The sequence below is a fragment of the Dromiciops gliroides genome, chromosome 1 (assembly GCF_019393635.1).
Source record: "Dromiciops gliroides isolate mDroGli1 chromosome 1, mDroGli1.pri, whole genome shotgun sequence".
In the NCBI taxonomy this organism is placed as follows: domain Eukaryota; kingdom Metazoa; phylum Chordata; class Mammalia; order Microbiotheria; family Microbiotheriidae; genus Dromiciops; species Dromiciops gliroides.
The window spans coordinates 601,259,557-601,318,698 of record NC_057861.1 but is presented as its reverse complement, the minus strand read 5'-3'; the positions used below and the strand labels follow the sequence as shown (position 1 = coordinate 601,318,698).

Below are 59,142 nucleotides of genomic sequence, written 5' to 3'. Positions count from 1 at the left end.
AGGGACTTTGGAAGTGTCTATTTAAAATTTTTTTTGGGCGTGGGGCAATGAGGATTAAGTGACTTGCCCAGGGTCACACAGCTAGTTAAATGTCAAGTGTCTGAGGCCAGATTTGAACTCAGGTCCCTCCTGAATCCAAGACGGTATTTATCTACCACGCCACCTAGCTGCCCTCGGAAGTGTCTAATCTAACCTAGTCCTCCAGAAACACAACAAGGGATGATAAAATTGTATTTGCCTGGTGTCTTGCAAATAAAATTTTAAAAGCTCTAAACTGAACAGGAAGAGAGGGGGAGAAAAAAAGTGCCTATATTTATTCACCAAGCTAAATGTCATAGTAGCTTCAATGTAGGGAAGAAGATTGGCAGTTGAAATAACAGTTCACAGAAGACAAATCTAAGAAAGGGCCCTCTTAGCATAAACCCATGGTCTTAGATGTTTGTTTTACACATGCAAAAATATAGTAAAAAAGCAAGATTATAATTCCAGGGGGCAAATTGACTTCATAAGTATCTCTGAAACCTGATGGAATGAGACCCAGACAGAAAATAGGGCCTCTGGACATGGTATTCCTTATTCAAAAAACAAACACAAAACAACCAGTATAGCAATGAGAGGGTGTAGGATGCATTGTATATTAAGATGCTATATCATTATGAGGAAATCTGGGAACAAGAAGAGGAAAGATAATATAGAGGCATTTGATTGAAGAGCGAGAAGCAAGTGCAAAAGTAATATTGCCCTCAAAATATATTCCCGGTAGCCCTGGACAAGAGGAAAAAGCTGAGTTTGAGAAACAGAATCAAAGTCTGACACAGGCATAATATAGAATTGATGAGGGAACTTCAATTATTCAGACATCTGCTAGAGAGATCTTTCTGTCCAAAGCAGAACCACTCAATGATGTCTTAACTTGCCTTAATTATAATTTTTTCCAGAAGGCAGAGAAACAAACAAGGGGGAATTTTATTCTTGATCCGATTCCCACCAACAGAGAGAAACTAGTTGTTGGAATGGAAGTGATGGGAACCTGGGCAAGAAGCAAGAACTCCATCTTAGAATTTGTGATAGAAGGGGCAAGCGCAGTCCAACATGCATAGCAGATTTTGGAAGAGTAGATTTTTAAAGGGTTCAGAGGAAATATACATAAGATCCCATGAACTAGGGGAAATTAGCCCAAGAAGTTGGGGAAACTTTCAAGAATGAAGTTCTAAAGGCTACAAGAGAAATAATGTCAAATGATAAGAGGGAAAGGGAACTGTCTGAATAAGTCAATGTGGATGCACATGCAACTGATGGATCAACTTAGATTTTTTTAGTAGGATTCTTTTCTTTAAAAATTTCATTTATTTATTTATTTTTGCAGGGCAATGAGAGTTAAGTGACTTGCCCAGGGTCACACAGCTAGTAATTGTCAAGTGTCTGAGGCCAGTTTTGAACTTAGGTTCTCCTGAATCCAAGACCAGTGCTTTATCCGCTGCACCACCTAGCTACCTCCTCAACTTTGATTTTAAAAAGACAGAAACCTAGAAGATGGAAGTAAGGACTAGTAATAAATGATGAATACAAAAGCTTGACATGGTACTTTTAAGGCTAGTGTCCAAAGTTTGGAAACTCTGAATGAACTGAAATTGATGAAAGCTAGGGACAGCAAAAAGGAATATTCAGGGAAAAAGGGAATCAAAAATGGTATAGGTGATAATTTCACATGTATAACCTATCTGATTAATTACTGACTTAGGAAGGGGAAAGGAGAGGAGGGAAGGAGGGATAGAATTTGGAACTCAAAACTTTAAATAAAAATATTTATTATTTAAAAAAATGGTATAGAGGGGCAGCTAGGTGGCGCAGTGGATAGAGCACCGGCCCTGGATTCGGAGGACCTGAGTTCAAATCTGGCCTCAGATACTTACACATTACTAGCTTTGTGACCCTGGGCAAGGTCACTTAACCCCAATTGCCTCACACCAAAAAAAAACCAAAAAACAAACAAAACCAAACACCAAACCATGGTATAGGGATGTTGTTCAATATGGGCAAGACAGTGAGAACTGATGACAAATTTTGCTTCTGTTTTCTATGCCAAGGAGAATGATGTTTGGTTTGAAAGGAACAGAATAAAAATGGCTAATAGGGATAACCAACACAAATAAGAAGATCATAACAGAGCACCTAGTTGCCTTTGATGAGCTAAAGTGACCTGCCCCAGATAAACTAGAACCTAGAATATTGAAAGAACTGGTAGATGTGATGCCTGAGGTAGTTGGTGGTTTTTGAAAGATTGTAGAGGAGAGGAGAGGTGTTAGAAGACTGTTGAAGGGGAAATGTCCTAATTTTTAAAAAAGCAGAGTAGTGATCACAAACAAGCAGCATGACTTCACCAAGAACAGTTCATGCTAGGTCAGTCTTATTTTATTATTTGACAGGGTTACTCAAATTGTCCTAATTGTACTAAAAATGTCTCCTACATGTGACATAGGAATAAGGGTGTGTGGCTTGAAGGGAGGCAGAATAACTGTCTCTAGCCTCTCTTCCCACTTTTCTGTGGTATATGATGGTGATGGAATATTATTGTGCTATAAGAAATGACAACCAGGTCGATTTCAGAAAGGCCTGGAAGAACTTGTATGAACTGATCTATAGTGAAGTAAGCAGAACCCAGAGAATGTTGTATACCGTGATAGAAATATTGTGTGATGAAGAATTGTAAATGACAACTATTCTCAGCAATACAGTGAAAAGCTTGTGAGCATCCAGAGTTGGACCGCTCAGCATAATGAGGGAGCCTTGTGTTCATCCATGTCTTCCTCCTCATTGACTTGATAAGCTGCTTGAGAATAGACTATTTCATATTTGTCTTTGTATTATCAGGACTTTGAATTGTATCTAGCACAGAGCAAGCACTTAACGAATGCTAAGTGAATGAATGCTTGAGTAATTAGTTGAAAGAACTGGAAGTATATAACTCAGAGAAGATGCAGGAAGGACATGATTTATATCTTTAAGTGTCTCGAAGGTTGTTGCTTAGAAGATGGTTTCGATGTGTTCAGTTTAACCTTATAAAGCAGAACTAGGAGTGAATGAGTAGAAGTTGTAGATATGGAAATTTAAGCTTGATATGAAAAAAACTTTCTTAACCATTAGAACTATCCCAGGGCAGCTAGGTGGATAGAGCACCGGCCCTAGAGTCAGGAGAACCTGAGTTCAAATCTGGCCTCAGAAACTTACTAGCTGTGTGACTCTGGGGAAAGTAATTTACTCTGATTGCCTCCAAAAAAGAAAAAAAAAACTATCCTGAAGTGAAATGGGCTACCTTCAGAGGTAGTGGGTTCCCCAGTCAATTAATCAACAAGTATTTATTACATTCCTAGAATGTGCCAGGCACTGCCCTACATATTAAAGATATAAGTACAAAGAATGAAATGATCTCTTCAAACAAGGTCTGGATGACCATTGGTCAATATATGTTGCAAATTCCTTTTCAGGCATGGGTTGGACTTAATGGTTTCTGAGTCCCTTCTATATCTGAAATTTTGTACTTCTCTAATCTCCTCATTTTATAGATAAATCAAAGCCCAGAGATGTTAGAGAACTTGTCCAAGTAAGTGAAAAACTGAGACTAGGAGCCTGTCCTCACAGAATCACAGAAAGGCAGAGTAAGAGGCAGCCTTGATGGTCTAGCACTGAGAGCTAAAGGTTCCCATTTTTCCTTTCTTTTTTTTTAAGGCTCCCATTTTTTTTTTTTTAGTGAGGCAATGGGGTTAAGTGACTTGCCCAGGGTCACACAGCTAGTAAGTGTTAAGTGTCTGAGGCCAGATTTGAACTCAGGTACTCCTGACTTCAGGGCCAGTGCTCTATTCACTGCGCCACCTAGCTGCCCAAGGCTCCCATTTTCTGATGAGGATACTACATTATTTTCCTGAGGCCCTGATGATTCCTCACCTCACACACTAAGAGCATCTGTATCTGCCCTTAAGGATATCTTAGGGGTCATCTGTCTGACTCCCACCTGAGCCAGAATTTTCCTTGTAATGATTCTCTCTACTTGCTGAGCCTTGAGAGCTTAATTTTTTAAACTGTGAATTTAAATCATCCACAAACTAACAAAACCAAAAGGAATAAGCAAAAATATTTATAGCAGTTCTTTTAGCAGTGGCAGAGAACTGGAAACTGAGGGGATGTCCTATCGAAGTGGGCTAAACAAGTTGCAGTGTGTGATTGTAATGGAATACTATCATGATATAAGAAAGGATGAACAGGATGCTCTCAAAAATAAACCTGGAAAGTCTTGCACGAACTGATGCAAAGTGAAAGGAACAGAACCAGGAGAACACTGTACACAGTAACAGCAAGATTATATGATGATCAACTGTGAATGACTTAGCTTTTCTTAGGAATACAATGATCTAAGACAATTCCAAAGGACTCATGATGAAAAATGTTACCTACATCCAGAGAAAGAACTGATGGAGTCTGAATGCAGATTGAAGCATACTTTTTAAAAAACTTTTTTTTTGAAGGGGAGATGTGCTGTGTTTTCTTTCACAGCATGACTAATATGGAAATACTTTTCACAGGACTGCACATGTATAACATATCCAATTGCTTGCCTTCTCAATGTCAGGGGAAGGGACACAGGGAGGGAGGTAGAGAATTTGGAATTCAAAATTTTAAAAAATGTTAAAAATTGTTTTTACATATATTTGAGAGGAAATATTAAATAAAAATAAATAAACACTAACATTTCAGTATATAAAAAGCCAAAAAAAAAAGCTCACTATAAAGTATTGTTTGATTTTTAAAAGTATATTTAAAAAGAGTGTAGCTTAATGGATAGAGAACTGTTCTTAGAGTCAGGAAGTCTTGGATGCAATGCCCTCTTTTGCCAGATACTGGCAGTGTAACGCTGGGCAAGCCATTTAATTTCTCAGTGCTCAAGTCAACTTTCTAAGATCGTAAGTTAGAGGGAAGGTGTCAGCTTGCATTGGTACAAGAAGCTCCTTATACCAATGACATCTGGTTTAAAAAATTAAAGTGAATAGAATAGTAACAAAATTGTTATCCTTCTCATTTGTGTCTCCATCTGAAATTTTTGTTTTCTGTATCATTTGTATTGCTTTATAGGTCTTTTTTTTTTTTTAAATCTGTATCCCATCCCTTCATGCCCTCCCAAAGAAGTCCTTCTTTATAACAAGTTATAGCAAGCTATAGTCAAGAAAAACAAACCAGATGGTCATGTCTGAAGATGTATGCCACATTCTGCCCCTCTAGTTCCACCCATAACTTCTCTGCTGAGAGGCAGGAAGCATGTTTCACCACCAGCCTTCTGAAGTCATGATTGATCACTGTGCTGGGCAGGGTTCTGAAGTCTTTCCCTTAAGAGAGCTGCCTGAAGCTTATGCCTCCTGCTTACAGACTTGGAGATGTCTCATTCCTTTGGGTCATTGATAAAAAAGCTAAATATGATGAATCCTGATGCCAGCCCCCTTAGGGATAACAGACTATTTTCCTATCCAGAGGGGTCATCTTTATCCCTGCAGATAGAGACAGAGACAGATATAAAACAGAGACAGCTCCTCAGCAGGAAAACCCCCATTAGGCGAGTTCCACTCTTTTCTGATACTATCACCTCCAGAGAGTTCCAGAACACTTTTGGGGTTTCCAGCTGTTCTTGAGGACATCAGAAAAGGGAGTTGGGTGGAGCTTGCCAAAAACGAGGTTTAGGAGTAGGAAAGGACCTTGAAGATTACTGAACTTGACTCACTCAAGACCCTCCTCTGAAATTCCTTTGATAAAGTTAGCTTTTAATCAAGGTTAACTCCTTGCTCTGGATTCTCATTGGGCCAATGACACTACATTAGGAATTATTGAGTCATAGCTAGTAGTCGCTGAGCTAGGCAGAGTTATAGACAGACAGAAGAGAACAAGAGTTGAGATGGCAGTTGATTGGACCCATAGCCTCCAGTTCCCTGGAAGCCTGTTTGACCAACTGGCCACTCTATGGAATGAAGTGAATCAATAAACTATGTGACAGCCCCCTCCTCCCTCCAAGAAAGGAGAGCCCTATATGGGCCAAGAGACAGTAGCAAATAGAGGCATCAGTAGAACAGTGTGAGAAATTCCATGGCCAAACAAAGAGAGTAGGGAACTCAAACCAGCAATAATGGAATAGGAGTGGTAAGTTATAGAGGAGTTTTTGAACAAAGAGAAATTCTGGGCTTCCTGAGTCTCTTGGACATAGAGGGGTTCCTATATCAAGACTCCTGAAGAAAAGAGATGTTTCTGATTAATTTATAGTTCCTGGATCAAGCAAGTTCTTGGAATAAATAGTGCCTACGTGTAGAGAAGCCAACCTGTATCTTGTTCTTCATGGTCTTGTACAGTTACTCCTTCCCCATTGCGACTTTCTCCATCGAGGTTTCAATGTATCACTGGTCAACATGAGAAATCAAATGGGAACTTTTTTTGAGTTTTGCAGAAGTCTCAGATGACACACAAAAGTGAGCAGATGACACAAAATGTTTAGAAACTCAGAAATGCATAAAATATGGGTACAGTATTATATAATATCGACCCAAATTTTATCATAAGGTATTGTAAACACCCCATAAAAGAAAAATATAAAATTCAGATTTCTTTTCTGGTATGAAGGGAAGGCCAAAACATTTTACATGGATTTTCCAGATCTTGGGGTGGTGTGGTTGGGTTGGGGGCACTGTGCACCTAACCCTCAAAATGTGGAAGGGGCAATTGTGCTGATGGGAATTGGGGGAGAGAGAGCTTGATTCTTTATCACCCTCAATTTCGTTCCCCTTTGGGAGGATCCAAAAATGCTAGGGTGAATGTAACCCTCTGCTCAAAGCTAAATACTCTTTTCACGGGTAGAGTCTGATTACTTCATGCTCCAAATCTGCACAAGGTAAAAAACTCCCTGAGAGAAGGGAGATTTTAGGCTTCCAGCTTTGAAATAGAAGACACATAATTCCATATTTACTTGAGGTCCTTAATAGAGAGAAACACTGAGAAAAAGTGGCTATGTAAAGGAGCCAGAACCCTCATCATGTTCCTAAGCCCAGTTTTTAGGGAATTTCCTATTGGATGAGATCTAGGTCTCTCTTTCTCTGTCTCTATCTGTCTCTCATGAGCTGAGAGATATCTCATTCTCAGTGGGAGAGCTCATTCATTCTTTGTGTTGTCTGGTATATCCTCATCTGTATACATTCTCTGATTTCTATTTGCTGTTGGCTTAGATAAATGGGTTTATTTACAAATCGTTACACATGGTCTTCATGGGACTGGCATTCAGTGGGGACTTGGACCATGTACCAATTCCTGATTTCCCTAGTAGAAACCCTAGTTGGAGGCAAAATGAGCCAAATACAGCTATTCCCCTGCAGAGGGGGCATGAACATAATTTTTGAGACCTTCCCTGCACCTCTCACTCCTCTGATGAAACCTAGTTCTTGTAGCTTCAACAATTTGATTCTGGATTATAGATGATATGCAGTCAAGGAAACAGACATACGAAGCGAGGAAATGACTTGTTGGAATGAATAGTGGCAGACTCCAAGACAAGAATCCATATCTCTGGGGTCCCAATCTAGTATTCTTAGATTATACTACAATGTCTCTTGAATTTTAACTCAGACTCTGTCCCTCTCCAGGTCTCAGCTTCCCTTATGTATCCACTTAAAAACACTTCCAAAGCAGGCCAGATGGACTCATGGTATCCAAGGCGGGAATGTCTGGGCATGTGTCTGACAGATGATGGTGTTAGGGATGGGCAGAAGGGAAGGGGAGAAGAATTTTGTTCAGCCAAGCAGAAAAAATCATGTTTCTTTCTCCCTCCTCCTACCCATTTCACATGGACATTGACCCTGGTCTTGAAAGATGTTCTTTCAGCACATTCCTTCCATCTTCGATGCCAGCCAGCTGAATGCTGAAACTGATCCCTCTTCCCTCACACTTTGTTATCTCCCAATGTCTCTAAAAACTCATGTTCTTTGGAGGAGAACTGACTTCCTATACTGGCTCCAGATTACTGTTTGTGGAGTTGGGGTAGGGAGACAGTGGTGATATTTTTCCTGTTGACCCAAAGATTCAAGGATTAGGTCTTCTGACTTTTGGTGGAAGGAAGGCAGAAAGAGGGTTTGGCATAGGGGAACTCTCTCCACAAATGCAGATTGGCAACTCCTCTGTGGCCTAGAGAAGGACCTAGGAGCAGTGAGAAATGAAGAGACTTGTTCATGATCACACCATTCTGCAATTAATAATCTTACATAGTGGGAGACTAAGTGATTTTCTCTGGGTCAGGCATATTGTATATGTACATGGAAGGGACAATCATCTTGAACAAACATACCATTATTATTTCTACTTTTATTTCTGATAACAGGACTACATCCTTCCAACCCTCATTAGAGACCATCTTAAACACAGGGATTAGAGCTGAAAGCGACCTTAGAAACCTAGTCTTTCTCCCCCCCTTCCAAAAAAAAAAAATCCTCTTATTTTGTGGGGGAGGAAACCAAGTCCCAAAGATAGGAAGAGAATTGTCCAAGGTCACAAAGCTAGAACCAAGGTCTCCTGACTCAGTCTAGGAGTCCTTCCCATTATACCGTTGAAAGGAAAATTCTTTGTTTGGACTTTCACCCTAATTAAGGAGGCAAAACTCAGGACAAAGAGAATCAAAACAAGTTGACTGGCTGATCACTGGACATCACTTTGATAATGAGATAGACAATTCAGACACGTTAACTTCAGTAAAACAGGTTGGGTTCTTGCCTCTCAGTTCCTCTCAAAGGTAGCAAGTGCATGACAGTTTGCAAGTAGGAGTACAAATATATCACAGGTAGGGGTTGTTTGTTCTTTTTTTTTTTTTGCAAGGCAATGAGTGTTAAGTGACTTGCCCAGGGTCACACAGGTAGCAAGTGTCAAGTGTCTGAGGCCGGATTTGAACTCAGGTCTTCCTAAATCCAGGGCCGGTGCTTTATCCACTGCACCACCTAGCTGCCCCCCCCTTTTTTCTTTTCTTTTTTTCTTTTTTTTTTTTGTGGGGCAATGAGGGTTGTCACTTTCCCAGGGTCATGCAGATAGCAAGTGTCAAGTGTCTGAGGCTGGATTTGAACTCAGGTCCTCCTGAATCCAGGGCCAGTGCTTTATCCACTGTGCCACTTAGCTGCTCCCATTTGTCGTTCATTTCAAAGAGAACCAATGACATCATGGGGTGATGTGACTTGTGAGTGAATTGGATTTAAGTGAGGCAGATTTGTGCAAGGTCGTCAGCCTCACTCTCTTTCAGAGTCATCAAAGTTCAGTGGGGAGACAAAAGTCAAGATAACTGGTGATGGCCTGGGATACAGTGAATGACCTTGGCATCTTTGATGTCTGACAAAGCCCAAAGCACTCCACAGCTCCTACTATGACCATTAGAACAAATTCTTCTCATCCAGATATTCCGCCAGGGGAAAGTTTTCACATACTTAGAGTAGACATTCCCCTAACTCACTGATGGGTTTGAGGCCTGTCAGTTACCCTCAATTTGGATTAGCTCCTCTGTCAAGACAGTTTACCAGGGTGTGGTCACTGCACATGCTACTGCTTCTTGGAGCCACAGGTGAGTTTGGTGGCAGATACACACCAAAGGTGGTTGAGCAGCCCTAAAAACATCATGGCAGGGGGCAGCTAGGTGGCGCAGTGGATAGAGCACCAGCCATGGAGTCAGGAGTACCTGAGTTCAAATCTGGCCTCAGACACTTAACACTTACTAGCTGTGTGACCCTGGGCAAGTCACTTAACCCCAATTGCCTCACTAAAAAAAAAAAAAACCAAAAAAAACATCATGGCAGCCCTCACACCAGAGCTGTGAGTCCTCCCTGGACAACCCATACACCCACAGGTAGGGGAAAACTTGTGACAAAGAGCCAGTAGTGTAAAAAGCTTTAGGTCAATGTGGCCTTCCCCAACAATGGTTGACAAGCAAGACTGGGAACAATGGGTCACTGAGTCAACATAACTTTCAATAATTCTGTCCTGGGGCAGCTAGATGGCGCAGTGGATAAAGCACCAGCCCTGGATTCAGGAGCACCTGAGTTCAAATCCGGCCTCAGACACTTCACACTTACTAGCTGTGTGACCCTGGGCAAGTCACTTAACCCCAATTGCCTCACCAAAAAAATAAAAATAAAAAAAAATAATTCTGTCCTGTCTCTCCACTGCCACCACTGAGGATAATAAATTCACATGAGTCTCATTCTGTGGAGACAGAGATTATGTAATTTGTGATAATAGGAGTGTCTCCTGGGCTTCTCCCAGAAAAAGTACATTCACAACAACTACAATGACACCAAGGGGAGGTGGGCGCTATTATTATCCATGTTGAAAACTAAAGTTCAGGGGGCAGCTAGGTGGCATAGTAGATAAAGCACTGGCCCTGGATTCAGGAGGACCTAAGTTCAAATCCAGCCTCAGATACTTGACACTTACTAGCTGTGTGACCCTGGGCAAGCCACTTAACCCTTATTGACCTGCAACCCCCCCCCCCAAAAAAACAAAACAACAAACCCTAAAATGCTTTTGGGTGGAATCCTTTTCTAGTCATGTCCAACTCTTCCTGATGCCGTTTGGGGTTTTCTTGGCAAAGATCCTGGAGTAATTAATTCACCATCTCCTTCTCCAGCTCATTTTACAGCTTACAGCTGAAGAAACTGAGACAAACAGGATGAAGTGACTCGGCCAACGTCACACAGCTAGTAATTGTCTAAGGTGAGATTTGAATTCAGGAAAATAAGTCTTCCTCACTCCAGGCCCTGTACTCTAGCCACTTACCACCTAGTTGCCCTGTAAAGTGCTATATATTAATATTGTCATCATCATCATTATTAATAGTAGTGGTGGTGATAGTAATAAATCAAACAATCAACATACTTTTATTAAGCCCCTTTCTGTGCCAGTCATTGTGTTGGGTTCTGGTGATACAAGGTCAGTCAGTTGACCAACAAGCATTAAGTTCTTGCTGTGTGCTAGGGACTGGGAGTATAACGAAAGGGAAAAACACAATCCTTGTCCTCAAGAGGCTCACATTCTAATGGTGAAAACATCATGCAAGCAACTGTGTACACACCAAATATATACAGTGTAACAGGAAGGTATCCAGGGAATCTGGGAGGTAAAGGTGAGTAGGGAGACCATTACAGCCAGTGCAAAGGACCAAACTCTGGGAAATGGAGTGTCAGCAAGTAGGTGAGGGCAGTAGAGTTCATGGAAGACAGAAAAGTATAAGAAGATAGAAAGATAGAAAGTGCCTGGCTATGAAGGGTTTTAAATGCCAAATAAAGGAGTTTTAAATTTGATCCTGGAGGTAATAGGGAGCAACTTGCATTTATTATTGAGTGTATGTATGTGTATATATATATGTATGCATATATGTATATGTATATGTATGTATATGTGTGTGTGTGTGTGTGTATACACATATGGGGGAGTTACAATCACAACTGAGCTTTAGGAAAATCACTTTGGCAGCTGAGTGGAGGATGGATTGGAGTAGGAAGACATTTGAAGGAAGGAGACCAATTAGAAGTCTTTTGTACCCATCAGCTGGGGAATGGCTGAACTAGTCATGGTATATGGATGTGATGGAATGTTATTGTGCTATAAGAAATGATGGCGGGATGGTTTTAGAAGAAACTTGGGAAGACTTCTATGAACCAAAGGGAAATGGGCAGAACCCAGAGAATGATTCATTCAATAATAGCAATACTATAAAGGCAAACAACTTTGAAAGACTTAGGAACTTTGATCAACACAATGGAACCAACCACAGTTCTAAAGATTCATCTTGAAATGAGCCATCTGCTTACAGATTGAGAGCTGGTAGACTCAGATAGAATATATGTGTGTATGTATATATATATATATTTATATACATATCTATATTTATATCTAGAGAGAAAGAGAGAGAGAGAGAGAGAGAGAGAGAGAGAGAGAGAGAGAGAGAGAGAGAGAGAGAAGCTAGGTGGCACAGTGGATAGAGTGCAGGTCCTGGAGTCAGGAAGACTCATATTCCTCAGCTCAAATCTGGCCTCAGACACTTACCACCTGTGTGTGATCCTGGGTAAGTCACTTAACCCTGTTTTTCCTCAGTTTCCTCATCTGTCAAATGAGCGGGAAAAGGTTATGGCTAACCACTACAGTATCTTTGCCAAGAAAACCCTAAATTGGGGTCATGAAGAATCAGACAACTGAAAATGATTGAACAACAACAATATATGTGGTCATTTGTTTTGCTTGACTATACATATCTGTAATGAGTTTTGTTTTTCTTGCTTTCTCAATGGATGGAGGAGGAAGAAATGGAAGGGAGATAATTTATTTTTTATTTTTTATTTTTTATTTTTATTTTTTAGTGAGGCAATTGGGGTTAAGTGACTTGCCCAGGGTCACACAGCTAGTAAGTGTTAAGTGTCTGAGGTCAGATTTGAACTCAGGTCCTCCTGAATCCAAGGCCAGTGCTTTATCCACTGTGCCACCTAGCTGCCCCCTTAAGATGAGTTTTGAAAGAAGGGATTCTAAAAAGGGGTGGAGGTCAAGTCAACAAGCATTAAGTGCCTACTATGTTCAAGCACTGTACTAAATATTGGGATGAAAAGAAAGGAAAGGACAATCTCTGGTCTCAGTCTCATGGTGTTCCAGATACAATGGTGAGGGGGGAGGGCTTTCTCAAACTAAGGAACAACCTGAGAAAAGGCACAATCCTGTGTGGGAGGGAGAATAGCAGCATGTGGAAAGGTTGTAAACAAGACTGGACAGGTGAGCTGTGAAGAGCTTTAAAATCAAAACCAAGGAGTTTATATTTGATCCCTAAAGGTACTAGCCATTAGCACTGATCGAGTAAAGGAGTGATATGCTCAGACCTGTGCTTTAGGAAAATAATTTTCTCAGCTGTCTGTGGTGGGAGAGACGAACCAAGAAGACCCATTAGGAAGGTATTAAATGACACAATCTGGCAACTAATTGAACTAATGGGGTTAGGGAGAGTGAAAAGTTGGGAATGACACCCAAGTCGATGAGAACTTGGGTGAGCAGGAGGATTGGGGAGCTCTCCTTAGACAAGAGTAGAAGTAAGAATGGTGTGTTTACCCAGGATGATTGATTGAGAATCTGTTATGGCCTGACAGAATCACTCGGATTTGGAAGATGAGAGCAGGACCCAGGCCTCCTTTCTCACATCAGTTTTTGTTTTTCTGGTCACAGAACAGTGGTTTCTGACATCAATCTCTTCCCCCTCCCGACTAGTGACATCTGATCTGGATGGGACCACTGGGGTTCCCAGGTCCCATTGCATACCTGCCTTGGAGAGTTGGGATAGGGGTGGGGGAACAGGGCTCAGGGACTTTCCATTTCAGATTTAGCCAATGTGGAGTCATTCAGGGATAGGATGTCTTCCTTCCAAGTCCCACCCCCACCCCCCAAGGCCTTCTTAGAATCTGTCTGACTTAATTAAAACCAAATCCATTTCCATTTGTTTTAACTCAACTCTAATGATTAAGAATTTCTTTTTCATATGGGGCCCAAATCCACCGCTAACCCATTTCCACAAGATAAGCTTTTAGCTATTTGAAAACAACTATCAGGTTTCTCCTAATTCTTCTCTTCTTCAGCCCTCACTGGCTCCTTATAAAGTAGGTCACGGTCTTCTCACAGTTCTGATTGTTCTCCTCTGGAGGGACTTCATCTTGCCAATGTCCCTTTTAAAATGTGGTGTCCAGAACTGAACACAATACTCCAGGGGAATGAGATAATTGTCACCCTTGGCCTAGTCAGTTGACAACCAGAAGAGAGTGATCAGAATATAGAGGAATTAGAATTACTTCTCAGGGACCAGAACTAGGATCAAAGTGGGGAAGCTCCAGAAAGACATTTCTACTTGGTATAAGAAAGTTAAGTTGGTACAGAAAGGAACTATGGATTAGGGATCAGAGGATGTTCTTAGTGCCACTTACATGACACACTTGTTGTCTAACCATTTTGGGGTCTCAGTTTCCTCTTCTGTAGAGGGAAATTTGGGGAAGTTTTTTCCTCTATTCAAACTTATTTCCTCAACTGCAAAATGAAGAGATTAGGCTAAATATCTAGAATCCTTCTGACCTGCCAGCTCCCCTTGCTCTCTCTCTCTCTCTTTTTTTTTTTTTTGGTGAGGCCATTGGGGTTAAGTGACTTGCCCAGGGTCACACAGCTAGTAAGTGTTAAGTGTCTGATGCTGGACTTGAACTCAGGTCCTCCTGACTCCAGGGCCGGTGCTCTATCCACTTCACCACCTAGCTGCCCCTCCCCTTACTCTCTTACATTATTCTCGTTTTCCTCTGAGGACAGCTAGGTAGAGCAGTGGATAGGGAGACCAGAGTTCAGATCTTGTCTCAGATATTTACTTGTTTCACTTACTGATACTGGGCAAGTGATTTAACTTCCATCTGCCTCTCCGTTTCCACATTTGTAAAATGGGGAAAATAATAGCATCTACCTCACAGGGCTGTTGTAAGGATATTGTGAGATTATATTTGTAAAGCTCTTTGGTTTTCCTGGGGATTTTTCCCTCTTCTCTCCAGCCTATTCCTCCCAGAGGCTATGTCCTTTCCTGTCTCTGAATGAAAGTACACTGACTATTCTTTCCTCCATCCCTTTCCCCAGTAATATCTCTTACCTTCACATCTACCTTCGTGGATCATCCTTTCAGGTCTCTCTGATCCTCTCCTTTCTGTCCAAACTCTTATCATGGAATTCTGTCCAATTCACAGGATCCCAGGGCTGAAAGGGAGTTCAGAGGCATTTAAACCTTTTTTGTTGTTGTTGTTCTTGTTTTGTTTTGTTCAACCTTTAACTGAACAGGAGGAATCCTTTCCTGAAAAGTGATGTCATCCAGCTTTTTTGGGGGGAGGGGAGCAACAAGGATTAAGTGACTTGTCCAGGGTCATATAGCTAGTAAGTGTCAAGTGTTTGAGGTCGGATTTAAACTCAGATTCTCCTGAATCCAGGGCTGGTGCTTTATCCACTGTGCCACCTGGCTGTCCCCTATCCAACCTCCTCTTGAAGACTTCCAGTAATGATGCCCTTCTTCATTAGGCATACCATTACACTCTTGGGCAGCTCTGTATGTTAGTAAGCCTTTCTTACTTGAAACCTATCTCTCTCCATCTTCAATTTATTGTTCCTGATTCCACTCCCTGAAGCCAAGTAAAATAAGTCTTATCTCCCTTCTAAAAGGGAATTGCTCAACTATTTTAATGTATCGTTGGCAGCTCTCAACAGTCTTCTGTTCTTCAGGCTCAGTATCCCTAGCTCTTTTCTTTCTTCTTTTTTTTTTTTGCCTCGAGGCAGTGAGGGTTAAACGACTTGCCCAAGGTCACACAACTAGTAAGTGTCAAGTGTCTGAGGCCGGATTTGAACTCAGGTCCTCAGTGCTTTTATCTTCTGTGCCACCTAGCTGCCCCATCCCTAGCTCTTTCATCCCATTCTTCTGGGAGTGGTTTTGGGTCCCCTTTGCTAGCCTGGTTGTCTTCCTGTATAAGTGCTTCAGTTTATTGATGTCCTTCCAGTATTCACCTCCATTCTGGTCTTCCCAAAGATTGGGTCATCATATTTCTTGAGGGGCAATGGGATGTAGAGGTGGTTTAGAGGAAAGTGTGCTGGACTTGGAGTCAAGGGATAGAAATCCTAACTTAGTACTTCCTTTTTAAAAAATAGTATTTTATTTTATTTTATTCCTCCCCCCAATTACATGTAAAGATAGTTTTCAACTAGTTTTCCTTTTTGTAGGATTTTTAGTTCCAAAATTTTCTCTGTCCCTTCCTTCCTTCCCCTCTCCCCAAGACAACAAGAAATTTGATATAGGTTTTACAGTATAATCATGTTCAACATAATTCCACATTAGTTGTGTTGTGAGAGAAGAAAGAGCACAAGAGGAAAAAAAAACACAAGAAAGAAGAAACAAATTTTAAAAACCAACAAAAGTGAAAATAGTATGCTTCCATCTGCATTCAGACTTCATAGTTTTTTTCTCTGGATGTGGAGAGCATTTTCCATGATGAGTCTTTTGGATTTGTCTCATTGTATTGCTGAGAAGAGTTGTCTATCACACAATGTTGCTGTTACTGTCTGTGTACAATGTTCTTTTGGTTCTGCTCACTTCAATCAGCATAAGTTCATGTCAGTCTTTCTAGGTCTTTCCTAAATCTGCCTGCTCATCATTTCACACATCACAATACTATTCTATTATATTCATATACCACAATTTGTTGAGCTATTCCCCAATTGATGGGCATCTTCTCAGTTTCCAATTCTTTGCCATCACAAAAAGAGCAGCTATAAATATTTTTGTATATGTGGGTCCTTTTCACTTTTTTATGATCTCCCTAGGATACAGACCTAGTAGTGGTATTACTGGGTCAAAGGGTATGCACAGTTTTATAGCCTTTTGGGCATAGTTCCAAATTGTTCTCCAGAATGGTTGGATCAGTTCACAACTCCACCAACAATGCATTAGTGTTATAATTTCCCCACATCTTCTCCAACATTTATCATTTTCCTTTTTTTGTCACATTAGCCAATCTGATAGGTGTGAGGTGGTACCTCAGAGAAGTTATGATGTACATTTCTCTAATCAACAGTTATTTAGAATATTTTTTCATGTGACTATAGATAGCTTTAATTTCTCCATCTGAAAACTGCCCTTTTAAACTGTGGTGGCCCGAATGATAAAAAAATGCTCCAGAAGTGGTCTGACCAAAGCAGAATTGAACAAGCTTATCCCTTTCTTATTCTTGGAAGCTACTTTATGTTTCTCAACGTAATATCCCAAGACTCGTATTATTTTTTTTTTGGCTGCTACTTCTTACTATTGACTCATATTAAGCTTACAGTCTACCAATTTTCAGATTTCAGTCTGCTATTTTTCAGATGAATTGCTGACTGTGCCTTCCCCATCTTGTACTTGTGGAACTGATTGTTTCAGACTTAACATTTTTTTTCCCCCTGTTAAATTTCATTTTATTAGATTCAATCCAAGGCGTCATAGTGGAGAGAACACTGGGCCTGGAGTGAGGAAGACTCAACTTCCTGGGTTCATAATATGGCCTCAGATTACTACCTGGGAAAGACACTTAGCCCTGTTTGCCTCAGTTTCCTCATTTGCAAAATGAGCCAGAGAAAGAAATGGCAAAACCTCTCCAGTATCCCAGTCAAGAAAACTCTCAAATGGGGTCACAAAGAGTCAGATACAACTGAACAACAATAACAAATAATGTTTTGGCTTGCTAATATCTTCAGTCTTTTCTTTCACTCAGTATGTCAGCTGTCCCTCTCAGCTAAGCCTTCATTTCCTGATCTTTAAAATGGGGATAATACTACTTGTACTATCTACCTGGCATAGCAGATAAAACTGCTATACACTAGAGTTAGAGTCAGAAATTCCTCACAATTAGGGTTTAAATCCAACCTCCAACACTTAGTAGCTGTGTGACCAAAATATGTTAAGCCTCAGTTTCTTCATTTCTAAGATTGAGGTAATAATAACAGCTACCTCCCAGGGTTGCTATGAGGATCAAATGAGATAATATTTTTCAACAAATATTGATTTGTAAGCCTTAAAACATCATAAAAATTTTAGGAATTATTGCTATTAATGTTATTACTTTATGGGGTTGTTGTAGGGAAGGAGCTTTGCAGACCCCCAAAGTCATACACATTATTATTTCTGACATATCTGTATTTGAAAGGCAACATTCATTGATTTCTTATGACTTTTAAAATATTCGACATTCATAATTCATTCTATTTTTTATGTTATATATGTACAATCATGTCAAATTTCCACATTAGTCAGGTTGTGAAGGACAAAGCAGATCAAAAGGGGAAAACCACAAGAAAAAACAAAACCCAACAAAACAAGTGAAAATAGTGTGCTTTGATCTGCATTCAGATTCCATAATTCTTTCTCTGGACGTGGATATAATTTTCCATCATGAGTCATTTGGAATTGTCTTGGATTATTGTATTGCTGAGAAGAGCTAAGTCTGTTACAGTTGATCATCACACAATGTTGTTGTTCCTGTGTACAATGTTCTCCTGGTTCCTCTCACTTCACTCAGCATCAGTTCATATGAATCTTTCCAAGTTTCTCTGAAGTCAGCCTGCTCATCACTCCTTATAGCACAATAGTATTCCATTACATTCATATATGACAACTTGTCCAGCCATTCCCCAATTTATGGGCATCCCCTCAATTTCTAATTCTTTGCCACATAATTCATTCTAATAAACATATCTCTGACCATTTGTCTGAGGTGTACCCCCTAAATTTACAATTTTTAGGAGGTTGTTGTAATCCACATTTCTTTAGTGCTCTACAACACTTTATTTAAAAAAAGAAACCCTGAGAATTAGGTAGTCTAAAGATTATTAATCCCATTTTGCAGATGAGGAAAACTGAGGCTTAGAGAGTTTAAATGATTCATCCAAGATCATATAGCAAATCACTGTTGGAGCTGGGGCTTAAACCCAGGTCTTTTGTTTTTAAGTACAATGTTCTACTAGCAATGCCATACTAAACAAACTTAGCCAAGTTGCTGATGAGTGTAGTGCAAGAAATTACCAAAATTAGGAATCTCAGGGTAAAGGGGGAAAACTCTAAAGAAATCAGCTATTTTCAGATATACCACATAGTTACTCTTCCTAAAACACATGTCCAACCATATCACTTTTTACTCAACTCCAGTGGCTCTCTATTACCTCTAGGATCAAATGCAAATTATTTTGTTGGACATTTGATGCCCTTTACGACCTAGCTCCAATCTACCTCAATGGGTTTATTATATATTACTTCCCCTTGGGCACTTTGAAGTCCAAGCAAGATGGCCTTCTTACCTTTCCTCATGCTTGACACTCCATCTCCCATCTCTACACTTTTGCATGGGCTATGTCCCATGCCTGAAATGCATGACATCTATACCTTTTATGAGTTCTATTTTCCTTCAAAGCTTATTGAAGTCTCTATCTGATGCCTTTCTTTTCTTTTTTTTTTTTTTTTAGTGAGGCAATTGGGGTTAAGTGACTTGCCCAGGGTCACACAGCTAGTAAGTGTTAAGTGTCTGAGGCCGGATTTGAACTCAGGTACTCCTGACTCCAGGGCCGGTGCTCTATCCACTGCGCCATCTAGCTGCCCCTATCTGATGCCTTTCTTAATCACCCATCAAAATTACTTTGTATTTATTTATTTGGTATATAATTACAAGTGTACCAAATAAATAAATACAAGGTAATCATTATATTGTCTTTTTTTTAAGTGTTAGGTAGCTAGGTGGTGCAGTGGATAGAGTGCCAGGTCTGGAATCAGGATCCAGCCTCAGACACTTACTACCTGTGTGATCCTGCAGAAGTCACTTAACCCTATTTGTCTCAGTTTCCTCATCTGTAAAATGATCTAGAGAAGGAAGTGGGAAACCATTTCAGTATCTTTGCCAAGAAAACCCAGATGTGGTCACAAAGAGTCAGACGTGACTGAAAATGACTAAACAACAACAAAAAATATTAAGTGCACATGTCATCTCCCCCATAGCAGGAGTTCTTAATCTGGGACTCCCTATATCTCTCAGAGTTAGATTTTGGGAGGTGGAAGAACTTGGATATGGAAAAAATATTACATCAATTTCAACATAATTAGTTCCTTTTGCAATATTATGGATTTTATTGTATGTATCTAAAAACAATATTCCAAGAAGGTATCCACAGTGAAAAACTGTTCAGATTCACAAAAAAGGTTAAAAACCATTGCCTTGTAGAATATAAGCAACTTGAGGGCAGGATTTGCTTAATTTTTCTTTGTTTACCTGGTGCCTAGCACATAGTAGTTGCTCAATAAATGCATATGGGGGGGGGGAAGTTTGGAACTCCAATTTTTTTTCAGGGCAATGAAGGTTAAGTGACTTGCCCAGGGTCACACAGCTAGTAAGTGTCAAGTGTCTGAGGTTGAATTTTAACTCAGGTCCTCCTGAATCCAAGGCCAGTGCTTTATCCACTGTGCCACCTAGCTGTTCCTGGGACCTCAAAATTAAAAAAAAAATAAATGTTAAAAATTTGTTTTTACATGTAATTGGAAAAAAATGCACATGGATTAATTGATATGCTGATTTGGAAAGAAGTGTCACATAGACCTTTTGGAAACCTCTGTCCAGTCCTGCATCCATGTCAATATGGCTTCCCCAGAATTCTGGTTTCCCCTGACTCTATCCTCAGCTTAGGTTAAAGCTATCTCTTACCAGCTGCCTTGGTCAACAAGAAAATAAGGTCACTGGATTGCTTTTTCAGACTTTGCCCTGGAGATCGGGCTAGGTTATAGACCTTTTTAAGGGTTACCCCCAAGTTTGTCTCCTCAAAGATTTGCCTAATTCCCAGGTAAGAAGCATTTTACTCATCCCAGTTGCGGAGTGTAATACAACAAAGTTAAGGAATGTCAGGATAAAAGGGAAAAAATATTATTTTTCTCCAGTCTTTTCTCTTCAAACTGGCTCTTCACTCTCCTCTTTTCCCACATCTATTCATATTCCTTTTTTTTTTTTTTGGTACCTTATTGCCTCTCCTCACCCAGGGGTGTGCTAGAGCTAGCTGATACTGGCTTGGGAAAGTAAATTGTTAAATTTTTAGTGAGCCTTTATACCTTGGAAATAAGCAAATGCTACAAACCAGGGCTTGATTTATTGTTGTGTTAACCTCTAGACTTAAGAAAGTGATGGGGGCAGCTAGGTGGCACAGTGGATAGAGCACCGGCTCTGGATTCGGGAGGACCTGAGTTCAAATCCGGCCTCAGATACTTAACACTTACTAGCTGTGTGACCCTGGGCAAGTCACTTAACCCCAATTGCTTCACTAAAAAAAAAAGTGATGGAGAAAATATTAATAATGTAGATGGAACATAAAAATGTGTCCAGTTGTTTTTTGGTATGGCACTAAGTAGTTTAATTTAGGTAGAGTTTTTATATTTATTATATTGGCTACAATTCAGTACATTTTCTTTTCTTTTTTTTTTTTGTTTGGTGAGGCAATTGGGGTTAAGTGACTTGCCCAGGGTCACACAGCTAGTAAGCATCAAGTGTCTGAGACCGGATTTGAACTCACATCCTCCTGAATCCAGGGCCAGTGCTTTATCTGAGCCACCTAGCTGCCCCCAGTTGTTTTTTGAAAGCTGGTTGTTAAACATTTATCAGCATACCACCTTAACCCACAGGACAGATGCACTGACAGACAAATGGAGGGCAGAAGTGATTTATTTAAAGTCATTCCATTTCCAGCATCAAATCCCATATTATAACTGGCCCCAGAACCCTGTGTTGCACAGCCATGAGTACTCACACTCAAGGTCAAACCTCAGAAACTACTACCTGTGCTCCCCTCCCCCCCCAATTTCTCTTCCAGGCTGGAGCTGAGGGCTAGATTCCTGGGTTCTCTTTCTCCATCAATCCTGGGGCATCATGATCTCCTCCCAAACTGGCTGCTGGATCCATCCTGATGTCCGACTTCTTTCCTCATCTCGTCCTGTGCCTAAACTAGCTGCAGTTGTGGTTGTACTGAAGGAAGAGGAACAATGGTCTGGGGTTACTGGGTATCATTGAAGCTCACTAGGGAATCACCTGAGGTCCCTGGAGGTGGGGGGAGGTGTCACTTGATGTTACTGAAGTGAGAATTGAGGAGTATGGGAAGAAGGGAGGATTGAGACCTAGATTGAGTTTGGGGAGGGGTGGGACTAGGATTGAGAGCTGGATGGGAAGGTGCTTACCTGGGAATCATTTTTATCCAGTCTCTTGATGAGTCGTTTCACCCAGAGACGGTCAGGGGGAGCACAGAGCTGGTGACCTTTCTGTGTAGTGAACCTAGGGTCAGAGGTTAGATGGAAGTGAGCACTCTCTTTTACCTGACAGATGCACCCTCCAAGTCTGATGAGGAGGCAAGAGACAGGGGCAGGTGTAGGGCCAAGGGCAGAAACCAAAACAGAGATAGAAATAGAAGTTTCAAGAGGATGGGGTAGGTGAAGGCTTCCTGGAAGAAGGAGAGTTGGTAATGAGCAAGGAACATGAGCAAGGCAGATGTGCGCTTAGAGGGGCTTGCAAATGGGGCCTTGGAGAGAAGACCGGGAAGGGGAGGAGAGGAAGAAGAAGGTTAACACTGTGGGATGGAGCCCAGCCACCCCTCACTCACACTACTGCGGACAATCGGCAGCCGTTCTCTGGGCTGAGGCGGCGATAGGAACACACGATGTGTCGGGGGATGATGAGCTTGGTAACAGACAGGCAGCAATCCTCTGCATCGTTGGTACCGCTCCGAGCTGCGGGGTGGGGGTGCGTGGGTGGTGGTGGTGGGGAAATCCAGAGGAGTGAGGAGTGAGAGGAGAGTCTGGGAGCCCAGGACCCGAGCTCGGAAGGATCTGGTGTTACAGTCACTCAGCTTGTACCCCAGCCCAATCCGTTCCGACGGGAAGCCAAGAGGCTGGGAACCTGAAGACTCCCTCCCCCTGCGATTTCCCGCAAGGGCCATCATCCGAGGACACCCTAATTGTTTTCTCAACAGACCTCGAAGAAAACTTCGAGGAAAACTTCGGGACAGAACGTCCAGCAACATTTGTATCCACTGACACACATTCCGACAGAGGCAAGGAAAGACAGGCATAAGCATGGAGACCCACCTACAGACACACAGAAAGCGATATAGACAGACATATACACACTCATGCACACAGTAGGACATGCACAATTGGAAAAAAAAAGTCTCCGTGCCTCAGTTTCCCCATCTGTAAAATGGATAAGATGATCTTTCCAGTTCTGAATCTATGATTCCAGATACCACATGGACATAATCACAGCCACACATTGAAATCTTCCCCCCACAGACCTACAGACACCATCAGAAGCAGGGTCAAACAAAAAGGGAGAGCTATTTATTCCCTGTTCTCTTCGTCCATTTATTCTCAGGTTTGACACTGAGAGGTTCTGTTCCCTTACCTAGGTCAGTGGTGCAGAGAAGGAGCAGGCTGAGGAGCAGGACAGGTCTCATGGTATCCTCTGAACAGATTTCCCAACAAACAGTGGACTGAATTCCAGAGAAACCCACAGGACTCTGCCAGGGGCCAGAGTATGTGTGGATGTGTGTGTGTGAGCCTGAGTGTGAGTGGTGTGAGGTCTGAAACCTCTCTTGTGGCTTCTATTTATTTCCCAGTGTAGACTTTCGTTTTTCGTGTCCAGAAATTCCACCCCCACCCCCACCTCCCTTGCTGTACCCCCCCCCCCCCCCACTTCCTGCTCTTCTTTCCCATGGTCTCTCATCTTTGGTTGTGTCTCTGGCAGTGCCCCTCCACTGGGCTGAGCTCCCACTCTTGGGAAGTCTGGACTTTGTCTGACACTATTGTCCCCATCCTTTCTGTCTTCTTTCCACTTCTTTGGGATTGAGCAGTCTGTCTCTATAGCCCTGTGAAAAAAAGATACACAAATTACCATCTTCTTCATTAATCAATCCTCTGAAGTCTACATTGGTAGCCCCATGGAGATGTGACTACCCTATCAGCCCTATTGTGGTGGTGGGGGTATTTGTACTATCCCTTTTGGTGGCATGGAAGGACCAAGGATGGAGACAAATGACCACTGTATGAAAATAAAATTGGAAAGAATCAAGGTTGGAGATTAGAGTCGAGGGGTCAGAGGAGCAGGGTTAGGGGTCAAGACTGAAGGTAATGAAAAAAAAAGAAAAAAAAAAGACTGAAGGTAATGCTGTTCAGGGCTATAGGGATTAAGGTTGGGGTGAGGTTAAAGTGAGGGTTAGGGAGCCATTGTTGGGGGGATCAGGGTTGAGTGAATTAGTGTTAGAAGTCAGGATTGAGGTGCCAGGGTTGGTGCCTTGGGTTACTTAGTGGAAAAGTGTTGAAGGATTCAGATTAGTCTTTTCAAATTTGAAGATCCATTTATCCTTTGGCTGTGCTCTTCTATGTCCCATGTGGGTATGAGAGAATAAGGGGACCCCTCTAGCCAGCTCCTCACATAGCTTTCCCTCCCTAATGGCTGCACTGGAGAGGGGAGGGATGAGTGAAGGAGACAGCATGGATTCTCCTGGCACTGACTTTCATGGAGGCCTCTTCTACCATTAGCTTCCTTCCTTTGGATTAAAGAAGAACCCAATGGGGTCTTTTTAAAAAGTTCTTAAACCCCCATCACATTTTGTTCCCACATGTATCCTAATTTAGGGTAAATGAACCCATTTGTGGCTTTCCCGGAGTAGTGTTTGTTTGGGGGTTGGTGGGGGCAAGGGAGGTTGTCTCAGGGATGGCATTTTGGCCAGGGCTCGTCCCTGCTCCCCTCTAATTCACCTCTCCCCCTATGCCTCACCCTCACTCCCATGACCTAGCAATTGCCTACTGGGTCAGATGGAACATCATCTGGGAAAAAGGGGAGAAACACAAGCCGGAAGCCCTCCTTCTTCCATTCCCACCCTGGGAATCAGGAGGGGAATTTTGGTTGGGGAGGGTCTGGCCAGCATTATAGAAAAATAATATGATGGAGATCTGAGGAAGCCTAAAAAAGGAGAGGAGGTGAGCTTGGGTAAGAGATCCTCCTCCTCTAACCCAGGGAGAGACCCCCACTTCCTTCCCCACCTATACACAATAGGAATACAGAGGGAACATCTCCTCTCAACTACCTTTGGAGCCCTGCCCTCTTTCCTAGTGGGACAAAAAGACCCCATCCTACACTGATGGATGCTTTTTATTTCCCCTTTTCTCACCTTCCTTAGGTAGTAGCTAGAATATAGGAGTTGGGGTCAGGAAGACCTGGATTGAGATTCCGCCTCAGATATCTTTTAGCTGTGTGACCCTGGATAAGTTACTTAACCTCTCCCAGCTTTAATCAGTCAATACACAGTTATAAAGTACCAGGCTGGAGATACAAAGAAAAACAAAAGACAGTCCCTTGCCTTCAAGGAGCTCGCAGTCTAATGGGGGAGACAACATGCAAACAACTAGGTACAAATAAGCTACATGCCGGATAAATTGGAGATAATCAACAGAGGGAAGGTGCTAGAATTAAGGATGGCTCAGGAAAGGATCCTGGGATTTTAGCGGTGACTTGAAAGAAACCAGGGAAGCCAATAAAATGGGGGGTGATGATGGCACTTATCTCACAGGGATGTCTTGAAGCTTAAATGTAAAGCTAAGGTGCTTTACAAATCTTAAGCTATTGTATAAATTCTAACTGCTGTTGCTGCTGCTGCTGCTACTACTACCACTCCTCTTCCTACTAACACTAACTACTACTACTAACCACCAACTACTATGATGATTATTTTATTATTACTATTACTTGGTATTCTACAGATGGGGATTCAGGGATTATTTCTGGTGTGTTGACCTTATAACTAGAAATCCCCCTCAGTTACATTTCCCAATACCCTTTTTTCCTTGAAGGGGTAATTGCTGTTCATTTGTTTCCCACTCTTTGTGATCCCATTTGGGTTTTTCTTGGCAAAAATATCGGAGTGACACTACTGCTAGCTACTATTACTAACAATTACTTCTACTTTCTGCTACTACTAACACTATCACCTACAGTGATGATGACAATGGCTACAACTACCACAACCACCACTATTAGCACTATTACTAACTACCACTACTAACAACTATTATTTACTAGTACTACAACCACCACTATTACTTACACTAAGTACTACACTAATTCTACTAAGTGCTACTACTACCTCTAACATAGATAACTACTATTACCTAACACTACTATTAATTATAACAACAGCAACTACTACTACTACCTACCACCACCACTACTATTACTTCTTCTTTTTCTTCTTCTTCTTCTTTTTTTCTTTGCAGGGCAATGAGGGTTAAGTGACTTGCCCAGGGTCACACAGCTAGTAAGTGTCAAGTGTCTGAGGCTGGATTTGAACTCAGGTCCTCCTGAATCCAGGGCCAGTGCTTTATCCACTGAGCCACCTAGCTGTCCCACTACTATTACTTCTAACTACTACTATTAACAATAACAACTACCACAACCACTACTAACACTAATTACTATGATGATGATTACATAACTATTACTACTACTAACAATAACTACCATGATAATGACTATCACATCTACTACTACTACTACTATTACTAGCTACTTTCTTTTTTTTTTCTGAGGCAATGAGGGTTAAGTGACTAGCCCAGGGTCACACAGCTAGTAAGTGTCAAGTGACTGAGGCCGAATTTGAACTCAGGTCCCCCTGAATCCAGGGCCAGTGCTTTATCCACTGCACCACCTAGCTGCCCCCCTACTAGCTATTTTCTGCTACTACTAACAACTACTTCTATTATTACTATCTCTGCTACCACTAAGTACAACTACTAACAATTACTACCATTGCTACTAACTACTATCACTACGTACTACTTCTACTGTCACTACTAACTATTGCTACTACAAATGACAATAGCAACTACTCCTCCTTCTCCTCTTTCTCCTCTTCCTTCTCTTCTTCCTCCTCCTCCATGTGCTCATATATGCCCCAAGAATCCTCCTTCCCTCTTCTTCCTTTCTAAGACTTGAAGTCCCTAGGCAAGGTCTAAAGTCCTTATTATTCCATTGAAGGAGTCTTGGTTTGACTGATGCCAGTTCATGAAGTCGCACAACTGAGTATTCAGTGACTTGGTCAGGGTCACACAGCTAATAAATGTCTGAGGCTGGATTTGAACTTAGGAAGATGAGTCTTCCTGACGTAACTGCCCCAATAAACTCTATTAGCTCCCTATTACTTCTTGGATCAAAGATATAAAGTTTTCTGGCATTTAAAGCTTTTTATTACCTGGCTCCTTCTTACATTCCCACCCTTCTTATTCCTCACATGCACTCTAGATTGGCTTCAACTTGCCATTCCTGGAGCACAATATTTCCCCTACAGTCTCTGTATTTTTGCACTGTGTGTCCCCCTTGCTTGGAATGCTTTGGCCCCTTGACTTGACTTCTTAGTTCCCAAGACTTCCTTCCACACTCCGTTCAAAGCCTTCTGTTGGAGGCTTTTCCTGGCTCCCCCCACTTGGAATGCTTTCCCCTTTCAGATGACCCTCATCTATTCTGTATATAATCCGTATGTAGCTAGATGTTTTGCCATTGTAAAATATGCTCTTTGAAGGCAGAGGCTATAGTTTTTATTTTTACCTTTTTTAATCTCCCCAGAACTTATCACAGTGCCTGGTACACAGTCTATACTCAATAAATGCTTCACAAATGTCTGACTATTTGACAACATAGCCCTAGGGATGTTTGTAAAAAGAGGGCAGGGTCAACTTCAAGGAATTTATTTTGAAAGGGGAGGGAGTTTGAGAGCAAGACAGAAGCTGCAGGAAGCTGACCTGGCAGCAGTGGAGGGATGGACCCTTTGCCCCTGAATATTGGAAGAATTTCTAGTGCAAGCCTGAATTTAGGAAGATGGAACCAAGGAGAAAGGAGATCCAGAGCCTCACTAAGGAACAAGCCTAGACTTTAACCTTCACTGGTTCTGAGACCTTTTACTTACCAGTTCAACTCTATACCATCTTCTACTAACTGCTATGACTAACAACAATTATGACTATCTCTACTATCACTAACTACCAGCACTAACACTACCACCACAACTAACTATTATTATTACTACCACCATCACCACCATTAACCATTACTACTACAATGATGTTTACCATAACCATTACTAACTACTACTAACTACTATGATGATGATGATTACCACCACCACCACCACTACTCCTACTACCTGCTAGTATTAACAACAACTACTACTACTAACTATTACTAATATTAACTGTTATGCTCAAGTGTCTCCAAACTGCAGCCCTGGATTACTTTGACCATCTTCCCCTTCTACTCCTACTCTACTCCTACTCTGCTGCTGAGAAGAGCTGAAGAAAATCAGACAAGTCTGTTGATTTGGTCTACTACAAATTTACATGGTCTAATTTCAACTGGGTCATCAACTCAGCAAGACAATCTCTTACTCCTTTCTGTTTTTGTTTTGTTTTGTTGTTGTTGTTTTTTGGTTTTTTTTGCAGGGCAATGGGGGTTAAGTGACTTGCCCAGGGTCACACAGCTAGTAAGTGTCAAGTGTCTGAGGCCGGATTTGAACTCAGGTCCTCCTGAATCCAGGGCTAGCGCTTTAACCACTGTGCCATCTAGCTGCCCCTCTCTTACTCCTTTCTAATTGGTCCTCTATACTACTAACCTAAGAGATGGTTCCAAACCTTTTCTTTCCTCAATCATCCCACACCATCCCCTTCCTTACCCTCTCAGCTGAGGATCCAACCTCTTACTGTACTGAGAAAATAGAAGCCCTGTAATTGGTCCTCCAGCTTCAAGTCTCTCTCTCCTCTCCAATTCATCCTCCACAAAGGCACCAAATTGATTTTCCTAAAGTACATTCTGACCAATTATTAGCTATTAGCTCCCTGTATGTCTAGGATTAAATGAAAACTCCTCTGTTTGGCATTTAAAGCTCTTTACAGCCTAGCCCCACCCTACCATTTTAACCTTATTCTAGTTCACTTCTCTTCCTGCATGCTATAGTTTAGCCAAACTAGACTCTCCCTGTTGCTGTCCCTCATAGAAGATACTCCATCTCTACACTTTGCTGTCTCATATACCTGGAATACATTTATTCCTCAAGTGTCTCATGCGTACCATACCCAGGGCTCCAGGGGCCGTGCCCGTGCTGTGCGCCTGGGACCTCGGCACGGGCTATGCCAGAGCCCGGCCTGGACGAGCCCGGGATCTCTCGGATAGATCCTCTCAGGGTGGAGGGAGCTGGGGCTCCCTCCCCCAGCTGTCTGACCTGGCATCTTGTACAGCCCACGGGGCTTTTTGGCTCAGCTGAAGCAGAGGGGGAGGGGCACCAGCACCTCCCACACAGGCCCTGAGGGCCTAAGGCTTTCTAATCTCAGTCCAAAGGTAGGGTCCCCAAATCAAAATAAATTTCTACACTAGTAATCCCAAAATATTTCTCCCCATTGCACAAGAGGACCTCACCCAGGATAGTAAGGCAAGGCAACAGCATTTATTAAGTACTGACTATGTGCCAGGCATTGTGCTAATACCATGTTTTAGTACATTAAGTCAGGAGACTGTATATAGTCCTGGGAAAGATAGGCTTCACTAGAAGGATGTTTCAGGGCATGTACAATGGCTGGGGTAGCAGAGAGAGGTATGTGTACAGATATGCTAGAGGAATATGGGGAGCAAACCCTACTTAGCTGCCTTAAAACTCTGATGTCTACCATGGGGTTTCTGGACACTAGGACTACCCAAATATTTCCCCAGGTATTTCCCCTTGACTGGGGTCCAAGATGGATTTGTCTAGGCTTAGGTGGCTGGGCTCTGTGGGAATAACTCACATTCTATTTAAGATCCTACTGGCTTTGAATGGCTTCTTGGGAGTGTGGGGGTGGGAAGTGTTAATTCCGTCTCAAAACTATGAGATTAGAATGAGTGCCCCCTGGAATTCAGAGAAGAGGAGTTAGAATCCAAACATGAACAAAAACACCTTTGAATAAAGGGGAATAAGAGAGTTTTCACTGCAAAAAGGGGCAGATTCCTTAAATCTAAGCCACGTCATGTTAAATCTAAGTGCAAGTCATGACATCACCCTGATGTCATGGTCCTCTTGGAGAATGAAGCAGCACAAACAACAACAACAACAACAGCAACAACAACAGATTCCTGGGCTGTTCCTACATGGGCATGTATGGGTAAGTGAGGATGTGTGTGTCTTAGCTTGTAGGAGTGTGTCTGTATATGAGCTTTCTGCTCCTATGAACCCATGTATGTTGACAAGCAGATCTAGAGGGACAATCTGACTGCTCAGGTGATAAGTCAGTATTGCTCTTTATCTAGTAGTTTTAGAGGTTACAGCACACTTTTCGTATATTTCTCATTTGAGCATCACAATAACTCGGTGAAGTAGATAGCCACTTTACAGGCGAGGAAACTTGAGATTCAGAAAACTGAGGTGGAACTAATTTCTTTCTTTCTTTTTGTTTTTGGGTTGTTTTTTGTTTTATTTTGTTAGGCAATTGGGGTTAAGCGACTTGCCCAGGGTCACACAGCTAGTAAGTGTTAAGTGTCTGAGGCCCATTTGAACTCAGGTCCTCCTGAATCCAGGACCAGTGCTCTATCTACTGCGCCACCTAGCTGCCCCTGGAACTAATTTCCTGGTTATTTAACTAGTAATGGAGGCTGGATTTGGAACCAGGTCTTCTTGACCAAAACTGGCTTTCAATCCACTATGCTATTGTAATTTGTCCATTTGTGTGTGAATGCTGTTTGTGTATGTAAGTGCCTTTGTGTGTGTGAATGTGTACAGCCCTAGGGACCTTCCTTCAATGGATTTTTCTGAATCCCCATCTGTAGAATACCAAGGAGTATCCTGAGATTTAGAGTAAAGGTTACCCCCATTAAGGGGTAGCTAGGTGGCACAGTGGATAGAGCACTGGGCCAGGAGTCTAGAAGACCTGAATTCAAATCCAATCTTAGACACTTAATAGCTGTGTGACCCTGGGCAGGTCACTTAACCCTGTTGGCCTCAGTTTCCTCTTCTGTAAAACCAGCTGGAAAAGGAAACGTCAAGCCACTCCGATATTTTTGCCAAGAAAACCCCAAATGGGATCACAAAGAGTGGGACACAAATGAGCAACAATTACCCCTTCAAGGAAAAAAGGGTATTGGGAAACGTAATTGAGGGGGATTTCTAGTTATAAGGTCAACACACCAGAAATAACTATTCAACTCTGGAAGAATCCTACAGACTCTGAAGCCTGGGACAGGGTCGGGATTGAGAACGGGAACTGAAGGGACATAGCGAGAAATACCGGCATGTGAGTCACTCAGACTAAGCCTTGGAAAAGTCCCCATCCTTGGAACGCAGCCTTTCACTCCTTCCACCTCCCTCCACCCATCCACCCCTCTTTTCCCGAGGGAAAGGGGGGGTGCAGTTGTACTCGACTCCCGAGGGCTGAAAGAGAGACACCTACGGACATTGCGGTGGCGGCAGGAGGGATGGAGGTAAGGGAATGGAAAGGGCTTTCAGGTAGTGAGCACCAGACTCTAGCTGTGGGTCACTGTCAAGGTTTAAAAATCGCGCCCTCCTGCGTTTGGAAATTGTGGTCCAGCGCCTGTCCAGAGTCTTTGAGACTTCATTGGAACGTTAGTGACGGCTTATCACAAAACAAACTTTCATGGGTCACGGAGAGCAGATTTTTTTGGCCATTAAAAATAAAAAAAAGCACATTTATAAAAAAATGTTCCTTGTACCGCACTGCGGGTTGCCCTAAGGCAGTTGGATATCTATCCTTTCCCTTCTTCTGGCTTGGATGGGGAATGGAGGGTAGATGGAGGATAGAAAGGGGGGGGGGAGGTAGGGATATCTTCCCCTCCCGGCATGGCAAAGTTGGGGACTGAACAGGGTGGGCTGCACGTGTACTCTCCACTTATCTTCACTTACATGATAGCAATAACTCACATTTATATAGTGTTTTCAAGGTTTTCTCAGGACAAACCTGTAAGTTAAGTATATATTATGTCTCTTTCACAGATGAGGAAATTCAGGCTCAGAGGGGGAAAGTGATTTGTCCAAGGTCATAAAACGAGTACATATTAGCATTCCAAGTACAGTCTGTTTTCCACTATATTACATTGGCTGACCACAAACATCTAATCCTCCCTCCCTCCTCATCCCTTCTCCCATTTCCCATTTCCAGAAAGAAGAGAACGCCTAATCTGAAGTCTTGTGCATGTATTCCCCAAGACAAACTGTCGTTTCTTTTTTGGCCTCTATGTACAATGACTCCCCCAAGGTGTAGGGGTGGAGGTAGGAGTGAGTGAGGGGTTGAGGTAGAGGAAGAAAGCTCAGTAGGACTTCATGGTGTATTAGGGGAAGGAAATGTGATTGGCTATAAGGAAAAAGAACTCCACGAAGGGAGACCACTTCTTTACTGCATACCCAGGGGAAATTTTCTTAACATCCCTGGGCCCCAACTTTTTTTGCATTGGGAGATGTTCAGTCAGGAGGTAATATCATGCTACTTATTATTGGTCTATTATGTGGGTCTCAATAGGCAAGTGTGGGAAAGTGCATTGGAATGCATTACAGGGTGAAGGAAGGTAAGACAATCTTTGAGAATAAGGTTGCTTCCTTAGCAGCAATTGTTTAGAACCTCCCTTTCCTAGTTCCTTCCTTCCTCCATCCCTTCCATGACTTATGTTACCCAACTTCCTGGGACATTGCCCAACATCCTGGGACATTATATCCCTTTCAATTTCGTTCTTGGGTTCCAACTTCCCCTTCCAAATTAGGGCCTCTCAGTGAAGCAGTTTGAATGAGGGCTCTCTGTGAGTTCGAGGAGTTTTAAAACTGGGAAACTTGATCAGTTTTTCTTATCAATTCCAGTTCCTAATCTGGCAGCAAATTAAATGAAAAATCAGTATGTGGTAATTCAGCATCCACCCTAAGAAAGGAAAAAGGAGAAAACTTTTCCAAGACTTACATCTCCAAATGAGATTTATTTAAGGATGTTCTTTTTGCATAGCCTCAGGAGGTTTGGAGATGGGGAGAGGGAAGTATGGTCCTTTATGTTTGGCTACAGTTTGAGATAAAGGGATGGCAGTTCCAAAGATAGCTTCTTGACTTTCCCTTCTTGAACAAGAAAAGTTATACCTCTGATGATATTAGGAATACTCAGTTCTTTTCAAAGATGCCAGGCTGGTAATTGGGAGGGAGCTAGACATAATCTATTACTTCTGTTTTGAGATTTATACTTTAAAATCTTTGAGTGAAGCAACAGGTTGAGGAGCATGAAGATATGGATTGGAACGTTTCCCAGCATCCCTGGGGTTGACTAAAAGAAGGTTGTAGAGAATTTTATTTATGATTTATTTAGGTCTCATTGGACACTGATCTAAGAACATATAGTTGGGACCCCAAATGTTTATATGGATGAGTTGTGCCCAACCTGTGGTGGAGCATTCTGAGCTCATGTTGGTCTGATCAGCCAGTCAGACACATTATAACTTGATTCTAACATAGTGATGTAATGGTGGGAAATGGGGTACAGGTTGGTGGGAGTTGGGGTTCTTAGGAATTCCTATTTAAAGAATTACACCCTCTTGCACACAAAAGTAGTTAGAATAAGGTGGTAGTTTATTTGGGAGCAAGGGAAGGGAAGGGTGGGGGGAGGGAAACCATGAAAGAAATTCTTAGACTTTCATGGGGAGATTGGCATAAAGCACATGGCTCAGAGGTACCAAATCTCCTCGAACAGGAGACTGGAAGGTACTTTTATAGAGGACTGATGGGGGTGGACCATCTGCCCGTGAAAAGTTCCTTTAGTGAGAGAGGACCATCCCCCACTGGTGGTAGCTCTGGTGGAATTGGGGGTGAGGGGTGGCTACAGATCCCTCTTCAGAATGCAAAGGCCGCAGCCACACCCCAAATTAATTCTCCCCAGGGTAAGGGAGACCAGAATGAAGGGTAGGTAATCCCGAGCCTAGCTCAGTCCGATTTGGTTCGGTTTATCTCTCTAGGCATTTATCTGTCCTCTGGTTTTAGTTTCTCAAGGAGAAGCTTCCTTGATGTGCCCCGAGAGAACTTCTGGGGTGCTCTGAAACCCCTTGACAGTGATATCATTTTGGTCCTTGTAGAGAGCAAAGGACAACAACCAAACCAGTTGGGGAAATAGAAGAAGGACCTCAGTTAATTTGGGAGGTACAAGTAAGAGAAATGAAGGAACAATTAAAACTACATCTGGGGGCAGCTAGGTGGTGCAGTGGACAGAGCACTGGCTCTGGATTCAGGAGGACCTGAGTTCAAATGTGGTCTCAGACCTTTGACACTTACTAGCTGTGTGACCCTAGGCAAGTTAGTTAACCCCAATTGGCTCACAAAAAACCCCACAAACTTACATCTGAATAAATTCCCAGTACATGATGACATAATAAGTAGAGAAAGGTTTTAATTATCAATAAAGCTAGGCATAAATGTATGTTTGCATTAATATATTTTCTAGCATGCAATGTCAATATATTTACATTCCCCAAAGGGAGAATGACACTTAGTTGCAAAAGTCTAAGGAGCAGACATTTCCTTATACACGAAATGAGAAAATTCATAGAAAGTAAAAACCAGACACTAGGAAAAGAAACTTGGCGACCACATTTTAATGGATCATACAAACCACACATTCATCCCATCCCCTTCTGTCTCAGGCACCTTAATTCCTTCCTTCCTGGTGTGAGGAGGTATCTGGCCCAAACTCAGTCCCTGTGAGTGTTCTAGGGAGAGAGACAGATAAATGCAGGATCCAGTTATGTTGAATGTAGGAGATGAGTTGCTTTAGCCCAGAGGTTCTTTTTTTTTTTTTTTTTAGCTTTTAAATTTTTTATTTTCCTCAATTACATGTAAAGATATTTTTTGATTTCCAAATTTTTCTCCCACCCTCTCTTCCCTCTTCCCTCCCGAGGCCAGCAAGCAATTTGATATAGGTTATACATTACTATTATGTTAAACATATTTCTACATTAATCAGAACAAAAGGAAAAAACCATAAGAATAAACAAAAGCAATAGGAAAAAAGCAACAACAAAAGTGAAAATAGTATGCTTCAGTCTGCATTCAGACTCCATAGTTCTTTTTCTGAATGTGGAGAGCATTTTCCACCATAAGTCTTTTGGCATTGTCTTGGATCATTGTATTGCTGATAAGAGTTAAGTCTATCACAGTTGATCATCACACAATGTTGTTGATACTATGTACAGTGTCCACTTGGTTACCCCAGAGGTTCTTAATGTTTTTTTTGTGCCATGATCCCCTTTTGGCATTCTCATGAATCCCTCATTTGATTCCTTTTCATAAGGATGGTTTTTAAATGCATAAAATAAAACACATAGGATTACAAAGAAAAACAATACTGATATTCAGTTATCAAAATTTTTTTAAAAAACTTCCTGGTCTCCAGATTAAAAACCTGGATCCTACCTTACATTTTCCTTGAGCTTACAGGCCTCTTTGTTCATTCATTGGTTCATTAATTTGTTCGTTCCTTTCTTTTAAAAAATAGTATTTTATTTTTTCCAATTACATGCAAAGTGTGAGAATATTATTAATATTACAGGGGCCCTCTGCTGTGTGAGCATGTGACCACCCTCAACCAATCAGCTTGAAGCAGTGTGTAAGGCAGTTGCTTTGGTCAGTTGGTTTTGGGAGTAACTACACACATTTGGTTTTACCCGTCACAAAAAAACAGTTTTAAACATTCATTTTTAAGTAAAATTTTGAGTTCCAAATTTTCTCCTTCACTCCTTTCCCTCCCATATGATTATGATCCCTACCTGATAAGGCAATTTAATAAAGGTTATATATGTGCAATCATGTAAGGCATATTTCTATATTAGTTATGTTGTGAAAGAAGAAACTGAACTATGAAAAAAATAAAGTAAAAATAGCACGCTTTGATCAGCATTCAGACTCCATAAGTTCTTTCTCTGAATATCAATGGCACTTTCCATGATGGTCTTGGAATTATCTTGGATCATTGTATTGCTGAGAAAAGCTAAGTCTAATCACAGTTGATCATGGCACAATGTTGCTGTTACTGTTTATTGATGTTCTCCTGGTTCTGCTCACTTCACTCAGCTTCAGTTCATGGTAAGTCTTTCCAGGGTTTTCTGAAATCTTTCTAAGTCCTTGAGGGTGGGTCTATAGCTGAACCAGGGCCTTCTCATCACTCCCTAAGACCCAGAGCCCCCCAGTTCCCCTACCCTTCAGAGAAGCAATCCAGGGAAAGTTCTCTCAGGTCTTGCTGTAAATCATGCTGTTTCCCCAGGTTCCAGAGCAGAAGCCTTCCAAATTTAGTGTTCTCCAGTTGCTAGTTTCAAACATGTTTTAATCCTTTCCTCCATCCTCTACTATTCACTCTTCTTTGACTTGATCATAAATGCTTTTCTTTTTCTTTGATCTTTTTTCAGTTGGTGCTGAGAAACAGAGCTATAACTATCACTTTGGGGGCAGGAATAGATAGCACAAAAGGGCCCTCAAATTATCGTTATAATTCATGATTTGTGTAGTACTTGTAACCTGGAAGAATGTGGTTAACTTAACGAGGTCAAAGGATGAAGCTTTTGATTTGACCTTGAAGGTATCATCAGGTGTAGACATGCCCATTGTACCACTCAGTGGCATGCCCATCTGAATATAACCCTGATATCCATCTGATCACATAGGTCCTTGCCCTTTCCTTGACATTATGTTGGTGATGATTCAGTCATAGCTCATGTAGTTCTGGGTCCCACCCTTTGTCTTGGTGTTTAAAAGGAAGCAGAGAATGCTGAGGACAAAGTGAGGGAGAGGCTACTCTAGGGAGAGTATTTTGGGGTTCCTGAGGAGGGAGGAGGAGCCATTTATCCAAATGATTTCCTCCAGGGAAGACACAATTCTAGAGAAGACCAGGCTTTCTGGAGAGAAGAGAAGCAATCACTTGGCTTGAGAGCTGAAGACAGAAGAGCCATGTCTTGGAGGAGCAAACTTGGACCACCCCATCCACTTGCATTATGCAGGTTTGACTTTCTAAAAAACTCAAATGCAAAATCTCCTTCCAGAGAGTTTTTAACCTTAGGTTATACTATAATTCTGGAGTACTGTATAGGGCCCATGGGAGAAAGGGTAGTCACTAGGATTTTGGCTGTGGTTGTTGTTTCATTCAGTTGTGTTTGTGACTCCATGGACCATACTGTCCATGAGGTTTTCTTGGCAAAGATACTGCAGTGGTTTGCCATTTCCTTCTCCAGTTGGTTTTACAGATGATAAAACTGAGGCAAACAGGATTAAGTGACTTGCCCAGGGTGACACAGCTAGTAAATGTCTGAGGTTGTATTTGAACTCAGGTCTTCCTGACTCCAGGCCCAACTCTCTATCCAACGAGCCACCTAGTTGTCAGTCACCAGAAGGCACAGGTCAATTCTCCAGTTACTCCAAATGTCTTCCCCTTTTGTAGGGGAAAAGATGCTTCTCATTTTAGGAGGGAGCTTCACTCACAGGATAGTTTTATAAGTCTGTAGGACTATATAGGTTCCTGGTAAGAGGTGGTAGGCACTGGAAAGGGAGGGAGAGCTGTCTTGCCTATTTATGGGATAGAGCAGGGCTTCTTAAACTTTTTCCACTTGTGACCCCTTTTTACCTGAGAAAGTTTTATGTAACCCCTGATATATAGGTATATAAAATAGGTATACATTACCTTTTACTGTTGCCAAATTTTTTGCAAACCCCCATTCAGTTACACGACCCCATATGGGGACAAGACTCATAGTTTAAGAAGCTTTGGGCTAGAGCACAAATCTTTTGTTTTGTATTTTCTTTGGAGCTGAAATATTGTAATTATTTGTTATATTTTTTAGTTCCTATGTTTACATGGACTCTGGGGGTTATTTTTACCCTAGGGATCTCTCTGTAGATTTCTTGATATTGTATGGATAACTATGAAGCAATGGCCATTCAGACTGCCCATAGATGGCCCATCATTGTACATGACCAGCCTACCCTCTTTTCTGGTCTCACATCAGTGATATTAATAGCAGACATTTATAGCTTGTTTGATAGTTTATAGAAGAGCTCTTTATAGAAGTTTTTTCATCTGTTCCTTCCAATATCTCTCTAAGGTTTTATTTTTGTTTTTTGGATAGGCAGATGTTTATTGCTACTGATGAAAGTGGGAATGAACTCTTTCGATGGTACAGTATATGCACAGGTAGGATCACAGAATGAGAGATTCAAAGAGGGGAAGAGACCTTAAAGATCATTGAGCCTAATCCCCCCATTTTACAGATGAGGAAACTGAAGCTTAGAAAGTTTAAGTGAGTTGCCTATGGTCATACATGTACTAAGTATCTAAAGTTAGATTTGAACCTAGGTCTTACAAAAGGCTCTAAATACCAGAGAGAGGATCTTGTATTTGGTCCTAGATGTAATAAGGAGCTCCTGGAATTTATTGAACAGGGGAATTTTTTTGAGATAGGCCAGCACTTTAGGGAGATCACTTCGGCAGATGAGTGGATAATGGATTGGAGAGGGGAGAGATTTGAGGCAGGGAGACCAATTAAAAGGCTCCTGTGATAGTCCAGGAGAGAGGTGATGAAGGTCTGTACTTAGGTGGTGGTTATATGAACGGAGATAATATGAAGGGAAAAATGACAAGATTTGACAATGGATTTGATGTATGGGGCGAGTTTGAGTGAGCTGAGGATGACCCTGTGGTTGTGACTCTGGATGACTAGGAGGCTGGTGGCACCTTTGATAGTAATAGGAAAGTTGTTGAAAAGGGACACGTTGAGTTTTAGATGATTAGAGGATGTTGAATTTGATATATCTAAAAGGTGGTTAATGATATGCATCTCTAGCTTAGGGCTAGATATGTAAATCTGGGATTCATCTGCATAGAGAAATGAATTGAACCCATGGTAACTGCTGAGTTCACCATGTGAAATACTATACGGGCAAGAGAAGAGAGTCCAAGACAGATTTTTTTTTTGGCAGGGCAATGAGGGTTAAGTGACTTGCCCAGGGTCGCACAACTAGTAAGTGTCAAGTGTCTGAGGCCAGATTTGAACTCAGGTCCTCCTGAATCCAGGGCCAGTGCTTTATCCACTGTGCCATCTACCTGCCCCCCAGGGCAGAATTTTGAGGGACAGCCACAATTAGTGGCGTTGTTGTAATTGCCATTCATTCTTTTTTTTTTTTTAATTAAACTTTTTTTTTTGCGGGGCAATGGGGCTTAAGTGACTTGCCCAGGGTCACACAGCTAGTAAGTGTCAAGTGTCTGAGGCCGGATTTGAACTCAGGTACTCCTGAATCCAGGGCCGGTGCTTTATCCACTGCACCACCTAGCCGCCCCCAATTGCCATTCATTCTTGAAGAGGACCATGATAGATGTCATGACTTGAATTTAAGTGAGGAAGGACTGTGGAAAGCCACCAGCCTCACTCTCTTCTCCAGAGCCATCTGGCTCCAGTGGCAAAATATAGATCAGGATGACTAGAATTGGCCTCGGATGTTCGAGGCAATTGGGGTTAAGTGAGTTGTCCAGGATCACACAGCTAGTAAGTGTCAAGGGTCTGAGGCCAAATTTGAACTCAGGTCCTCTTGAATCCAGGGCCAGTGCTCTATCCACTATGCCACCTAGCTGCTCCCCCACTTAGTGGCACCTGAACTAGATGAAGGTATAGAAAAGGAGACTGAGAAGGAGAGGTCAGACAGGCTGGAGGAGAGTCAGAAGAGATCAGTATCCTAGAAACCTAAAGAGGGTAGAGTAACCAGGAAGCGAGGATGATGTACAATATCAAAGGCTGCAGAGACTTCAAGAAGGATGAGAATTGAGAAAAGGCCATTAGACTTGGCAGTTAAATAAGAGATCACTGGTGACTTTGGAGTGAGAAGTTTCAATTGAAGAATGAGGTGGGAAGCTATATTTGCAGAGTATTTAGGCAAGATTTGAACCTAAGTCTTGTCAACTTCAAGACTACTGCTCTGTCTACCATAGCATGTTGCCTGGGTTCACTCAGATCTCCAAGCTGTCCAATCATGAACAAGTCACTTAAACTCATGGAACTTTATTCTCTTCATCTGTAAAATGGTGGGGGTGGGGGTGGGGGTGAGGGTGGATTAGGGATTAATAATTCTTACACTCTCACCTTACTGGTAGGATGGTACTAAAATGTGAGTTATTATTGCAGCCCCTCATTACCTCTTGCCTGAACTACTGTGGTATTCTCTTGTAGCTATTCCTACTGCTGCTCTCTTCCTCATTCAATCTACCCTTCCTGTGGAGACCTGCTCATATCATGTCTGGTCATGTCAAAAAATCTTTGGTAGCTCTTTACTGTCTACCAAATGAAGTCCACATTCTTTTGCTTGTCTTTCCAGCCATGTCTTGTGCTACTCCCCACCACAAACTCTGCTGCTTCAGCCAAACTGAAGTGTCCCTAGGGACTTACACTTTACTTGCATGCCTCCATCTTTATGTCTGGACTGGCTCTGTTGAATTTCTGCTTATCCTTTAAATCCTGGCTTCTTAAACTGTGGGTCGCAACCCTTTATGGGGTCAAATGAGTGTGGGGTCATGAAAAATTTGGCAACAGTAAAAGGTTATGTATAACTATTTTATATGCCTATATACTTAGGGTCATGCAAAAATTCCTTGGGCAAAAAGGGGTCATGAGTGGAAAAAATTTAGGAAGCCTTGCATTAAATGCCCATCTCAAAATGCCTCCTTTCCAAAGCTTTTCCTGATTTCACACAGGGAATGATACATTTAATTCCCCCCCCCCTTGTTTCTTTTTTAAATTTCCTTTGGGGAGAGGAGCCCGATTCCTACCACCCTCCTTTTTTCCGCCCCAACCCCATTGGAAAAGAGAGAAATAAAGCTCCTGTAACAAATATGAAAAATCAAATACCCACATGAGCTTTGTCCAGAAATGTATGTCTCAATCTCTATCTTAAGTCCTTCACCTCTCTATCAGGAGGTGGATAGCATGTTTCATGCTATTCTTGGGATCTTGGTTTGTCATTATACTGACAGGATATTTTCCCTCCTTGAAGCTTATGTACACTTCATGTGTCTCTACTTCACTTATCATGCATTTTATATTATAGTTATATGTTATTAATATGTCATTGCCTGCTACTAGATTATAAACTCCCTGTGGACAGGGACTATTTTCTTATCTACACTTTGTATTTCCCCCATAGTTTAGCACCTTGGTTCACCATAGAATAGGCAGTTAATAAATGTCAAATTGAATTGACATCACTATATCATATCTACATGCAAGCAAAACAGAGCACACATTCACACAAAGATAAGTCATGCACACACATATATACTTGCACATATAGACACCTACAGATTTCACACAGATATAGATGCATACATACATGCATTTGTATGTGATATATATATATATATATATATATATATATTCACACCTTGCAACACACTCACAGGAGTTAGGGCATAAGGCAGAAGCTGGGAAATTCAAACGCTTTATTGAGTCTAGATACAAAAAGTATTTACAATGAGGGGAGGGACAAGTCAATCATTATTGCCAGCAGCAGTGGCAGGGTTAGGCTATGGGGAAAGGGACAGAATAGGGATAGGGACCAGAGTCAGGCCCCAGGGGAGGACCAGGGGAAACCTTTCCCAGGAAGGGCTGGGTCAACCCCTCATCCCCCTACCTCGCTCTGGGAAATCTTGCATTGTTTCTGCAGCTCTAGGCCTTTGAGGGCCTGGGAACATAGACAGAAAACTCAAAGCATAAGAAAGAGGGAGTCTCCAGGGTGAGCTGGGCAGGCATGGGACTAGAACCAGGAGTCATGCCTAGTTGTTTTCCACGACCTGAATATTATGGCTCAGAGCCGGGCAGGGATGGGGTGGGGTGGAGGTGTGTGTGTGGGGACATTAAGAGGGGGCGGCAGTGAGGGGACCAGGGTCAATGGAATCTTCGATGCCATCACTGGGTAGCGGGTCTTTTGGAGGTTGTAGTCTGCTCAGTTCTGAAAGGGAAGAATAGAAAGGAAAAGGTGAAGGGAGCCTGCACCCCAGCTGCTCACAACTCCCTTCCTTCATTCTGAAGGCCTCTCCCTCACCTCTTGCAGCTCCTGGTCTCTCGGCTCTTCTTGCCTGGCCTGGTGGATCCCTTCTCCTTTCTGCAGTTTCGGGGTTTGGGTTTGGGCAGGGTTCCCCCATGCTTGTCAAGCTTTTTCACCAGGTCTTGCACCCATTTCATGGTGGGGTCAGCACACAGATCTGCCTGTGAGCTTTTCCAGGGAGTAAATCTGTAGGGAGCACGTTTGACAGAGATGAGCTCAGATCCCAGTTCATGATTTCCCCCACCTCCCCCAATATGGTGTCTCCCTCCAGCCACGTCTCAGGGGCTCACCCAGTCTAGACTCTCAAAGCCCTCCCTCTGACCCCCTCTCCCTATAGTTGCTTCCCCAGCCATGTCCTTACATTATGGCCGAGATGGAGCAGCCCTGGTTGAGTTCTTGCCGCCTGTAGCTTCGGATGATAGAGGCTGGAATCTGCTTCTGACTGTACTTAAGACAGCAATCGAGAGCCCCACTGTCACTACCTGAAGGGTGAGTGAAATAGAGCAGTCCAGGAATTGGGGTGGAGGAGAAACATACCAACCTGGCTGAGAACTTTGGCCGGAGCATCCTTGTTCCCCTCTGCTCCAGAAGTATACAGTCAGGGAGAGGATTGGGAGGTTCACTGAGTAATGGCCAGTGCCAGTCTAGAAGGTTCCCTTTCTCCTTGGGGGCCTCCCCTCTGTTCGGACCAATGCCCTCCTCCTCTCCCATCCTCCCCAAGTCCCTGCTTTGATGTCAATGGCTGCTGAAGTACTTTGTCTTGTTCGACCAGTACCTTGGGTGCCTGGGCTGCAGGCAGTGAGGACCAGGACGGCCAGCATCAGAGCCAGCGCCATGGAGGACAAGGACCAGGTTTGGAGCTGGGAATTGAAAACTGGAGCAGGAGGTCAGGAGGCTGAGAGCCAGATGCTAGGAGTTGGAGGTGGGAGTAGGAGGCTGAATGTGTGGGCTGCATAGACTCCCACTCCCTATTTATCAGGTTCCATCACTTTCACTTCCCCTTTGGCATCCAGCCCTTTCTGTCCCCAGCTGTCCAGAGAAGGATGGGGATCTCCCTTCCTTTTTCCTGGAATGTTGATTCCTGCCTTGGCTCCTAACCTCTTTTCTTCCCTTTCTATCCTTGACTGAAGGGGAGATAGTGGGGTGAAGTTTGGGGAGCTCTCCAGTGTCCTGAGGGTAGGATGAGAGAAAAGTGGTAAAGTTGCTGAAGTCTTTTTTGGTGGAGGGAGAGAAAAAGTTCTCTTCTGTGTGCCCCTTTCAAGTGCTTTGTTGACTGGGCTCCATCTATCAGTGAGGAAAGCTTCTGATAAACACAGTGAGGGGCTGGGGACTGGATGGACTCCCCCTTCCAAGGTAGGATATAGTTTTAAAGAGCAACTGATGCTGAAATCAGAGGCATAAATGTCCAATGATGGAATTTCAAGTATTATGAAAGGCTAGAGAGGAAGATCCTTCTTTTTAAAAAAAAAATCCCTTAAAACATCATGAGCTTGACAAATATAAACAAACATGAATATTTCCATACATGAGGAAGAATAGAAGATATAATTGGGTATGACTGAATCACTATTACATTCAGCTAGTAATATATTTGTTACATTTAGCATGGTAATACCAATGCTGTCTTTCTTTTTCATGTTCCCTTCTGATTTTTTTCTGCTCACCTCTGTGTACTTAAAGAAATGTTTCATTGATGCTCTTTTGGGGGGAGCATCATAATCAATACCCTCTCTCCCTACAACAACTCTATCTTGCCTGAAAAACCCTTCTAACAAGTAAGTATAGTTAAACAAGATAAATCCACACATTGGCCATGTATGGAAACAAAAGTCTCATTCAGTACCTCTAGTCAATCACCTCTCTGCTAAGAGGTAGGAAGCATGCTTTGTCATCAGTCTGAAGTTTTCCCTGGTCTCTATATGGATGAATTCTTAAAATTTTCAAAGTTGTCATTCTTCACAATATTGAAGTCATTGTATCAGTTGTTTTCCTGGTTCTACACACTTCACTCTGTATCAGTTCACATAAATCTTCCCAAGTTTCTCTGAAATCTTAAAACATTGGGGACATGAAACAGTTTGAGAACAGCTGTCCTATACCAATGAAATCAGAGGTCCAGGCCTTATTGCTATGTATTAGTCTCTGTAAAGGAAAGAAAGAAAGAAAGGTGAATAAGGCATAGTCTCTGCCTCCCAGGGACCCACAGCCTAACTAGGAAGATAGAATGATGTACAGAGATACCCAGAGACAGCTCCATTGAAAAGCTAGTACTTTATCTCAGCTTCCAAGCATGAGTAGGACTCACCTAAATGGAAATTGGGCTGAGGTGTATGTGTGGGGGCAGTACAATATATTTCAGGTGAAGAGAATATAGAAGACAACATGAGGGTAAAATCAGTTTAGCTGGAGCAGAAGGTAATTGAAAGGGAGGAGAACATTCTGACAGCATCTGGGAGGCTCTGGTGAGGAACCATTGGAGATTCTCATGCATTTCAAAATCCTTATTACTTTTTGCCTGCATTACTGCAATGGTCTCCTAATTGGCCTCCCTGTTTTGAGTCTTTCCTCTCTCCATCCACCTCAGAGTTACCAGAGTGAGATTTCTAAAACAGATCTGACCATGATACTTTCTGTTCAGAAAACTGCAGTGGTTTCTTCTTGTCTCCAGGATAAAATAAAAACTCTTCAGAGGGGAGTTCAAAGACGTTCAGCTTCTGGCCCTGAGTGACTTTGTCTAGCTTATTGCATATTCCTCCCCTTTTTTTCCCTGTGTTCCAGTTAAATTGACCTACTTGTTCTTCACACATTCTATCTGTTCGATATTCCTTTGCCAGGCTTTCTTCCATGCCTGGAATATTGTGCTCCTTACCCATCTCCACCTCTTAGACTCTTTCTCTCCCTTTAAAGCTAGAATTAAGTGCTACTTCCTATATGCAACCTTTCATTATTCCTCCAGCTATCAGCAGCCCTAGAAGTTACCTTGAATTTGCTTTATGTACACTTCTATGTGTATGTGTTATTTCCCTTGACAGAAGGCAAGTTCCTTAAAACCAGGAAACATTTGGGTTTTGTCTTTTGATTTTGTCTAGCCTATTTCCTGGCACATAGTAGGTACTTAATAAATACTTGTTGGTTGATTGATACAAGGAAGAAAGCCAGGTGATGTAAAGGATTAGACATTTCAAACAGGTGCATAGAGGATAAATGGCACAACAGGACAAGTTCTGGATTTTCTGGGCACAATTGAGCACTGTGTGTGGGGTGAGCTGCCCCACATCTTTCTTCTCCCCTCAGGTCTCTCCTAGAGGAAGGGTAGAAGGTAGAATGCCTGATGATCCATTGAAGGAAAGAGGGATATTGGACTTGAAGCAGGGACAGGGGAGCGGCTCTTCAAGTATTTGAAGGCTGTCATGTGGAAGGCAGATTAGACTTGTTCTGACTCCAGAGCTCAGAACCACGGAGGCTGATTTTGCCTCCATGTCAATGAAAACTTCTCAGCAGGTAGAGAGATCCAAGAGTGAAATGGGATGCTTCAGTAGGTAGCAAGTTCCTCATCCCTGGAGGTCTTTGGGTGATGGCAGAGATGTTGTAAATGGGCCCCTACTTAGCTATAGGCTGATCCAGTGACCTTTGGTGTCCCTTTTGCCCCTGAGATTCTGTAATTTTTGGAAGCACTGGGAGGGGGCTGCTTGGTCATTAGCCTCATTAGTCCATGAGGGGAACCCAGGACTGGTCCTAGGTTAGGAAGTATCCATTCTTCTTAGCCCTGGGAGTAGAACTGGGCTAGAAAGAAGATCTGGAGAAGGTCATGGGGAGATTGCCAGGCCAGGTGGTAGAGGAGGATTAAGGTATACTCTGTGTGCAGGTACTTTCCAGTTTGGCGCTGCTAGTGGAGCTTGCCTGGGAGAAGGCAGACAAGGGGAGGTGGCTGAGCTAGAGCCTCATCATTTTAGCAGCAGTTCTCCAAAGTTGTTCTATCTATCCCTTGGCTTCTGGGTAGACCAGCCCCTTCCCAGAGCACAGTCAATCTCTTGCTGGTACTTGGACATCTCCTGGGAGGTTAAACCCATCCAACTTCATTTGTTCCCCAGTCTCCCCCTCAACTCTAGTCTCCTACCATTTATTTTGCTCTGATATCTGAACTAGATACCTCCCAATGTATCTGTTTCCTTCTTGCTCCCCTCTCAGGGGAGATGAACTGGTTGCTGAAGAAGGGGTTAGAGTCTAACCCTGGGGGCCAAGGGGTTGAGAGAGAGGGGAGGGACAGGATGTGGCTTGAAGTGGACTGGGGCCTGGCAGGTGGACATGCTGGGGCAGGAAGCAGCTGTTCTGGGAGCAGGAAGATTCCCCAGGCTGTGTGTGTGTGTGTGTGTGTGTGTTTGTACCTAGGGAGAGAATCACTAGGTCAGGGAACAAGGTAGGCTTAGCTTCCAAGGATAGAGTGGGGGGGTCTCTTCTCCTGGGTGTTTGGTGGGTCTGGGAAGACAAGTGGAACCCCACCTTCAGACCATTGCAGTTCCTGTACCCTGAGCACCATCAGCTGTGTCCAGGATGTCCTGGGATCTTTACTTCTCAAAACCCCTTGGGTGGGCACTGTGTTGATCTCTCTTGCCTAGGGAAGGGGAAGCCCCACATGTAAATATAGGTTGAGGTTCCCAATAGGGTGTGATGGGATGGGGCTAGGAAGGAGCTGCCCTTTTCCTTCCCCCCCTCCCCAATTCTCCAGTAGCTCCACCATTGGCTGGCTGGTCATGATGCCTGGAAGCCTACCATTAGTTTCACGCCTTGTCCCCTGGGAGAATGCAAATTTTGCAGAGTGGATGAAATTCATGAAGGCTCAAAGCCTATTGATACCTCAGCAGGAATGGCTTCCCAGAACCCTTTCTGTCCTGGAAGGCTCTCATTGGAGAAGAGACAGGTTGGTTTGGTGAGGGGAAGGGAGAAGCAGTTTCTGCTGTTGGAAAAGGAACACTGTGGGGTGGGAGAGGAGGGAAGGAAGTTGAGGAGGATATGATTTAACAGTTTTGACTCACTGGAAACCCTGGGAATAGATAGCAACTGCCGGCTCTACATGGTTTTGGGGGTTACAGATGAAGAAAGGTAATCAGCTTGGCTTTGTTGGTCTCAGCCCTTGTCCCCTACATCCTGGGGTGAGGAGTGCAGTAGAGGATAGGTGGGAAGATGCTCACTCTCCAGGTGTGGGTATTTCAAGAGGCTGGAAATCCCCATCTTGAGAGGCCCAGCCCTCCCTCCATTTCCAGCTCACCCCCCCCCAAACCCCACACCCCAGACCTGAAAGGTCCCCAGGGCCCATCTGCTCCTGGCTGGTGAAGTCTCTCAGGCAGAAGACATAGAGAGTTTGGCTGACCAGCATTCAGGGAGGGCTCTGCCGGGAAGTTCGAGCTCAGGGGCTGGGCCAGTGCGGGAATGGGGCTCTTACAGGCTCAGTTATTTGTACCCCTACCCTGAGGTTTGGTTCTAATAGTAAGAATCAGAAGAGAACAGGGCCTCTTATGGCACTTAGCCCTGGGGTACCAGGTTCCTTCTGGGAACTGGCTTTATGTGGAGAGTGCAGATATGAGTGTGAAAGAGTATATGTGTGTTTGAAAAGTTGTGGTTATCTGTGGACATGGTGTAATGGCTTGATAATGGGTTCATATTTGCCTAGAACATTTAGGTTCACATAGTGCTCTCCTCACAACTGAGTCAGTAGTGCAAGTATTATCGAGCCCATTTTGCGGATGAAGAAATTGAGGCTCAGGTTAAATGACCTTGCCCTAGATCACAGGAATAGTAAATGTAGGGGGCTAGGATCTGAATCTGGCTCTCTTGGCTCCAAATCCAATGCACTTCCTGCTATGCTATATTATCTTTATATAAAACATAAAATGTATGTTTAGGATTAGGAAATCAGATGACAGGAAGGGTTAGGGCAAGGGTCTGTATGAAAGGTAGTAGGAGTTGGGATTTGGACAATGAATGGCTAATTTTAGGGTTCAGTTTTGCTTCAGGGTTATGCTTGATAGCCATAAATAGCTCTCTGAGGGCAAAGACCTCTTTGGGTTTTGTTTGTTTGTTTTTGCGGGGCAATGAGGGTTAAGTGACTTGCCCAGGGTCACACAGCTAGTAAGTGTCAAGTGTCTGAGGCCAGATTTAAACTCAGGTCCTCCTGAATCCAGGGCCAGTGCTTTATCCACTGCGCCTCCTAGCTGCCCCCTAATCAATTCTTGTTGAATCTGAAAACTTAGGCTCTAAGCTCTGCTTATGCTTTCTTTCAGTGAGGAGAGGGTTAAGTCACAGGGCCAAGAGCCAGACTGTTAAATTTTCTGTGTGAACATTTTCACCACAGAAATGCTACAAATCAGGGCTTGATTTATTGTCTTGTTGATTGTTTGACTTAAGAAAATGATGGAGAAAATGCTAACAAGCAAATTAACTTAGCAGTGTGTCCAATGTACTTTTTGGTTTTTGAGAGCAAGTTTATAAAACATTTACCAGGACACCCTTGATCTAGGGTCAAGATTGATTTACAATCAGGGACTATTGTGCTGGTTAGAGTTCAGGTTTAAGAAACTGGGGCAAGGGCTATGGCTAAGGCTAGGTTTAGTATGAGAAAAATCTAGGCTTTTTGACAATGGGCAAAAATGATGCTCTGGTGATTGGGTTTGGACTAAGAATAGAGGGAGGGTTATTTAGCTTTCAGAGTCTGGTTAGGGTTCCAGAAGTTAGGATTCAAATTGTCCAACCAGTGTGTTAAGTTGTATATGTTGGGGTCCTGGGATTTGTCTTACCCTTTCCCAATCTTTGACAGATGTGTGGAGGATGGTATGGTCCAAAGTAAAAAGAGAAGAAGAGTTACTGTGGGTCTTCCATGTATGACTATGTCTATGGTTGGTATGCCTATTTGGGCACAGGATAAAGTTGGTATTGTAGAATTAGGCAGGCAAACATTTGTTAAGCATCTACTGTGTGCTAGGCATTGTGCTAAGCACTTGGTGTTATTCATTCATTCATCCAGTAAGGCTGTGTTAAGCAACTGCTTTTGTATTCTTGCCTAGAATAGGTGCTATGGAGAAAAGATGGGATGAAGACATATCCAAAGGAGCCAACAGTCAAAGGGAAGATCGGGGAAGATATGCACATGGGAGAGAATTCAATGACAATAAAACATCGTTTACAGAAAAGACTATATGAATGGTATGGAGAGTAAATGTTATAGGAATATAGGAAGAAAGATTATAATGGGCTGATCTAGTCCAGGAAGACCACATGGAGGAGATGGAACTTGAAGGATTGGTAGGGTATATATATATATATTTTTTTTTTGGCGTGGGGCTATGAGGGTTAAGTGACTTGCCCAGGGTCACACAGCTAGTGTCAATTGTCTGAGGCTGGAATTGAACTCAGGTCCTCCTGAACCCAGGGCCGGTGCTTTATCTACTGCACCACCTAGCTGCCCCGGTAGGGTATATTTTTAAAATTCATTTTTATTTTATTTTTAGTTCTCTCCTCTCCCTTCCTCACCCATTGAGAATACAAGAATAATAAAACCCATTCAAATATGTATAGTCATGCAAAAAGAGTCTCTGCATTAGCCATAGTCTAAAAACTGTCTTTATTTTTAAAAAAGGAGAGAGAGAGAGAGAGAGAGAGAGAGAGAGAGAGAGAGAGAGAGAGAGAAATAGAAGAAAATATAACTCAATCTGCATTGAGTCCATCAGATCTCTATCTGGAAGTAGATAATATGCTTCATCAGGAGTTGGTAGAGTATACTTGAATGGAAAGGAGGAATATAGAAACATAGATTTAGAGATGGAAAGAACCTATAACCCTAATCTTCCTTTGGCTTCCTTTGGGTCCCAACTAAAATCCCACCTCCTACAGAAAGGCTTCTCCAACCCTTCTTGATTCTAGTACCTTTCCTCTGATAATTATTTCCTATTCATTCTATATACAGCTTGCTTTGTATATATCTCTCTTTGCCTGTTCTCTCTCTCATTAGACTGTAAACTCCTTGAGGGAAGAGGCTGTCTTTTGCCTTTTTTTTTAATCCCCCATGCTTAGTACAATCCCTGGCATGTAGAAGGTGCTTAATAAATGTTTGCTTTCTTTCTTTCTTTCTTTCTTTCTTTCTTTCTTTCTTTCTTTCTTTCTTTCTTTCTTTCTTTCCTTCCTTCCTTCCTTCCTTCCTTCCTTCCTTCCTTCCTTCCTTCCTTCCTTCCTTCCTTCCTTCCTTCCTTCCTTTCTTTCTTACAGGGCAATGAGGGTTAAGTGACTTGCCCAGGGTCACACAGCTAGTAAGTGTCAAGTGTCTGAGGCCAAATTTGAACTCAGGTCCTCCTGAATCCAGGGCCAGTGCTTCATCCACTGTACCACCTAGATGCCTCCTTAATAAATGTTTATTGAATTGAATTGACTGCCATTGAGCCCAACCTCCTCTTTTTACAGATGAGAAAGCTGAAGACCAAAGGGGTTATAAAGTGATTTGCTGGAGTCAAACAGCTAGTAAGGGTCTAAGGTGGGATTAGAATCCATGGCTTTCACACTCCGAGTCCAGTATTCCTATTACACCAAGCAGCCTCAATGATAGGTAAAACAATGGGCATCAACAGTAGTCTCCTTATTCATTTATATACTGCCAAATTCCCAGGTATATCATAATCCCTGAAGTCAGAGTTTTTAACCTTTTTTGTGTCATGGACCCGTTGATTAGTTTGATGAAACCCACAGACCCCTTTTCAGAATAATGTTTTAAAATAAATATATCTAGGTATATCTAAATGTAATAATGTAGAAAATTTACCTTATATATGTCATAGATGTGTCTTTGTGTATATTATATAAATGTTTGATATATTATGAAATATAATTACATATCACAAATAAATACAAAATTAAAAAAAAAGAAAATGCTAAATTTCAGTTCATGGACCCCCTGAAATCTGTCCTGAGGTTAAGAATCCCTGCTCTAATGTCCCGAAAGCATTTGTATAGGTATACTTTCCATATGTCTGTGTGGGTATGCATATACATATATGGGGAAATGCAGATTGGATTAGTTGTGCTATCATGGGGTCTGTCTTATTCCCTCACTCCCCCCACTAATGATTTACCACAAGGAGGTCTCTCCCTTCCCGAAGTCCAGATTCCCACAGTCTGCTTGCCCAGCCCCAGGTCCAGATTCTCTGAGGGTTCTGACCTTGAAAGCTGCAAACTCTGGAAAGCCCCTTGCTTACTCCTTCCCTGGCAGAGATTTCATGGAAGAGGGGTTTTGGGGGAAGGAGGAGGGGCTGGAGAACTGGCAACATGGCCCCCTCTTGCTGGAAATTAGAATCCTTATCTGGACCTTTCCTGGCATCTTCTAGACTGCCCAGATTCAAGCCTCTCGCCTGTATTCTCCTGATAACCATCCTGACCCTCTCTACCCATTTTCTGTGCTTGCCAGTCCCTCCCTCACATTTCCCTTATGCAGACCATTCATGTCAGTTGCCAGATGTCTCTTGGGATTATCCTGGCCAGGTGGGACTAGACCTTCAAAGCCTATAAACCTCTTGTCTGCCTGATTGAGATGCCCATTCCTTCTTCCCTTTTCTCTTGATGGACAAGGTCTTAGGGCATGAGTGATCTTAGCACCTACCTGCAGCCAACACAGCCGGGGTCCACACTTCAGATCTCATAGATGGCCAGTACCAAGGCCAAGGTGCTGTTTCCTTTAGCCCTATTGCTTCATTTCCTTCCGACTCTCACTTTCTCCCACTCTGCTTTTTCATTTCCTTCCATGTTGGACTCATAAAATGTTTTCTCTGGTTCTGGGTTGTAAAGGGCTCGGAAACAGGAAGCAACAGGCCACATGATGTCCCTGCCCTGCTCCTGAGGCCAAAACCTTGAGAAGAGTTCATTAGCCTCAATTCATTCATTAGACTTTGCTTAGAAAACAAAGAATCTCGGAGTTGAAAGGAACCTCCCATACCTGGGACAACTAGTGGTCATCCAGTCTTCCCCAGAAGACATCCAGACAGCCCATTCTTTGGAAGAGCTCTATTGATTTTCCCTTAAATTGAGTGGACATTTAGCAACCCGTAGCTCTGAGTTTAGCCCCTTGGGGCCAAGCATGACAAGGCTTATCTGTCTTTTGCATACAGCCCTTTGAATACAGGAAGACAGCCATCTTCTTTCTATACCTTAAATATTCTCTTTTCCAGGCTAAACATCCTCGGTTCCTTGAAATAATCCTTTTATCACATGGATGTGGTTGCTTTCATCAACCTGGTTCCTTTCCTTTGAATGCATTCCAGATTGTCAATGTCCTTTTTATTATTATTATTATTATTTTTAGAATAAGGTGGTAGTTTATTTAGGGGCAAGGGAACGGAGGAGCGGGGGAAGGGAAACCATGAAAGAAATCCTTGGACTTCTCATGGGGAGATAGGTATAGAACAAAGCACATGGCTCTGAGGTACCAATCTCCATCAATGTCCTTTTTAAATATGGTGCCCAGGACTGAACATAACACATAACATTCCAAATCACATTAGGGTTTTTTTTTGTTTGTTTTTGGTCTACTGGGTCAAACTCATATTGAGTTTTTAGTCCACTTAATCCCAAACTTTCTTTTTATATGAATGTTGCCCAGCCATATAACACTCTTCCTATAACTGTCCAGTTTTTTTTTAACCCAAATGTAGGAATTAATATTTATCTTTTTGTGTGTGTGAAGCAATTGAGGTTAAGTGACTTGCCCAGGGTCACACAGCTAGTAAGTGTCAAGTGTCTGAGGCCAGATTTGAACTCAGGTCCTCCTGAATCCAGGGCTGGTGCTTTATCCACTCTGCCACCTGGCTGCCCCTTTAATATTTATCTTTATTAAATTCTATCTTATGAAAATTTGAGCCCAACCTTTTTAGTTTGTGGAGTCCTTTTTGGGACACAAATTCTATCATCCAATGTATTTATTATGTATCCCTCCCTGTGGCACCTTGGCATATTTGTGCTACTTCTTTCTTCATCTAAACCATACTTTAAAATGTCTGACAGTTCAAATCTGGCCACAGACACTTGGTACTTACTAGCTATGTGACCCTGGGCAAGTCACTTAACCCTTATCATACCCCCACCCCCACCCCACACAAAAAAGTCTGACAGAACAGAAACAAAAGCAAAGCCCCATGGCACCCCACTGGAGGCCACTTTCCAGACTGAAGTTGATTGATTAAGTGAACAAGTCACCAAGTATTTAAGTGCTTACTATGCATCAGGCACTGTGCTAAGTGTTGGGAATACGAATACAAGCAGAAAGAAAGATGGTCCCCATGCTCAAAGAGCTTTACAATCTAATGGCAGAAGATAACCCACAAAGAGGGGAAGGTTGGATCCTAAGGTGTCCAGCACTGGGGCATGGTAGAGAAAGCCCAGAGTGTGGCCTGAAGAGGAATTAGACATGATCGACCTGGGCATTCTGCTGAAATGAAGTTTCTGGAAGGAGCCGTCCAATCCGAGTTTGTGAGTTCCAGGACTAGAGTTTCTAAGATGAAGAGGTTTCTGGGGAAATGGTAGAGAGAGCTTGGAGGGGAATGAGAAATGATTAATCACCGTTCTTTGGGAATTCTTTGGTTCAGCTAATTTCAAATCCATTTAACTTATCTATTATCAGGCCCACCATTTTCTATTTAGTCCACAAAGATATAATGAGAGATTTGGTCAGATTTCAATTACATTTTCCCACTGGGAAGAGAATGCGCCGACCAGATAACGGCAGTATTCAGGTCCACTTGGCTATTCCACCCAGCTATTATTGGAATACATTGTCTTTCTGTTTATTTCAGTTTCTGGTGAGTTTGGTTATCCTGAGTCAGTTCCTGGAGCCTGATTAACTGGAAGAAAAAAAAATCTCCATTGTCACCACTAAGCCTATCACTGGTCATAGGGTCTTATCTTACCAAGATACAGGCTTACCTTGCAACTCCATCAGGTAATTCAATTCAACAGATCCCCAAACTTTTAATCAAGTGCTGACCATAGGAAAGGCACTATGCTAGGTGCTGGAGAGATAAAGATTTAAAAAAAGAAGCTCTGGCACCTACCCTCAAGCTAAAAATCTAATGGGGAGATAGATGCAACATATACATGACGATGTATGAAATAAGGCATGGAGGAATGAGGGCAAAGGAGGGCTTCTGGTTAACATTTTAGGAGGGAGAGAACATGTTTGTCTGGGAGAATGAGGAAGGCTCCATGCACAAGGTTCTATCCATCTCTGTCTCTCCTTTTATTATGATGCTGCAAGTGTGTGCTGATAGGCCAAGGTCAATGCCGGCATTATCAATCAATCAAATCTATTTATTGTGTGCCAGGCATTATGCTAAGCATTGGGGATACAAAAAAAGAGGCAAAGGCTAGTGCTTGCCCTCAAGAAGCTTACAATCTAATGATTATGATCAATGTATTTTGAGTTCAGAATTTGATCATTGGGATCTGTGCTGAGGTGGGCATCTCTTTGGGGTGATCAAAATCACTACTATGATGGGCTCAGAATGTGGTGATTGGGTACCTCAGAGTCAGTAAGGTGACTAGGCTGGACTAAGGTATGGTGACAAAGACAGTTCTGGGACTAATAGCATGTGGGCACTGTGATGTTTGTGATTAGGGGTATTTCTGTGACAGCTGGAGTGGGAGCTGATTAGGATCTGTGTTTTGACATCATTGTCACCTATAAATTTCACCTTTGTGATCTTGACATCTGAAATTCTTCTCTCAATCAGTCAAGCAATCAACCAATGTTTATTAGGCTGACCATACATGTGCCAGGCATCGGGAATATAAATACAAAGAATGAGATGAAGGCTTAATAACATCACATCTTTTTTTTCCATAAAAGTATTTTATTGTTTTCCAGTTACATGTAGAGATAGTTTGCAACATTTGTTTTTATAAGATTTCTAGTTTCAATTTTTCCTCCTCCCTCCCCTCCCTCCCCCCTCCCTAAGATAGCTAGTAATCCAGTATAGGTTATATATGAGCAATCACATTAAATATATTTCTACATTAGTCATGCTGTGCAAGAAGAATCAGAGCAAAAAGGAAAAACAAAAAAAGTAGAGATAGTATGGTTCAATCTGTACCTAGATTCCATAGTTCTTTTGTTTTCTTTCTGGATTTGGAGAGCATTTTCCATCATGAGTCCTTTGGAACTATCTTGGACCATTGTATTGCTGAGAAGAGTCAAGTCCATCACAGTTGATCAACACATAATGTTGTTGAACATCACATCTTTCTATTTTTCTCTCTGCTTGGTTCCTCTGAAAGCTATTTGTCCTTACCTTATTTCTTAGAGTCCCAACTAAAATCTCTTCCCTTTTTGGGATGGCTTCTTCATCCCTTCTTAATTCTAGTGCCTTCCTTCTGTTAATTATTTTCTTTTTATGTAGTTTATGTATGTTTGCTTGCATATAGTCTCTCCCATTGGATTATAAGCCTATTTTTGTATTCCCTAGCCTTTAACAAGTGCCTGACATGGGAAGGCTATTCAGCAAGGATACATCACTGATTCAATTGGGCAAAGCTTCCCTGCTTCATTGTTGGTCATGCTGGTGCTCTGGTCAAAAGTCTCTTTCTGTGTCTTCTTTTGTACAGAGTCTCTTTCTGTGTTGTCTTTTGTACTGAGGCCACAAGGAAGCTAAAAGTCAGCGAATTCAACCTTAGTCCCCTAGGCTAATTGTATCTCAAGGGTGATTTAAATACCTTTTTTTTTTTTTTTTTTTGCTGGGCAATGGAGGTTAAGTGACTTGCCCAGGGTCACATAGCTAGTAAGTCAAGTGTCTGAGGCCGGATTTGAACTCAGGTACTCCTGAATCCAAGGCCGGTGCTTTATCCACTGCGCCACCTAGCCACCCCTAAATACCTTTTAAGGAAAAATGAGCCAACCTTTTTGGGGTAGAGCTTTAGGATAGTGTTCTAGTGCCTTAAATGGAAATAGGAGAGTAAGGAGGAGTATTGCTTTAGGGAGGAGGATAATGAATTCTATTTTTGACATGTTAAGTTTGAACTGGATGGGTAGTTGGTGTTGTAGGCCTCAAGAAAAAGATTAGAACTGGATATTTGGATTGGGAATCTTCCACATAGAGATGATAATTAAACCCATGTAAATGGATGAAATTACCCCAAGGGAGGGGATAGAGAAAGAAAAGTGCCCAGACAAGAGCTTTGGGAAGAGGACAGATTATTATTATTATTATTTTTTTGGTAGGGGGTTCTTAAGACATGGATCCAGAAAGGGAGACTAAGAATGAGATAGGTAGAAGAATCAAGAGGAGAGGGTGATACACAGTGTCAAGAGCTGCCAGAAAGTCAAGAAAAATGAGGATCGAGAAAAGACCATTAGATTTTACAATTAAGATAGCATTGAGGAGCAGCTAGGTGGTATAGTGCATAGAGCACTGTCCCTGGAGTCAGGAGGACCTGGGTTCAAATCCAGCCTCAGACACTTGACACTTACTAGCTGTGTGACACTGGGCAAGTCACTTAACTCCAATTGCTTCACCAAAAAAAAGAAAAAAGAAAAAAGATCGCATTGGAAACCTTAGAGAGAGTAGTTTGTATCAGTGGTAGGGACAGAAGTCAAATTGAATTGGGAAATGGCTGAAAAAAATTATGATTTATGAATGAATGGAATACTGTTGTGCTATAGTAAATGAGGAAAAAGATTTCGAAGAGATTGGGAAAGGCTTATATGAACTGATACTGCCCCAAGTGAGTACTTATTAAGGATAGCAGAGATCTAGGTATGCAGTCAGTGAAAAAGGAGTTGGTAGATCAGAAATAAAGGGTGACAGGGGGCAGCTAGGTGGTGCAGTGGATAAAGCACTGGTCCTGGATTCAGGAGGACCTGAGTTCAAATCCAGCCTCAGACACTTGACACTAGCTATGTGACCCTGGGCAAGTCACTTAACCCTCATTGTCCCGCAAAAAAACAAAAAACAAAACAAAACAAAAAGAAATAAAGGATGACAGAACAAGAGGGAATAATTAAACAGGCAAACTTCAGAAGAAGGGATGGGATGGCGTATGCAGGTAGAGTGTATGGTTTTTCCAAAGAACAGTGTGACCAGAAATTGAAATAAAGGAAGAAAGAATAAGGGATAATGGAAATGGCATTTGAGGTGTAGAGTACAGGTAAAATGGAAGCTCATGAGGAGTGCTTTCAGTTTTCTCAGTAAATAAGATAGAAGTCAAGGTCTTCAGTAGGGTTGAGGGGAGAGGGGGTAAAGAAGGCTGGAGGACAGAAGAGAAGGTTTGGAGCACTTGCTGAGGAGAGTGTGAAATAGAATTTATCAGAGAAGGCTAAAAGGATTACTGTGCACTAGTGAGAACCCAAATGAGATAAAATAATATAAATTTGTAGTGAACTTCAACATGTCTAAAACAACTTATCTTTCTCCTCAAACTCATTTTTACAGAAGAAACTGAGACAAAAGAAGGTTAAGCAATTTGCCCAAAGTCACAAAGGTAGTTGTGTCAGAGGTGGGATTTGAACCCAGCTCCCCCAAAATCTTCAAGCACCATCTGAAACCCCTCTGCTCAAAACTCTTCTATTCCCTATAAGATAATATATAAATTCCTCAGCCTGCCATTTAAAGGCCTCTATAATTTGACTCTAGCCTACCTTTCCAGGCTTATTTTACCTTATTCCCCTTCATATACTCCACACTCCAGTGTGGCTTACTTGTTGTTCCCAAACTTGGGGGACTTATTTCTGTCCCTTTGCACAGACTGTCTGTTCCCTATTCCTGAAATGCATTTCCTTCTCACCTCTGCCTCTTATAATTCTTAGCTTCCTTGAAGGCTTAGCTCAGGTGCCATCTCCTAAAGAAAGTCTCTCTTGATCCCTTTGACTGTTATTGTTCTCTCCTTCCTCAAATTATCTTCTATTTTCTTACCTATTTACATATCCTTTTCCTCCAGTAGAATGTAAACTCCTTGAGGGGAGGGACAGTTAACTTTTTTTGTCTTCCCGTTGCCAGTCTCTGGCACGGTGCCTTGACAGTATAGGCCAGGAGTCCATTCTGGTGGTTCAGGTTCAAGACTGTAATGAAATGAGATACCTCAGGTAACAGGTAACAAAAGTTAACAAAGGATTTACTTACCCATACTATGGCAAGGATGCTCAGCAAGGACACAACACTGGTTCAGGTAGACATGAGCTTCCTTTGGAAATACCACAGGCTCCTTTCATGCGGAACATTTAGACCTCAGGAAGACAACTCCATATTGCCTTGCTAAGGGATCTTTTTTTTTTTTTTTGCTGGGCAATTGGGGTTAAGTGACTTGCCCAGGGTCACACAGCTAGTAAGTGTTAAGTGTCTGAGGCCAGATTTGAACTCAGGTTCTACTGAATCCAGGGCCAGTCCTCTATCCACTGCACCACCTAGCTGCCCCCTTAGGGATCTTTTTAAGCTCAAGATGTTTTAACTGCAATGGTAGTGGGATGTAGGCCAAGCCTGAGGGGCACTAACTTCTCATGAGTGAGGCCACTGGGAAGCTCCTTCCAAAGCTCAAACCTTAGTCCCTTGGAACAATTAAGTCTGGAGGAGGGTTTCCGTACCTTTTAAGGAATAACTAACCTAGCTAGGTGTAGGGCCTTAGGAAATGCTAAGCCAGCCCACATGGTAGTTCAGTGTGGTAACTCTGAGGTGAATCCTATGATTATGTGGCCAATATGTGGTGACTGTTTTTATGGATGGAGACTGGAGTCAGTTTCAGGTGGTAGGAAGCAGAACTATGATGTAAGGTTGTGAGAAATCTTCTCGATTGGGCTATTTATTTCCAGGAATCAGATGGTCATAAATGCTTCTGTCCACAGGGGAGGCTCAAATTTGAGTACTTCCATCTTCTTTTTCTTTTATTATCTGATTGGCTTGTGATGACCAACTCACACACTCTCATTTAACTACTAGGTAATCCCCTGCCTCAGCCAGGATAGTGAGTAGAAAGAAAACCCCACTCAGATCATTAGGAATGTACTCTTTCTACCATCCTGGGGGTGGTGGTGGGGGGGGGGAAGAATAGTTACTCTTCTCCCACAATAAAAAATCCCCACAAAGGATTTATAACCTAGATCAAACTTCACCTCCTCCAGGATCTGCTGATTCTTCCCTTGGTCATATGACTTGCCTCTCAAATAAACTTTCTTGGCACCTCTCTTAAACACTATTTTGTTTTATAGTTATTTATGCAATGTGTCATGTCCTCTATTTGACTGATGAAATGTAGAATAGTGTAGGAGCAAAAATGCCAAAGTCAGGAAGATGTAGGTTCAAGTTCTTGAGAACTGAGGGATCCTTGGTAGCTTATTTACCCTCAGTTCTTCATTTGTAAAATAAGGACATTAGA

General features: G+C 42.3%; 2 protein-coding genes across 3 annotated transcripts; both read right to left on the bottom strand.

Annotated features, from left to right (window-relative positions):
• Nucleotides 1–21,306: 21,306 nt before the first annotated feature.
• Nucleotides 21,307–23,208, bottom strand: CCL19 (C-C motif chemokine ligand 19). The gene is made up of 4 exons (XM_043977636.1): nucleotides 23,043–23,208; nucleotides 22,243–22,369; nucleotides 21,824–21,917; nucleotides 21,307–21,614 (listed from the first exon to the last, which is right to left on the bottom strand). Exons 1-4 carry the CDS (start codon nucleotides 23,092–23,094, stop codon nucleotides 21,594–21,596), a joined length of 294 nt encoding a protein of 97 aa, XP_043833571.1. The 5' UTR covers nucleotides 23,095–23,208; the 3' UTR covers nucleotides 21,307–21,593.
• A 17,946-nt stretch (nucleotides 23,209–41,154) lies between these two features.
• On the bottom strand, nucleotides 41,155–51,529 carry CCL21 (C-C motif chemokine ligand 21). 2 transcript variants are annotated; one of them, XM_044002745.1, is made up of 4 exons: nucleotides 51,395–51,529; nucleotides 42,119–42,239; nucleotides 41,755–41,943; nucleotides 41,155–41,661 (listed from the first exon to the last, which is right to left on the bottom strand). In XM_044002745.1, the coding sequence occupies exons 1-4, from the start codon at nucleotides 51,432–51,434 to the stop codon at nucleotides 41,619–41,621; spliced, it is 393 nt and encodes a 130-aa protein (XP_043858680.1). In that variant the 5' UTR covers nucleotides 51,435–51,529; the 3' UTR covers nucleotides 41,155–41,618. The 2 variants fall into 2 exon arrangements, with proteins under 2 accessions (XP_043858680.1, XP_043858670.1); XM_044002735.1 differs by lacking the exon at nucleotides 51,395–51,529 and adding an exon at nucleotides 42,533–42,686.
• Between the last annotated feature and the right edge of the window lie 7,613 nt (nucleotides 51,530–59,142).

Coding starts and splice junctions, on each gene's coding strand:
- CCL19 (XM_043977636.1), bottom strand. CDS start 23,094: ATGAGACCTGTCCTGCTCCTCAGCCTGCTCCTTCTCTGCACCACTGAC. Junction 22,370..23,042: donor TCTCTGCACCACTGACCTAG/GTAAGGGAACAG, acceptor CCCACCCCGCAG/CTCGGAGCGGTACCAACGAT. Junction 21,918..22,242: donor TGCCGATTGTCCGCAGTAGT/GTGAGTGAGGGG, acceptor CTCTGACCCTAG/GTTCACTACACAGAAAGGTC.
- CCL21 (XM_044002735.1), bottom strand. CDS start 42,593: ATGGCGCTGGCTCTGATGCTGGCCGTCCTGGTCCTCACTGCCTGCAGC. Junction 41,944..42,118: donor TGCTCCATCTCGGCCATAAT/GTAAGGACATGG, acceptor TGCTCCCTACAG/ATTTACTCCCTGGAAAAGCT. Junction 41,662..41,754: donor GAGACCAGGAGCTGCAAGAG/GTGAGGGAGAGG, acceptor CTTCCCTTTCAG/AACTGAGCAGACTACAACCT.